Raw genomic sequence first — 72,089 nt, 5'->3', positions numbered from 1 at the left:
TGTTGAATAGGGCCAAGGAAATAGTTAGGACCAAGGATAGACACACTCTACTAATGGACAAAGAGTATGTAGCGACTAATACCAATAAACCAAACAAAGAAATTCCTACATTAAGTTTGCAATACAGCAATCAATTCTCCACTATCAGAAATATGGTACAAAAGTACATTCCACTATTGTATGATGACGATAAACTAGAAGACATATTAAAACAAGGGTGCAGAATTGTAGCACGAAGAGGACTAACAATAGGGAACACATTGTCCCCCTCACTACTACCATCCAATACAACTAAAACCACATGGTTGGAGCAATTGGGTTTTTACCAGTGTGGATCCCACCCTTGTAAAATATGTAATTATACGAGAATAGTCCAAAAATTTGAAAACTCTAGTGGACAACAGAGTCATCCCATCAAATCATACATTAATTGCAACAGTGATTTTGTAATTTACATAATAGAATGTACCAGTTGTAACCTGAAATACGTAGGGAGTACCACCAGGAAATACAAAACAAGAATCCTAGAACATCTTGGTTACATTAGGAACCCGGCAATTGTTAATATATCGAATGCTGCACGACATTTTATTACTTGTCATGACAGAAATACTACATATCTAAAAACATATGCCATTGAAAAAATCAAACACACGGCTCGTGGAGGAAATCTTAAAAAATCACTCCTAACACGAGAAGCCTTTTGGATATTTAATTTACAAACAAGGTTTCCGCACGGACTTAATTTGAGAAGAGAGCTTATGTTCGTATATTAATCAACAATTTAAAATGGTTAAAGAAATTCCCTAAAGGAAAAACAAACCAGAAAAAATTAATTTAAATAATACATACCTCATGACTTATAGCGAGACGAAATTTGTACATCATAGATTTTCAAACAAAGTGGGAGTGTTTCACGGGAGAGGGTGCACACAACAAGGAGTCATTCCATCCTGCTTGGCTGCAGATGTTCCATTAGAAAAAAGAATAAAAGTGAATGTAATCTCTTATACTAAATTCAGAGGGCAAAGTTTAACCAAACTGAAAATACATTCAATATATGTTGTAGCATATGAGATATGAGCTATTTCTCGAGTTCATTTTTCCAAGGGCAGGTCTGTCAATTCCCATATCTCTCCACCTAGTATAGACTCAGTTTACATAACGGCTCCATATCTGTACGATAAATATAATATAAACATGAAAATTCATATATATATAACTCGTTTAATTAAAAATAACAGCTACTCATTAAAAACTATTTCATATTGATCAAGGGATGTCAATATTAAATGACAAACTATAACAAAAAAATAAACGTATATGCACAAAAATATTTAGGCAGTAACATCAATTATAAGAAAAATATGAATTGTAACAAAACTATATATAATTGCGCTTATTACTGCATTCTATCTTATATAGCTACATAAATATGACACAACAATGTTCTGTATAGACATTAATTTATACGCATATACGGAGTTTCTTCCACTACCTTACAATGAATACTATGCTGAGGCACTACAGCAATAAAAAATACAATACATTTTATATTCTTAGATGTAATATCTATGATATATTCATTTATTTTATCATGTTAGTTATTCTCAGATCCCAGCATAACATTTGTTGGTAATTGAAAGTCCAATTTTATATGTTTCTTTCTCTTTCATGTTTTGGCTTTTCTATTTAGATTGGTTTGTTTTTATACATAATTGTTTAACTTCGAAACAAGATGTAACATCGGTATTAATTCAGCACCCATTCACACACAGGCACTAAGCCCTATTTCTATTCAATGTAGATAGATTGAACCACGGTTTTTCACGCGGTTCTAAAATAAGCCAGTTTATTTGTTTTCCCCTTTCTTACATCGGGGCTCTTTTAAATAATAAGATAATGCAGCAAAAGTGAAAACACAGTAACCAAGCTAATGTTGCTCGCATAATAATTTCTTTTTGCAATAATAACAGAGCATGCAGTCAGAAATCTGGGTTTTCAATACAGACTGACATTTATAACGATTTAAAAGACAGGTCAAATTTTCCTGTGTTTTAGAAACACACAAGCTGCTTGCAATTATTCAATCTAGCTGGCCTCCTAGCTCCACCTGGTAAAACACAGTATATAAATCCACAATTCTGGGCCTTAGTGTGTAAATGGATGCCATGATTAAGAGCACCAGTTGTGCTTGAAACGCGTAGGCGCTGAATACCTACACAATACTGCCTTGATGCCTGTATGCACCTGATATCGAATTTTAATTTTTGATACAAATAAAAGTGGGACCGAGATCCTTTTTAAATCACATATCTGCAGCGCTGGATCAAATTCTTTCCTAATCTACGCATATATAATGCTTTGGTATACTTAGTATACCAAAGCATTATTGTATGTCAGTGTAAAACTGACAGACACAGGCAGATGCTGAAGGCAGACCTGGGGGTCTTTGTTAGACCCCCCGCTGCCATGGAAACCCGACGACGACCCGCGATTTGTTTGCGGGGGCGCCGATGGGGTGACAGAGGGAGCTCCCTCCCTTTGTCAAACACATTAGATGCCGCTGTCACTATTGACAGCGGCATTTAATGGGTTAAACTGCCGGAATCGGAGCGCGCTTCGATTCCGGCAGTTGCAGCAGGAGCCAGGCTGTGTATAACAGCCGTGCTCCTGCCGCTGATTGCGTGGGTACAGTCTCAGTACCCGCGCCATCACAGGACGGATATATCCGTCCTCCTGCGCGAACTAGCCGCTGCTGAGGACGGATATATCCGTCCTTCGGCGTTAAGAGGTTAAGGTCTCATTTACTTTGCTGGTACTGTATAAGGCTAGGTTCACACGAGCGTGTGCTTTTTGCGCATGCAAAAAATGTGGCGTTTTGCCTGCGCAAAAGGCACTTAACTGCTCCGTGTGGCCTCAGCATATGGTGCGCGGCTGCGTGCTTTTCGCGCAGCCGCCATCATTATGACACTCCGTTTGGATGTTTGTAAACAGAAGAGCACGTCGTGCTTTTCTGTTTTCATTCATCCTTTTCACAGCTGTTGCGTGAATCACGCTGTTCGCACGGAAGTGCTTCCATGTGGCATGCGTGGTTTTCACGTACCCATTGACTTCAATGGGTGCGTGATGCGCGAAAAACGATCAAAGAACGGACATGTCGTGACTTTTAGGCCGGATTCACACGTGCGTGTTCGTTTTGCGCGCGCAAAAAACGCTGCTTTTGCACGCGCAAAAGGCACTTGACTGCTCCGTGTGTCATGATCATATGGTGCGCGGCTGCGTGCTTTTTGCACAGCCGCCATCATTATGACACTCCGTTTGGATATTTGTAAACAGAAAAGCACGTGGTGCTTTTCTGTTTTCATTCATCCTTTTCACTGCTGTTGCGCGAATCACGTTGTTTGCACGGAAGTGCTTCCATGTGGCATGCGTGATTTTCACGCACCCATTGACTTCAATGGGTGCGTGATGCGCGAAAAATGCCCAAAGAACGGACGTGTCGTGACTTTTTCGCAGCGGACTCACGCTGCAGAAAAATCACACAACTGTCTGCACTGCCCCATAGACTAATATAGGTCCGTGCGACGCGAGTGAAAATCACGCGCGTTGCACGGACGTATATCCCGTTCGTCTGAATAAGCCCTTATGCTGCGGACTTTCCGCAGGAAAATCAGCGCGTCAAATCCGCATGTATTATGTATCGTGTGCATGTGGCCTAAGGGTCTATGCTCATGTTGCGTTTGAGGTAGATCCAAAAACCGCATTCATTTTTACTGCAATTTGGTGCGTTTTTCAATGTGTTTTTCTTTACAGCAACATCATCGAAAAACACACAAAAATGTATTTACATGAGTCGTTTGTGGCCGCACAGTAAAAAGGGCATCAAAAATTGCAGAAAAAAATTAACGCGGTCATACGGCGGTTTGCTGCGGTTTCCTATGCAGTTTTTACAGGTGAAACCTATAAGACAAGGGTCAGTTCACACGGAGTGTTTAGGCACTGATTTTGATGCATCGGAATCAGCGTAAAAAAACGGCGCGAATTGCCCCCCAATGGGAGGCAGAGGCGTTTTTTCTCCAGGGCGGCTTACGATCACTCGCCGAAAAAAAACCTGCCACTGAAATCAATGGGAATCAGACAAAATCTGCGGCACTCGTTTTGAGCATTTTTTCAGCGTTTTTTTGTAAATGGTTTTCGCATTACATTCAACGGCCGTGGGCAAAAACTGAGAAAAAAAATTGTGAAAAAAGTCGAAACAACGATGGCAATCAAAATCTGGCAAAAGATTTTTTATGCATGATAAAAACTAGGTAACCTAGGCCTCAATGTGTTTTACCTGTACAAACCGCACAGACGAATACCGGATCGCAAACCGCGTGAATTCATGGTAAAACTGTGTGTTTTTTCATTTGTGTGATTTTTTTTGTCTATTTTTTTTTACCACACGGCCAAAAACTTCTCATTTAAATGCACCATCATCTGATTTAGCATAGGTTTTAAAATGTGTTCAACAGTGAAAGGGTGTTTCTGATTAGAGTTTGGGGGGTGTGGCCAACCAATTAAGAAGGCTTAAATACAGCTGCTCAGTGCAGGGTGTGGTTGTTTTTTGTGGGAGATGTGGCCGAGTGTGACCAGAAGTTTTGGAGGAGCGCCGCTAGGTGCAGTGATGTAAGTGGACTTTGTGGTTAAAAGGGGTTTGGGGCACTTTAAAAATGCAGTATTTGTAGAATTCCCCTCCATGTGCTGGCAGTCTGAGTCTGACCAGTTACCAGCCCCACCAGCAGACAGATGGTGCCGGCAGGAAATATTGATACTGCCCGCCGTTGACCCTCAACTACTACTGTTTAGCACTTATTGGATATGATGGCTTCTATAGTGTAGTGGTTAGTTTAATCGCCTTACAGCTGGAAGGCCACTGGTTCAAAACCCGGCTGGCAGGTTTTGGTTTTTTTAACTAGCATTAATAGAAGTTTACCTCTCTCCCGCCAGAGGAAGAGGATCAATACATTAAACAGAAAGCAACAGTTCTGTTAGAATTAGGGCCTGTTCACATCACCGTTCGCTTTCCGTTCCGGGGTTCCGTCTGAGGTTTCTGTCGGGTGAACCCCGCAACGGAAAGTGAAAGTGAAACCACAGCTTCCGTTTCAGTCACCATTGATATCAATGGTGACGGAAACATTGCTAATGGTTTCCGTTGGTCACCGTTCCGGCAGGTTTCCGGTTTTCCGACGGAATCAATAGCGCAGTCGACGCCGCTATTGATTCCGTCGGAAAACCGGAAATCTGCCGTAATGGTGACGAATGGAAACCATTAGCGATGTTTCCGTCACCATTGAGATCAATGGTGACAAACGGAAGCTGTGCTTTCACTTTCTGTTGCGGGGTTCACCCGACGGAAACCTCCGACGGAACCCTGGAACGGAAAGCAAACGGTGATGTGAACAGGCCCTAATTCTAATGGAACCGTTGCTTTCCGTTTAATGTATAGATCCTCTCTTCCTCTGATGGAAGAGAGGTAAACGTATAGAAACGCTAGTGTGAAAGAAGCCTTACTTTAATCATTTTTTAATTCAACTTCAGTTGTGCCCGTACTCTTTACCATACCACTTGTGTGATCACTTATAAAAGGTGTTAGTAATGCTCTTATCACTGAGGCGCCATGCACACGACCGTGCCTGTAATCACAATCTGGCTGCGGACAGTCATCCGCATTTGCGGACCGTGTTCCTATTATAAAGTATAGGACCATGGCCCATAAAATAAAAAAACAGGACATTTCCTATTTTTTATGGAAGTTTTCTACGGCCATAGAAATGAATGGGTCCGTAATTACGGACGAAATCTACGGTCGTGTGCATGGGGCCTTACTCTTGATTTTGTAATGTGTCCGTAAAACTTTTGGTCTGTCTGTGATTTTTAGCCCAGTTTTCCAGAAATTTCTCAAGTGGAGGTTGGCAACGATGCCGGGGAGTCTTCGGTGAGCGGAGGAGCTCACTCCGCTTTGAACTATTTCTGGAGCAGGGAGCTGATAGTTTCCTACTTCAGAATTAGTGGCTACTCCTTGAGCGGAATCCCCGTTGCCGATGATCTGGCAGGGGATTCTGCTCCTAGAGGAAACCCCTGAGGTCCCTTTCCATATATGGACATTGACGTCAGTGGCTCCTCCTGGTGCGGAATCCCCGGCCAAAGTCGGCAACGGGTATTCTCTCAAGGAGTATCCACTGATGTCACTGTCCATATATGGACAGTAACATCAGGGCCTCCCTCTAGGAGCGAAATCCCCGGCCTATGCTCTCGCTGGGGATTCCACTTCTAGAGGTAGTCTGAATAGCGCTGTCTACAGGGTGGGGCTAGCGCTATCTACAGGGGGGTGGCACTATAAACATGGAAACTGTGACACTATATAGGAGCACTATCTACATGGGCACTGACACTATCGAGAGGGCACTGGCACTTTATATATGGGCACTGGAACTAGGGGCAGCTTTGGGTGTATTACTGTATAAGAGCAGCTATGGGGCATTATACTGTATGAAGCAGAGGCTTTTTTTTTCCCTATGAAATGGGAGGCAGACAAAACTTGCAGTGCACGTTTCTGAATGTTTTTTGCAGCCTTTTATTGCCCGCAGTCCTTGCATTAGCTTCAATGGCCGTGAACAAAAAAAACACTGACCGCTGAAAAAAGCCTGCAAAAAAAACAACTGAACAGGGCCTTAAAGAGGCTCTGTCACCAGATGATCAAATCCCTATCTCCTATTGCATGTGATCGGCGCTGCAATGTAGATAACAGTAAAGTTTTTTGTTTTTTTTAAAACGATAATTTTTGGCTAAGTTATAAGCAATATTATATTTATGCAAATGAGCCTTTCTAATGGACAACAGGGCGTGTTTTCTCTTATTTCCAACTGGGCGTGTATTGTGTTTTTAGCAACTGGGCGTGTTTACTACTTTCACTGCACGATCACACTGTGCTGTGGATCATGCTGGGCTGGAACCATGAGATGTGTATGAGGCTGATTAGTCACTGATTGGTCAGCGTCATACACTCCACTGTACAACACCCAGTTGGTAAAAAGTAAAAACATGCTAAGTTGTCCATTGAGAAACTCATTAGCATAAATCTAAACTAGCTCATAACTTGCTCAAAAATGATCGGTTTTAAAAATAAAAACCACTGCTATCTACATTACAGCGCCAATCAGATTATGTAGGAGATAGGCCACTTATAATCTGGTGACAAAGCCTCTTTAAAGAGGCTCTGTCACCAGATTTTGCAACCCCTATCTGCTATTGCAGCAGATCGGCGCTGCAATGTAGATAAGAGTAACGTTTTTATTTTTTTAAAAACGAGCATTTTTGGCCAAGTTATGACCATTTTTGTATTTATGCAAATGAGGCTTGCTAAAGTCCAACTGGGCGTGTTTAAAGTAAAAGTCCAACTGGGCGTGTATTATGTGTTACATCTGGGCGTGTATTATGTGTGTTACATCTGGGTGTGTTTACTACTTTTACTAGCTGGGCGTTCTGACGAGAAGTATCATCCACTTCTCCTCAGAACGCCCAGCTTCTGGCAGTGCAGACACACAGCGTGTTCTCGAGAGATCACGCTGTGTTGTCACTCACTTCCTGCCCCAGGTCCTGCATAGTGTCGGACGAGCGAGGACACATCGGCACCAGAGGCTACAGTTGATTCTGCAGCAGCATCGGCGTTTGCAGGTAAGTCGATGTAGCTACTTACCTGCAAACGCTGATGCTGCTGCAGAATCAACTGTAGCCTCTGGTGCCTATGTGGCCGACACGATGCAGGACCTGGGGCAGGAAGTGAGTGATGTCACAGCGTGATCTCTCGAGAACACTATTTGTCTGCACTGCCAGAAGCTGGGTGTTAACGAACAGAAGTGGATGATGCTGATTCGTCAGCATCATACACTCCCATTCCTAACGCCCAGCTAGTAAAAGGTAAAAACGCCCGATGTACACACATAATACACGCCCAGTTGTACTTTTGCAAGCCTCATTTGCATAAATACAAAAATGGTCATAACTTGGCCAAAAATGCTCGTTTTTTAAAATAAAAACGTTACTGTAATCTACATTGCAGCGCCTATCTGCTGCAATAGCAGATAGGGGTTGCAAAATCTGGTGACAGAGCCTCTTTAAGCTGTGTTTTCTAAGGGCGATTTTTTTTTTATTGGTTATATTGCGTTGTTACACCTGAAATAGCTGTGCTGTCACAGACCACTTTAAGCCCGGCTTACCACGTAGCGCAAACGTTGCAGAATTTCCAGGATGGAATTCTGTGCCGAAACTCAGCAGCAGCAAAGTTGATGAGATTCAGACAATCCCATGCCCACGTTGCTTTTCTGTTTTGTTTTCCCCATTGAATTCAATGGGGATGGAAAACCCACAACAGAGCAGTGTTAAGACTTGAGGAGGAATTGCAGCAATTCCACCACCTAAATCGCAACTCGGAATAAAAATAGATTTCATACTTACCCAGAACTCCCTGCTTCTTCCTCCATTACGTTTCATCCCATGTGACCGCTGCAGCCAATCACAGGCTGCAACGGTCATTTGGGCTGCAGCATCATCCAGGGAGAGTGGATGGAAAAGGAGACGTGTCATTATGACAATGGGTCGGACGTCCGCGGAGTGTCACCCGCGGGCCTCCTGAAAATAGCGGGCTGTGCACATGGCCGCGTGCATTCATTTCTATGAGCTCGGACCTCAAAACACTGCTGTAATAAGACATGCCTGTTTTTTTGCGGTCCAGGCTCCTGGGCCATGCGCGGACCGTGGAAACAACGGTCGTGTGCATGGGCCACTGAAATGTATGCTGATTTGCAGGTGAATTGCTGCTGCAAAAAATGTTTGTCTGCATGGGGCCTACGTATGAAAGTTTTTTTATATTTTTCTACTGCTGCTTTTCATTGCAGAAGTTCCAGCCGATAAACCGCACCACAATGTGGTGCAGTTTTTAGTAAGGACCATTCTGCGGGTTCCAAGTCTGATACGCTGCATAGGTTTACGCAGCGTATCTGACTCATGTGATAAGAGGAGTTAATGATCTAATCTAATTTCATAACTTGTCCATTGTGATATCTCGGGTAGTTTGGTATAATACTATTCTGAATCTCTGGAAAGACACTGCGCCTTTATTTATCAAAATTGACAAACTCAAATTCTCGTTGCCCATGGCAACCAAGCAAAGCACAGACTTGGTTTGATATAGGCAACAAGGCCAGATCTGGAAGACCTCTTTAAAGAGGCTCTGTCACCAGATTATAAATGCTCTATCTCCTACATAATCTGATTGGCGCTGTAATGTAGATAACAGCAGTGGTTTTTATTTTGAAAAACGATCATTTTTGAGCAAATTATGAGCTAGTTTAGATTTATGCTAATGAGTTTCTCAATGGACAACTGGGCGTGTTTTTACTTTTTACCAACTGGGTGTTGTACAGAGGAGTGTATGTTGTTCCAGCCCAGCATGATCCACAGCACAGTGTGATTGTGCAGTGAAAGAAGTAAACATGACCAGTTGCTAAAAACACAATACACGTCCAGTTGTCCATTAGAAAGGCTCATTTGCATAAATATAAAATTGTTCATAACTTAGCCAAAAATGATCGTTTTTTAAAAATTAAATAATTTTACTTGTTTTCCTTCCTATGTTGGCCACCAGAGGGAGCCCTTCCCAGAATTACATCAAGGTGAATAAGGTAAAGCAGGTGACTCACAGCTGCTATAAATGTGGGAGGGAGACTAACCCCCTCCCTATTTGTGGCTACAAGCCAGGAAAAGTTGTCTTCAAATTGTTAAACAATGTCAAGCTCCCATTTTGGTAGTGACTTTACAAATGGTAGCTGGCAGTTCTCTAGTACACAACAAAATTCTAAGGATATGTTGACACGCTTAACAAAAAAGTCTAAAAATACGCAGCTGATTTCAGAGAAAACAGCCTCTGATTGTCAGGCGTTTTTGAAGCTGAGAATGAAATTTGGGGCTTCTTTTGAGGCTTCTTTTGAGGCATTTTTCAGTGTTCAATGGAAAATCAGCTCCAAAAAACGCCTCAGTGACATGCTACTACTTTTTACAGAGCGTCTTTTTACGCTCCGTTTTTTGACAGCGAAGCGTAAAATAAAGGCTCGTGGCAACAGAACATCGTAATTCCCATTGAAAGCAGTGGGCAGATGTTTGTAGGCATATTAGGAGTGGTTTTTTTTAGGCGTAATTTGAGGCGTAAAAACGCCTGAAATACGTCCGGAAATAGGGCGTGTGAACATACCCTTAGAATGATGAGTCAAGAGGGAAGACCCTGTGTTGAATAACTTTTCAGTTATCGACAGGTTCACACAGCTTTTATTTTACTTGATTAAGCCTCCCATTTACATCAATGGTAAAGCGTGCTGTTAGTACATATATCGTGCTTTTTTAAGCATGCGTTCAGGAACGTGTTGCGTAAAAGAGGCGTCTGGGAACATTTGGAACATTTTAAATACCAAAGAATTGAACATAGTCAGTGGGAATCCTAATTATGCGCCAAAAAGCGGGCACAAAACGCATACTTTTTTTTCATTGACTTCTTGTTTTTATGGTGGTGCAGGGGAGAAGACAGTGTGTTTTTTTTCATAGTACTAACTTTTTTTGTTTTACAGGTTCCACTGGAACATGTCGTAGATTTGTTCGACTACTCCAATCTATTTTTTTTAATGGTTTTATTTCAATAAAAAAATATTTTCTGAAGGTGAATTCATAGTGCGAAAACCGCACTGAAAAAATTGCGCTAACTACGCATGCATCTTTCGATACGCTTTTCGGCCACATGGAAAAGCACGGCAAAGCCAATGTGTATACACTCTTTTAGGCCCTGTTACGTTTTTTGCAGGCAGAAAAAAAAATCTTCCTCAGAATTTCTTTAGGAATTTTGAAGCGGGTTTTGGGCTGCCTGCTGTTTTTTGGTCTGGTTTTCGGTGCAGTTTTTGCCCGCGGCCATTAAATCTAATGCAAGGACCAAAAAACGCCACGAAAAACACTCTGAAACTAGCGTCGCAGGTTTCTTCTGCCTCCAATTAATTTCAATAGGTCAAAGGCAAAAGCCGCCTGGGAAGAAGACTCCTCTGCATCACATTGAAATCAATGCAGGGAAATTTTGGAGGCTTTATGCAGTTTCAGTGCCAAAAATCTGTGTGAACAGGGAAATAAGTCTGTTTTTAATACTTTATTAGTGCCTTAGCAATGGCAGTTGTCTGACGACCATTATTAAGCCGGGGCTTCGTGTTGACCAGTAAAAAGGCTAGCATTAAGCCCCCATTATTAGCCCGATACCCACCACCCCCCTGCTAATGCCAACCTGCTGCTAATTTATTGTATCTGGCTGGTTATGAAAATGGGAGGATCCCACATTTTCTTCAATTGTTTATTGAATTTGTTTTAAAAAAAAACATCAAACTGTAGGGTCCCCCTGCATTTTTCATAATGAGCCAGATACAACATAGCAGTCACAGCCTATCATTACAAGTGTGGGAAGGGCCACAGTTTTTGTCTCTTCTCAGCCTCATACCAGCCTGCGGCTACCCCAGTGCCCAGCCATCACAACAGATGGTCGGGTACTGGGTCGTACCAATCTCTCCACAGCACACCTGGGGAGAGATTCCATGCTTGGATTGTGTTGATTGACGGGGAAAGTCATTCTGCCCCGCCGCCAATCAGCGGCATTGGACAACGCTTGTTCAGCTCGTGCAGACATGCTCAGAAGAGAGCATGTCTGCATCGCCAGTGAACAGCATGGGAACGGGATCATGTGAGTATGTCAAGTTTATATATTTTTTTTTTTCTCATAAAAATGTGAGTGGCATTATCTATAGTGGGGGTCTATCTACGGGGGGGTTGTCTTTGTGTCCCATTATATACAGGGGGGTCTATATGTGGGCCACTATATACAGGGGGTGGTCTATATGTGGGGATGTGGGCCACTATCTACAGGGGGGGTCTGTATGTGGGGCACTATCTACAGGGGGGGTCTGTATGTGGGGCACTATCTACAGGGGGGGTCTGTATGTGGGGCACTATCTACAGGGGGGGTCTGTATGTGGGGCACTATCTACAGGGGGGGTCTGTATGTGGGGCACTATCTACAGGGGGGGTCTGTATGTGGGGCACTATCTACAGGGGGGGTCTGTATGTGGGGCACTATCTACAGGGGGGGTCTGTATGTGGGGCACTATCTACAGGGGGGGTCTGTATGTGGGGCACTATCTACAGGGGGGGTCTGTATGTGGGGCACTATCTACAGGGGGGGTCTGTATGTGGGGCACTATCTACAGGGGGGGTCTGTATGTGGGGCACTATCTACGGGGGGGGGTCTGTATGTGGGGCACTATCTACGGGGGGGGGTCTGTATGTGGGGCACTATCTACGGGGGGGGGGTCTGTATGTGGGGCACTATCTACGGGGGGGTCTGTATGTGGGGCACTATCTATAGGGGTGGTCTATATGTGGGACACTATATACAGGTGTGGGTTACCTGTGGGGCACTAGCTACATGGGGGCTATATGTAGTGCAGTTTACATGGATGGGAACTAGAGATGCAGCAGAAATATTAATAGTTTTTGGCACTCCAAAAAATGTAATAAGTGATCAAAAAGTTGTATGTTCCAAAAAATGGTACCAGTAAAAAATAAGCCCTCACACCACTCGGTCAACAATTAAGTTATGGCTCTCAGAATGTGGTGAAATAAATTCTTAACAATTGTTTTTCTTTGTAAAAGTAATAAAATAAAAAAAATAACCTACTAGTCCGTCTCAATGAATTAGAATATCATCAAAAAGTTAATTTATTTAACAAATTCAATTCAAAAAGTGAATCCTATATTCTATAGATTCATTACACGCAGAGTGATCTATTTCCAGCATTTTTTTCTTTTAATGTTGATGAGTATGGCTAACCGTTAATGAAAAACCTGAAATTTAGTATCTCAGAAAATTAGAATATTATATAAGCCCAATTGCAAAAAACATTTTTAATAACGAAATGTTGGCCTACTGAAAAGGAAATTTCAGATCACTTCATGCTTCCCTCTGCTGACCAGCTTTATGGAGATGCTGATTTCATTTTCCAGCAGGACTTGGCACCTGCCCACACTGCCAAAAGTACCAATACCTGGTTTAATAACCACAGTATCACTGTGAATGACTGGTCAGCAAACTCACCTGACCTAAACCCCATAGAGAATCTATGGGGTACTGTCAAGAGGAAGATGAGATGCCAGACCGAACAATGCAGACGAGCTGAAGGCCGCTATCAATACAACCTGGGCTTTCATAACACCTCAGCAGTGCCACAGGCTGATCGCCTCCATGCCACGCCGCATTGATGCAGTAATTCAAGCAAAAGGAGCCCCGACCAAGTATTGAGGGCATATACTGTACATACATTTCAGTAGGCCAACTTTTCGGTATTAAAATAATTTTTGAAATTGGGCTTATATAATCTAATTTTCTGAGACACTAAATTTTGGGTTTTCATTAACGGTTAGCCATAATCCTCAACCTTAAAAGAAAACTATGCTAGAAATGGATATCTCTGTGTAATTAATCTCTATGAGTTTCACTTTTTGAATTGAATTACTGAAATTAACTTTTTCATGATATTCTAATTCATTGAGAAGGACTAATATATAAATTTGGTATCACTGTAATCATACTTGAAACAAAAAATTTCTTTGTACAGAAAGGGTTAATGTGGTTTTCAAAGATCCATTTTTATATTGTCACTAATTCTAAAGTTTACTCCACACTAACCTTCTAATTGTCTTACTAATTCCATAGTGCCCTGTTCTAGGAAAAACCGAAACCTAGCACATCTGAGGCAAACTGATGCCAACTGAAAGAGAAACAAAAATACCATTGAAATCAATGGTAATACAAACTGAGGCAATAGGTTCCGTTTGGCTTTCCATTCATCTGTTCCTCTGACTGAAAGGCTGAATGGAATAGATGAATGTTAGCCAGCACTAATGTGAACAGGCTCTTACTAGTTTGCTGGGATCAGAGCGGTTGGGGTGTATTCGTATGGTGCATTTTTGGAGGGGTGTGTGACAAGCTTCTTCCATCAGCGGCATCCATAGAATAACACTGCACCACAAGGGAAACTACTGCATGTGCAGTGCCATTTGCATTGTTCAATGTAGGCTGCTTAAGGACGGGTCTGGTCACACACCCCTCCATCAGTGGCCATATTTTGTCGTCATACCACTAGCTAAAAAGAAAAACTTGGACTTCATTGCATTTGCACCTTCTAAAAATGTGAGTAGTTACCATTAGAGGGAAGTAGCAAAACGTGCATATCCGCAGTGCTTGTCAGTTGCTAGATTACTAATATAAATGGCAGAAGTTGACTGGAATCAAGGGACATCTTCACTCTAGGGGAAGACAGACCAGAGAATTGCATTACGTTCGTCATTTGCAGTTTCTCAGCAGCTAGAAGAGTGTCAACTCTCTCATTTTAGCCACCATAGGTGGACAAATCAGAAGTTTTATTGTATATTTTACAACTGAATTTGTATTTGAAGGCTGGGCCTATACAAATGTGCACAGCAGCTTGTAAAGGTTTTCCACACAACTTACTAGTAAATATTTTCCCCTTAAAACAAAAAAATAAAACTTTGCCTGGGGGGGGGGGGGTGGTACGTGACGGCGATTCTCATGTTAATGTTCCATGAACCCATCGTGCTGTCCCCTCATACCAGACACTGTCCATGATGCTAAATGTCTTTCTTGGAGTGTTCTTATAAGCTTACCATGTCCTTTCTGTTTTCTCTTTTTAGTATGAAGATTTAATTCTGCCTCCTGACACTGGACACCAATTCCCAGGGAAGCGTGAAACCACCAGACCACCGTGCCAGTCTCTACCGCGTCATTACTAGCCAGAGTTGCTGTGAAATAGTGGGTTCATAGTTTAGTTCATTTAAGTCTGTATGACTTTGTCATATCAGATATCCTTGTCCCATAAGCCTTCAACTACATTCTGTGTAGAAAGACTAATCCTAATCCGCCACAACTGTTTGTGGCCTTGACTGGGATTTCCGATCCCTCCTCTAGATCCTTTGGCCAGCTAGAATAATGTTCTTGGCTTTGGCCCTTCCTACATCCTATTCTCCATTCCATAATGTCCCTTGGCTTTTTTTGGCATACTGTGTGATTGTGATAATTGGGGGATTATTGCTTGAACACCATGCTGAAGATGGCAGTCCCTAGGACTAAAAAGCTCATTAGCATTTCTAGATCAATAGCATACATAATGGATTTATAATTCTAAACCATTATTGTAATACATCATAGTAATAAGGCGATCACCGTACAACTACAAGGTGAAAATGCCAACCATCCCTAGTTCCGCAGGATAGGTAGTAGCTACTTGAGCATGATTTTCTGCATTGATAATGGGGGGTTATCGGTGTAGCACCGTGTGAAAATGGCTATAAATATAGCAAATACTAGTCAGTAAAAAATATTGATGCAGGTAGCCGCAAATCCTAGACATAGTCCAGTATAGAACAAAATACTAGTCCTGATAGAAGACCATTAGCAGTAAATACCCCAGAAATCCTGAGGTACAAAATGGAAGGACATAATGTCATTTGTTTTATTTTAACAGGGCTTGTTATGATGAGTTCCTGGATTTCCAATGATCGTCTGTCATGAGAATGTATATTCTTCCTGAGCATCAATTCTTTCCTCTTCTGTGCAGTCTTCCTTTCTCAAATTAATCATGGAGGTGGAAGTGCTTGTCTTTTTCTTCCTTCTAGATTTGTTTACTCAAGTGCTTGAAGTTCATAAATTTGTGATTCTTTCTGCGTTTACACATTTTTAAGTGTGGGAGTTTGAAGTGAGGAACTCAGGCTTAACTTAAACATTGGAGATGTTGGTGGGTATTTTATTTGTTAACCTGCCATTCGTGTTGTGGCAGCCGCCGGCCCTTCTGTCACGTGTTGTGGCAGCCGCCGGCCCTTCTGTCACGTGTTGTGGCAGCCGCCGGCCCTTCTGTCACGTGTTGTGGCAGCCGCCGGCCCTTCTGTCACGTGTTGTGGCAGCCGCCGGCCCTTCTGTCACGTGTTGTGGCAGCCGCCGGCCCTTGTGTCGCTTGTGTCAATGAAATAACTGCAAATATTGCCTTTATGCGTTTCCACTGGTATAATAGGAGATTACAGCTACTGCAATTCTCATGGTTACATTAAAGTAATATGATGCGGTGCAAATCACTTTTTTTTTCAGGGTTTGAAAGGTGGTACAGTTTCTAAAGCTTCTATTGGTGTTCTCACGATCTGTTTGTTCAGTGTTTTTTACTTACTGTAATTTCTTGCAGGCATGAGAAGTTTTCGATCTCCCGTGGACCCCAAAAGTGACTTTAAACAACCACCTAAATTTGCCATCCATGCACTAGTCATACAACAAGACTGGGCAGGAAGCCACCATAAGATGGTATGTCCATTGCGTTTCATTATTTTCTCACTCTACATTGTCCCTAACACGAGGCAAAAAATGGCAATCCTTTGCTGGTCTCAATAACTCCCTTCCCTCTATTAAAAATAAAAAATAATGATTCATAATCCCCCCATTATGAATCAACTCTTTTAAGTGTTAATGGGGGAAGGGAATGTTGGCATTGGTGATTTATTGTTCTTAATCTTTGTGTTTTATTAATAGTAGGACTACTTATGTTCTACTCAAAGTAGTTTGTTTCCTTTTCACCTTTTCTGGTGATGACCCACCCCATCCCAGATTTCCTTTTGTATATGGAGTAGTGCTGTATGCGACTACAGCCTCCACTAAAGTACATTGGCTTGTGATATTTTGCGAGACATCCAATGTCATCCGTTGATCCCATAGTATCAGGTTTTAAATGGCTGACTTCCAGAAGTGCCCTTTTCATGATCACTTAAAGGTATTATGATTCATAAGCCCCCATTAGGAGTCCATCCTTTCTGTGTGAATGGAGGGTTGCTGAAGGGTGTTGGTGGTAGACTGCTATTTAACTGGTTAGTTCCCTTTAAAAAGGTAGAGTTCATCTTCAAACAATGTTTCAGATGAGCAGTGGTAGATGGTAATCCATTATAATAGCTTTCTGGCCATCAGGTGTAAGGTTCCCTTATTCAGGCTTTCATGAGGAGTCTGTAAACTAGAGGTCCCAAAATGTTTAGAATGGCAGTTCGAAACTGGCTTCCAGAAGTGCCCTTTTCATGATCACTTAAAGGTATTATGATAAGCCCCCCATTATGAGTCCATCCTTTCTGTGTGAATGGAGGGTTGCTGAAGGGTGTTGGTGGTAGACTGCTATTTAACTCGTTAGTTCCCTTTAAAAAGGTAAAGTTCATCTTCAAACAAGGTTTCAGATGGGCAGTGGTAGGTGGTAATCAATTATGCTGGCTCAATTTACACTATCAGGAATAGGGTTTATCTCGTCTGCAGTTGCAAATCAGTAAGTGACTTTTGCTAAACTTTCGTAGTTGTAATGCGCTTCAATATACTGTAATGAGATAAAAATAATCTGAGAATTGAATTTTCTCTTCTAGGTTCACGCTGACTGGGGAATACTCTTCATCTCTTAATCTGCTATGCTGTGTAGTAATCATCCACTTGCAGTATCAAGAACACATGTGTCTTGGAGACCTGGCTGCACAGGTTTCTTGAAGAGAACCTTTCACCAGCCCATAAATGTGCATCTGAGTGCACCGTGTAATAGGCACCGCTGCACAAACCTTGTCCACTTTAAACTGTTCCTACCCCCCTCCGTTATTTAGATATCGGTGCCGTTATATTTGGCAGCCATTATGTAAAAACCCCCTGAAAGATCAATGGGGAGTTTTTCATTGTAAATGGCAGGGGGCGTGATACTTGGCACCCCCTGTCGCCCTTGATTGCCGAGAGCTGAAGAATGAGAGTGCACATGCGTGCACGCTCTCATTCACTTTTCAGCTCTCTGCAGACAAGGACAACCAGACTGTTTGATCTAGACTAAGATTACACAGCACAAGCCGCTCTGATACTGTCCGTGGCTGATTGGACAGTCAGTGTGTTCAGTATCACGCTCCATGCCATTTACAATAAGACTTAGACATTGGCCGTTCAGGGGGTTATTTACATATCTGGCATATCTGAAGGCACCGATATCTAAATAACAGAGAAGGCAAGGAACCATTTAGAGTGGACAGGGTTTATGCAGCAGTGCCTATTACATGGTGCACTCAGCTGGACATGAATGGGCTGGGGAAAGGTTCTCTTTAATAGGTTACAATTGAGCATTGTTAAAGTTTAAAACTGATTAAAATTTATTTCTTACCTTGAATCTACGTTTGCAATACCATTTAAGACCCTTTTGGATTTATGTTAAAAGTTTGTGAATAAAATTAGCATTTTACTTTTAAATGTATGGACTATTTTTGTTTTACATTTTAATATATAAAAAACTGCAGGGAGTTGGTATTGGCAGGGCATACATGTCAGGAGAGCATGGATCAACCCAGATTAAGGGGGGGAAGGGGTACATACGAGTGGGAAAAAATGTGTGTGTATGCATACAATGCCCCCTCTGGAGAAAAAGGAACACTACTCTATGTAAACGGTGGAACTTTACTTCAGACTTGGTTCATACAAAATATATAAGTGTGTGTGTGTATATATATCAAAGGTTTACAGTTCAGTACAAACGTGAATAATCTGATGAATATTATTAATACTATACTTGATCACAATTCCTTTCTATGGCAGCTCAGTCCAATATAATTCGGCTGAAGAGGGCCTTCTCCACTTCGCTCAGAGGTGAATATTTGTATCTTCACATCAGGGTTACTCACAATTTGATGCTGCACAACTCTGGGGATCAGATTGTATGCAAGTGAATGTGACATGGAAGCCACGGTGCACCTACTCCGCCCAAGCCATTGAAAGAGTGGTGAAGCAGAAGATTCCTTGCACAGCTCTCCTGTCAGGCTGGATATTGACATCTCCTTATGGAGCAGGATAATCTTAATGCCTTCTTAGCGTGGACTTGGATAGAGGTGTGATTCCTGGATGTTGAAGAAAGGAACTGGGCTTGAGGCCTATCTTCGTTATTCTCTGAGATGCTGATGTGAAACTGCCTTCCTCTGGCTATGCCAGGTTGGATCTCCCAAGTTCACCACGAGGTGGTGGCAGTTTGTCACCAGCATTTCACCTATTAAACCAGCAATACCTGGTGGTAGTGGGTGAAAAATAATTTCTATATAACCTATAATGGTGTTCTTAGTCGGCTCTGTAGCTTTAGTATTCAGTTTTTTTTTGTTACTACACCGTATGCAATTGGCAATTGTCGATCAACCCCTTCCCGCTCCTAAACGTACTATTCGGTCATGGTAACATTAGCGTTCGCGCTCCATGACAATAGTACGTCTCGGGAGTAACGGCCATTTCGGCAGTCCTCCCGACACACACAGGAGCTGCCGCAGCTCCTACAGCGGGGACCGATCGCTGTGTCCCCGCTGATTAACCCCTTAAAAACAGCGTTCAATAGAAAACGCCGCTTTTTAGAGGTTAAACTGCCATCGCCGGCCTGCTACACGATAGCGGCCGGCGATGGTGACTATGGCAACCGGACACCAAATAATGGCGTCCGGCTGTGCCATCGACAGAAGCCTAGTGGTTCCTGCTTGCTGTCAGTGAGTAGCTGACAGCTCTAATGCACTGCACTACAGATACTGTCCGGGAATCCGTGGTGTGTTTGACTTTTTATTATGTCGTTTAGATTTTGTTTCACAATCAATTAAAAATAAAAATAGACTAAAGCATTTAATGTCAATGGCCATTCTAAGCTGAATGTGCTTGCTCTCGTCAGATTGCAAAAGTTACACAGCTTAAGGCCTCGCTAGTACCAGTGTGGGAGGTGGGAGACTGTCTGGGAATCCGTGCTGCAGTTGACTTTTTATTATGTCGTTTAGATTTTATTTCACAAACGATTAAAAAGGACTGGATTAAAGCATTTAATGTCAATGGCCATTCTAAGCAGAATTTGCCTGCTCTCGTCAGATCGCAGACCGATTAAAAAGGACTATGGATTAACCCCTTAATGACCAGCCTATTTTAAACCTTAACCCCTTCCCGCTCCTGGACGTACTATTAGGTCATGGCAGCTGTATCGTTCACGCTCCATGACCTAATAGTACGTCTCGGGAGTAACGGCCGTTTCGGCCGTCGTCCTGACACATACAGGAGCTGTGACAGCTGCTGTCTTGTTCAGCAGCTGTCACAGCTCCTACAGCTGGGACCGATCGCTGTGTCCCCGCTGATTAACCCCTTAAAAGCCGCGTTCTATAGAGATCGCAGCTTTTTAGGGGTTAAGCTGCCATCGCCGGCCTGCTACACGATAGCGGCCAGCGATGGTGACTATGGCAACCGGACACCAAACAATGGCGTCCGGCTATGCCATAGACGGAAGCCTAGTGAGTCCTGACAACGTCAGGACCCACTATGCTTGCTGTCAGTGAGTAGCTGACAGTTCTAATACACTGCACTACGCATGTAGTGCAGTGTATTAGAATAGCGATCAGGGCCTCCTGCCCTCAAGTCCCCTAGTGGGACAAAGTAATAAAGTAAAAAAAAGATGTGAAAAATAAGAAAATAAAAGTTTTTAAAAGAAAGTCCCACTTTCTACCTTATCAGTCATTTATTAAGAAAAATATATAAACAAACTATACATAATTGGTATTGCCGCATCCGTAACAGCCTGAACTACAACATTATTTCATTATTTATCCCGCACTGTGAATGCCGTAAAAAAAAATAATAAACCGTACCGCAATCACAATTCTTTGGTCACTTCACCTCCCAAAAAATTGAATAAAAAGAGATCAAAAAGTCGCATGTACCTAAAAATGGTGCTGATCGAAGCTACAGTTCGTTACGCAAAAAATAAGTCCTCGCACGGCTTTATTGATTGAAAAATAAAAACTTTATGGCTCTAAGAATAAGGTAACACAAAAAGTGAATGATTTTTTACAAAACGTATTTTATTGTGCAAACGCCATAAGACATAAAAAAAAAAAACGAAACATCTGGTATTGCCGTAATCGTATCGCCCCGCAGAATAAAGTGAATATGTCATTTATAGCGCACGGTGAACGCTGTAAAAAAAAAAAAAAGAATAAAAAAACAATAGTAGAATTGATGTTTTTTAGTCACCACGCCACATAAAAATAGAATAAAAACTGATCAAAAAGCAGCATGCACCCCATGAAAACTGCAATGAATTCCTCAAGGGGTCTAGTTTCCAAATTGGGGTCACTTTTGGGGGGTTTCCAATGTTTTGGCACCACAAGACCTCTTCAAACCGGACATGGTGCCTAATAAAAAAAAGAGGCCTCAAAATCCACTAGGTGCTCCTTTGCTTCGGAGGCCGGTGCTTCAGTCCATTACCGCACTAGGGCCACATGTGGGATATTTCTCTACTGCAGAATCTGGGCAATAAATATTGAGTTGCGTTTCTCTGATAAATCCTTTTGTGTTATAAAAAAATGGTATAAAGAGGATTTTCTGACAAAAAAAAAAGAAATTTCCCCTCTACTTTGCTCTAAATTTCTGTGAAACACCTAAAGGGTTCATAAACTTTCTACATGCTGTTGTGAATACTTTGAGGGGTCGTTTCTAAAATGGGGTGTTTGATAGGGGTTTCTAATATATGGGCCCCTCAAAGCAACTTCAGAACTGAACTGGAACCTAAAAAAATAAATAAATTAGGCAATACTTCGCTTCTTACATTATACTGAATGAGCCGCGCCCACCCCGAGATGACCCCAGTTTTGACAGTTTGTATAAACGGAGACCCCCTATTAGACCGTTTCAGTGCCCGGTTTTCCCAAGCATACACACCTGAGTAGTGTGTTTCTATTGATGAGTCCCTGGTACATTTTAAAGGGAGGGTTCAATTCCACGAGTACCTGCCGGGTAAGAGGGCAAGGTATGGCGTGAAGATGTCTAAGCTGTGCGAGAGTGCATCAGGGTATACCTACAGGTTTAGGATATATGAAGGAAAGGCCACCCCCAAACCAGACTGCATCCTGGACTACAATAGGTACATGGGAGGGATGGACTTGTCAGATCAAGTCCTGAAGCTCTACAGCGCCATGCTGTGTGGTATAAGAAGCTGGCCGGGCACAACATACAGATGGCATTGTACAATGCGTACGTGCTACGTCGATGTACAGGCCAGACAGGAACTTTCCTGGAATTTCAAGAGGTGATTATCAAGAACCTAATCTTTAGTGACCAAGAAGGGGGGGCACCCAGCACTTCTGGAAGCGGGGCCACACATATCGTACCAGGGCAACACTTTCCAGGAGAAGTTCCCCTAACTGGCAAGAAGGGAAAAAGTCAAAAGAGGTGCAAAGTCTGCTATAAGAGGGCGATAAGGGATGACACAATATATTGATGTGACACGTGTCCCAAATAAACAGAGCTCTGTATGAAAGTGTTTTAAGATGTATCATACAGTCCTTGATTTTTAATCTACCCCAGTTTTACTTACCCTGATGCACTCCGCACAGCTTATCCCCCCTCGTCTTTCCCCTCTGGGCCCTGCTGTGTGCCCAGGCAGCTGATAACAGCCACATGTAGGGTATTGCCATACCCGGGAGAACCCACATAACATTTTATGGGGTGTAGGTCTCCGGTCAAAATGCTCACTACACCTCTAGATGAATGCCTTAAGGGTGTAGTTTTTAAAACGGGGTCACTTCTTGCGGGTTTCAACTGTACTGGTACCTCAGGTGCTTCTGCATACATGACTTCGCACCAGAAAATCCCCAGTAGGCCAAATGGTGGTCCTTTCCTTCTGAGCCCTCCCATGGGCCCAAACGGCAGTTTATCACCACAAATGGGGCATTGCGGCACTCAGAACAAATTGTGCAACAGAATGGGTATTTTGTTTCTTGTGAAAATAAGACATTTTCAGCCAAAACGACATATAATTTGAAAAAAATAATTTTGTTTTCATTCCCAGCCCAATTCAAATAAGTTCTGTGAAAAAACTATGGGGTGAAAATGGTCACAACACCCATAAATGAATTCCTTGAGGGGTGTAGTTTCCAAAATGGGGTCATTTGTGGTTGGTTTCTATTGCTTTGATACCTCTGGGGCTCTGCAAATGCGACATGGCACCCGAAAATCAATCCAGCAAAATCTGGACTAAAAAGAACACACAGCGCTCCTTTCCTTCTGAGCCCTCCCATGGGCCCAAACCGCAGTTTATCACCACAAATGGGGTATTGCCGCACTCAGGACAATTTTATTTCTTGTGAAAATAAGAATTTTTGAGCTCAAATTACATATTATTGGAAAAAATATATATTTTTTTAATTCCCAGCCCAATTCAAATAAGTTCTGTGAAGAAACTGTGGGGTCAAAATGGTCACAACACCAAGAAATGAATTCCTTGAGGGGTATAGTTTCCAAAATGGGGTCACTTCTTGTGGGTTTCCATTGCTTTGATACCTCTGGGGCTCTGCAAATGTGACATGGCACCCGAAAACCAAACCAGCAAAATCTGTACACCAAAGAACACATAGCGCTCCTTCCCTTCTGAGGCCTCCCATGGGCCCAAACGGCACTTTATCGCCACAAATGGGGTATTGCTGCACTCAGGAGAAATTGGGCAACAAAATGGAGTATTTTGTTCCCTGTGAAAATAAGAAATTTTGATAAAAAATTACATCTTATTGGAAAACATTTCATTTTTTTAATGTCACAGCCCAATTGAAATAGGTGCTGTGAAAAAACTGTGCGGTCAAAATGCTAACAACATCCATAAATGTATTCCTTGAGGGGTGTAGTTTCCAAAATTGGGTCACTTCTGGTGGGTTTCCATTGCTTTGATACCTCTGATGCTCTGCAAATGCGACATGGCACCCGAAAACCAATCCAGGAAATCTGGACTCCAACAAACACATAGCGCTCCTTTCCTTCTGAGCCCTCGCATGGGCCCAAACGCAGTTTATCACCACAAATGGGGTATTGCCACACTAAGGACAAATTGGGCAACAAAATGGGGTATTTTGTTACCTGTGAAAATAAGAAATTTTGATCACAAATGGCATTTTATTGGAAAAAATTAATTTTTTTTCATTTCACAGCCCAATTCAAATACGTGCTGTGAAGAAAATGTGTGGTCAAAATGGTAACAACAACCATAAATGAATTCCTTGAGGGGTGTAGTTTCCAAAATGGGGTCACTATTGGGGGATTCCTACTGTTTTGGCACCTCAACACCTCTTCAAACCTGGCATGCTGCCTAAAATATATTCTAATAAAAAAAAGAGGCCTCAAAATGCACTAGGTCTTTCTTTGCTTCTAGGGCTTGTGTTTTATTCCACGAGCGCACTAGAGCCACATGTGGGACATTTCTAAAAACAGCAGAATCTGGACAATACATATTTAGTAGTATTTCTCTGGTAAAACCTTCTGTGTTACACAAAAAAAAATTAATAAAATTGAAATTCCGCAAGAAAAATGAAATTTGCAAATTTCACCTCCACTTTGCTTTAATTCCTGTGAAATGCCTGAAGGGTTAAAAACTTTCTAAATGCGGTTTTGAATACTTTGAGGGGTCTAGTTTTAAAAATGGGGTGATTTATCAGGGTTTCTAATACATAGGCCCCTCAAAGCCACTTCAGAACTCAAGAGGTACCTTAAAAAAAAAGGCTTTTGAAATTTTCTTAAAAATATGAGAAATTGCTGTTTATGTTCTAAGCCTTGTAACGTCCAAGAAAAATAAAAAAATGTTCAAAAAACGATGCCAATCTAAAGTAGACATATGGGAAATGTGAACTAGTAACTATTTTGGGAGGTATAACTGTCTGTTTTACAAGCAGATGCATTTAAATTCAGAAATATGCTATTTTTTCTAAATTTTCTCTACATTTTGCAATTTATCACCAATAAACACTGAATATATCGACCAAATTTTACCACGAACATGAAGCCCAATGTGTCACGAGAAAACAATCTCAGAATCGTTTGGATAGGTTTAAGCATCCCGATGTTATTACCACATAAAGTGAAATATGTCAGATTTGAAAAATGGGCTCTGAGCCTTAAAGGGAATGTGTTGCCAGCAAAACATGTATTTTTTTTTTTAGTTAAACATTTAGTGTGTAGGTGATTAAACATTGTTCAAATTTTTTTTATTTTTTTCACGAGTCAGGAAATATTATAAATTAGATTCTAATTTATAATATTTCCCAGTGCTGGTCACTAGATGGAGCTATTCCCAAAATTGCAGCATTGCATGTGGTAAAGCAACCACATTGCTTTTTGCTGCAAAATTGGGAAAAAAGCACTCGCTCTAGTGAGCTCTGAGAATCCCCCCCTCCTTTATCCTGGCTAGTGCCGGGATAAACGAGGGGATTGAACGGTCTAACCTCCTACACTGTGTGTCGCCATTTTTTGAGCTAACACACAGTGTAGTAGGTTTACATACAGTAGTAAACACACACAAACACGAACATACATAGAAATCTCTTACCTGCTCCAGCCGCCGCGGCTCCCTCCGGCCCATCCGCTCCGTCTGCTGCCGCTGGTCCAAGTGCACAAGTCCGGAAGCCGCGACCGGAAGTAGTAATCTTACTCAAAGAAAAGGATGTGGAGGAATCCTCCAGCTCACCTGACACACTCCTGTGTGTCGTTGAAAGCGCCCGGTTCCTCGTGTCGGCACACGGGTTGCAAATAGGAAACAGGGAAAAAAGATAGGATCCAGCGCTGAGATGCGTTTAAAATGGAACTCGAGGTTTCCAAGTTTAATGTCTTTGTTTAAAAGGAAGTCCAGTGGTTGGGTCCAGGGTATGCATGAAGTGGGAAGAGGGTATCCTCTGTGGCCTACGCGTTTCGGACGATCACAGCCAAGTCTAAGGACGCAGCGACGTCCGAAACGCGTAGGCCACAGAGGATACCCTCTTCCCACTTCATGCATACCCTGGACCCAACCACTGGACTTCCTTTTAAACAAAGACATTAAACTTGGAAACCTCGAGTTCCATTTTAAACGCATCTCAGCGCTGGATCCTATCTTTTTTCCCTGTTTCCTAGTAATCTTACTGTCCGGCCGCGACTTCTGGTCCACAGGAAAATGGCGCCGGACGGCGCGCATTTCAAATTGGACTGTGTGGGAGCGGCGCATGCGCCGTTCCCACACAGACGGCGTACACAGAAGTGGATGGAACGGGCCCCGTTCGCAGTCCCTATGGGACTGTGGCTGCCGTATTCCATATCTGTATGTGTCTTTAATCGACACATACAGAAATGGAAAAAAAAATGGCAGCCCCCATAGGGAAGAAAAAGTGAAAAAATAGAAAAAAGTAACACACAAACACACAAATAAATAAAAACGTTTTTAATAAAACACTAACATAAAACTGACATGAAAAAATCAATTTTGGTAACACTGTTCCTTTAAGGCCCAAACTAGGCTGCGTCCTTAAGGGGTTAATGACCAAGCCATTTTTTACATTTTTCCATCGTCGCATTCCAAGAGCTATAACCTTTTTATTTTTGCGTTTACGTATCTGTATAAGGTCTTGTTTTTTGCGGAATAAGTTGTATTTTTTAATAGCACCATTTTGGGGGACATATTATTTATTGATTAACTTTTATAAACTTTTTTTTTGGGGGGAATAGAAAAAAACCTGAAATTTCGCCACACTTTATCGCGTCTTAAATCTAAGCCGTTTACCGTGTGATATAAATAACACAATAACTTTATTTAGCGGGTTGTTACGATTGCAACGATACCAAATTTGTATAGTTTTTGTATGTTTTACTACTTTTAGGCCTGATTTACACGAGCGTGTGCGTTTTGCGCGCGCAAAAGGCATTTGACAGCTCCGTGTGTCATCCGTGTATGATGCGCGGATGCATGATTTTCGCGCAGCCGCCATCATAGAGATGAGGCTAGTCGACGCCCGTCACTGTCCAAGGTGCTGAAAGAGCTAACTGATCGGCAGTAACTCTTTCAGCACCCTCGACAGTGAGTTCCGATCACAATATACACCAACCTGTGAATCAAAAAAAGACGTTCATACTTACCATGAACTTCCTGCTTCCTCCAGTCCGGTCTCCCGGCCGTTGCCTTGGTGACGCGTCCCTCTCTTGTCATCCGGCCCCACCTCCCAGGATGACGCGGCAGTCCATGAGACCGCTGCAGCCTGTGATTGGCTGCAGGCTGTGCTCGGCCTGTGAATGGCTGCAGCTGTCACTTGGACTGAATTGTCATCCCGGGAGGTCAGACTGGAGGAAGAAGCCGGGAGTTCTCGGTAAGTCAGAACTTCTTTTTTTTTTACATGTTCATGTATATTGTGATCGGAAGTCACTGTCCATGGTGCTGAACCAGTTTAACTCTTTCAGCACCGTGGACAGTGACTGTCTCCTGCCGTCGCGTACCAGAACATTTTTTGCCGGGTTCGGTCAAAACGAGTTCGGCCGAACCCGGTGAAGTTCGGTGCGCTCATCTCTAATTTGACACTCCGTTTGGATGTTTGTAAACAGAAAAGCACGTGGTGCTTTTCTGTTTACATTCATCCTTTTGACAGCACTTGCGCGAATCACGCAGTTCGCACGGAAGTGCTTCCGTGCGGCATGCGTGGTTTTCACGCACCCATTGACATCAATGGGTGCGTGTTGCGTGAAAAACGCACGATTATAGAACATGTCGTGAGTTTTACGCAACGCACTCACGCTGCGCAAAATTCACGCATCATCTAAACTGCCCCATAGAGTAATATAGGTGCGTACGACACGCGTGAAAAGCACGCGCGTATATTACGCTCGTGTAAATGAGGCCTTACGCACTAAAAACGCTTTTTTTTCAAAATTATTTGTTTTTGTGTCTCCATATTTGAAGAGCCGTAACGTTTTATTTTTTTGCCGATGCGGTTGTGTGAGGGCTTTTTTTTTGCGGGAAGACTTGTAGTTTTTATTGGTACCATTTTGGAGTAGATGCGACTTTTTGATCACTTTTTATCACATTTTTTTAAAGTCAGGATTCACAGAAAACAGCAATTTTTCCATAGTTTTTTATTATTTTTTTTACGACGTTCACCGTGCGGGTTAAGTAATGTAATAGCTTTATAGGCGGGGTCGTTACGGACGCGGCGATACCAAATATGTGTAACTTTTTAACTTTATTTTGTTTTTTTAATAGTAAAGCATTTTTTAAGGGGAAAAGCTGTGTTTTTCATTTTTTTTCACATTTTTTTTAGTTAACTTTATTAAACTTTTTTTTAACTTTTTTACAAGTCCCACTAGGGGACTTTAATATGCGATTCTCCGATCGCTATAATAATACATTGCAATACTTTTGTATTGCAATGTATTACTGCCTGTCCGTTTTAAACGGACAGGCATCTGCTAGGTCATGCCTCCGGCATGACCTAGCAGGCATTCGCTCCAGGCAGACCTGGGGGCCTTTATTAGGCCCCCGGCTGCCATAAGAGACACAGACACTCGGCAATCGTATCGCTGGGTGTCGGTGGGAGAGAGAGGGAACTTCCTCCCTCTCTCCAAAACCACTCAGATGCGGTGCACGCTATTGAGCACCGCATCTGAGGTGTTAAACGGGTGAAATCGATACTAATATCGATCTCACCCGGCAGAGCAGGGACGCCCCCAGCTGCCTCTAGCAGCTGAGAGCAGGGAGATTTGACGCTCCCTGCTCTGTTTACTTTATCCTGATGCAGTGCCGTAAAAAGGCATATGCATCAGAATAAAGCCCGTTAGTGGCCGCCGTTAAAAGGCGTATTGGGGGTCACTAATGAGTTAAAGCATTCAATGGCCATTCTAAGCTGATTGTGCCTGCTCTCGTCAGATTGCAGAAGTTACACAGCTTGAGGCCTCGCTAGTACCAGTGTGGGAGACTGTCTAGGAATCCGTGGTGCGGTTGACTTTTTATTATGTCGTTTAGATTTTGTTTCACAATCTATTAAAAAGGACTATGGATTAAAGCATTTAACGTCAATGGCCATTCTAAGCTGAATGTGCCTGCTCTCGTCAGATCGCAGACGTTACACAGCTTAAGGCCTCGCTAGTACCAGTGTGGGAGACTGTCTGGGAATCCGTGGTGCGGTTGACTTTTTATTATGTAGTTTAGATTTTATTTCACAATCGATTAAAAAGGACTATGGATTAATGCATTTAATGTCAATGGACATTCTAAGCTGAATGTGCCTGCTCTCGTCAGATCGCAGAAATTACACGGTTTAAGGCCTCGCTATTACCGGTGTGGGAGACTGTCTGGGAATCCGTGGTGCGGTTGACTTTTTATTATGTCGTTTAGATTTTATTTCACAATCGATTAAAAAGGACTGGATTAAAGCATTTAATGTCAATGGCCATTCTAAGCTGAATGTCCCTGCTCTCATCAGATCGCAGAACTTACACAGCTTAAAGGAACAGTGTCATCACAATATTTTTTTTAATATGTTAAAGATGTTAGTGCTTTATTAAAAACGTTTATATTTATTTGTGTGTTTGTGTTTTACTTTTTCTTATTTTTACACTTTTTTTTCCCTATGGGGGCTGCCATTTTTTTTTCCATTTCTGTATGTGTCGATTAACGACACATACAGACATGGAATACGGCAGCCACAGTCCCATAGGGACTGCGAACGGGTCCCGTCCCATCCACTTCTGTGTACGCCGTCTGTGTGGGAACTGCGCATGCGCCGCTCCCACACAGTCCAATTTGAAATGCGCGCCATCTGGCGCCATTTTCCTGTGGACCGGAAGTCGCGGCCGGACAGTAAGATTACTACTTCCGGTCGCGTCTTCCGGACTTGTGCACTTGGACCAGCGGCAGCAGACGGAGCTGACGGGCCGGAGGGAGCCGCGGCGGCAGGAGCAGGTAAGAGATTTCTATGTATGTTCGTGTTTGTGTGTGTTTGCTACTGTATGTAAACCTACTACACTGTGTGTTAGCTCAAAAAATGGCGACACACAGTGTAGGAGGTTACACCGTTCAAACCCCTCGTTTATCCCGGCACTAGCCAGGATAAAGGAGGGGGGGATTCTCAGAGCTCACTAGAGCGAGTGCTTTTTTCCCAATTTTGCAATGCTGCAATTTTGGGAATAGCTCCATCTAGTGACCAGCGATGGGAAATATTATAAATTAGAATCTAATTTATAATATTTCCTGACTCGTGAAAAAAATAAAAAAAATTTGAACAATGTTTAATCACCTACACACTAAATGTTTAATTAAAAAAAACAAAACATGTTTTGCTGGCAACACATTCCCTTTAAGGCATCGCTAGTACCTGTGTGGGAGACTGTCTGGGAATCCGTGGTGTGGTTGGCTTTTTATTATGTCGTTTAGATTTTGTTTCACAATCGATTAAAAAGGACTATGGATTTAAGCATTTAATGTCAATGGCCATTCTAAGATGAATGTGCCTGCTCTTGTCAGATTGCAGAAATTACCCAGCTTAAGGCCTCGCTAGTACCAGTGTGGGAGACTAGACAACCTAACCAAAAACCTCACACCAAAGACTTGGCATGTAGTGGGGTCCCCTATAGCAATAGAACCTAAAAACGAACCAAATGGGACATATCCCTAAAAAGAATATTGTACTCAATATAAAAAGCACAAAAAATATCTTTATTAAATATAATGACAAAATAACACAATAATAGAAAAAGAGAAATAATACAGCATATACGGAGACATATACAGCAGGGTCAGATAGAAAAGACCATGACCAACAGAATCAACCATATACTAATGATCACTCACACGCTCAGATAATATCCAATAATAACACAAGCCCAGGGGTGTGTGATATAAATCCCACATGTATCAGTAGCAATGCAAAGGTGGCCTGTATAATATCAAAGCCTATACAAATAGAGAAGGGCAGAATAACATGTGGCAGCATACATATAATGATAATACGTCAGAGCCAGCACAAAAGAGGTGCAGCTAAATGGATATGCATAAAATAATGCGTACAAGGACAGTGCAGTATAACTAAATAAATATACGTATACTGCTAAGTAGGAGTCAGCACAAGAAAAGAGTGTAGCTGTTGACGTATATCAAGAGATAGTGTAGCTCAGATAGCCATAGAGCAATGCAGCTGCCATAGTTAAATAGTATAGCCCAAAAGTCATTACAGATTTAGCAAATGCACATACACATACCCTGAGAAATGTTGAGGGAGCGTGGAGGATCAAAAGATCTGGGTGAACAAACGCCTCGACGCGCGTTTCGCCCGATAGACCGGCTTCGTCAGGAGGCTAATTTAAAATGATACTCCAGGGTTATAAAGAGAGAACATAAAGTTAGGCTCACCTGTGATGAGCGCAAATCGGCGCTCGGAACACACGCCCAGTGACGCCCACATCACGGGACGCGCCGCGCGTCAGATGGAGAAGACGCCGCATGATGAAAAATCACCATAGCGACGTGGGACGCTAAGCGGCACTCCCGGATGTAGGTCACACTGCGCATGCGCAGCCGAGCGTCTGTGCGGACACCACAGGGGAGACAACAACTGACAGGACTAACACAATGGCAGTTTAGGAGTGGGAAGTAACTAAGAGAATGGAATACATCCACCGGGATCTAGTAATAGAGGATAAATGCAGATAGAGCAAGATGTTTATGACAAATAAAAATAATAAGATATAATGAAAAAAACGAAAAAAACAAGGGGAAGTGCACATATGACAAGACTGTGCACAAAAGGAAAAAGTGAAAAAATAAGTGGACTAAGATCCAGTAAATATGTGAAACAAGTGAAAAAAAAAGGGGGGGCATATTAAAATAATGTGAAAATTGATATACATTAATATGGATGGGCAATACCCAAACACATAAATATATATAGTACAAAAAGTAAATAATAACATTGTGACGAGTGAATGCATATATATATATATAAATAAATATACATAAAACAAACAGTGCATCAGTGTGGGAGACTGTCTGGGAGTCCGTGATGCGGGTGACTTTTTATTATATCGTTTATATTTTGCTTCACAATCGATTCAAAATAAAAATAGACTAAAGCATTTAATATCAATGACTATTCTAAGCTGAATGTTCCTGCTCTTGTCAGATTGCAGCAGTTACACAGCTTAAGGCCTCGCTAGTACCAGTGTGAGAGACTGTCTGGGAATCCGTGGTGCGGTTGACTTTTTATTATGTCGTTTAGATTTTGTTTCACAATCGATTAAAAAGGACTATGGATTAAAAAATTTAATGTCAATGGCCATTCTAAGCTGAATGTGCCTGCTCTCGTCAGATTGCAGAAGTTACACAGCTTAAGGCCTCGCAAGTACCAGTGTGGGAGACTGTCTGGGAATCCGTGGTGCAGTTGACTTTTTATTATGTAGTTAAGATTTTGTTTCACAATCGATAAAAAATAAAAATAGACTAAAGTATTTAATGTCAATGGCCATTCTAAGCTCTCGTCAGATCGCAGAAGTTACACAGCTTAAGGCCTCATTAGTACCAGTGTGGGAGACTGTCTGGGAATCCGTGGTGCGGTTGACTTTTTATTATGTTGTTTAGATTTTGTTTCACAATCGATTAAAAAGGACTATGGATTAAACCATTTAAAGTCAATGGCCATTCTAGGCCGAATGTGCCTGCTCTCGTTAGATCGCAGAAGTTACACAGCTTAAGGTCTCGCTAGTACCAGTGTGGGAGACGCTGGGAATCCGTGGTGTGGTTGACTTTTCATTATGTCGTATAAATTTTATTTCACAATCGATTAAAAAGGACCATGGATTAAAGCATTTAACGTCAATGGCCTTTCTAAGCTGAATGTGCCTGCTCTCGTCAAATCGCAGAAGTTACACAGCTTAAGGCCTCGCTAGTACCAGTGTGGGAGACTGTCTGGGAATCCGTGGTGCTGTTGACTTTTTCTTATGTTTAGATTTTGTTTCACAATCGATTAAAAAGGACTATGGATTAAAACATTTAATGTCAATGGCCTTTCTAAGCTGAATGTGCCTACTCTCGTCAGATTGCAGAAGTTACACAGCTTAAGTCCTTGCTAGTACGCTTGTACCAGTGTGGGAGACTGTCTGGGAATCCGTGGTGTGGTTGACTTTTTCTTATGTATAGATTTTGTTTCACAATCGATTAAAAAGGACTATGGATTGAAACATTTAATGTCAATGACCGTTCTAAGCAGAATTTGACTGCTCTCGTCAGATAGCAGAAGTTACACAGCTTAAGGCCTCGCAAGTACCAGTGTGGGAGACTGTCTGGGACTTCGTGGTGCAGTTTACTTTTTATTATGTCGGTTAGATTTTGTTTCACAATCAATTAAAAATAAAAATAGACTAAAGCATTTAATGTCAATGGCCATTCTAAGCGGAATGTGCCTGCCCTCATCATATCACAGAAGTTACACAGCTTAAGTGCTCGCTAGTACCAGTGTGGGAGACTGTCTGGGAATCCGTTGTTGGTTGTCTTTTTGTTATGTCGTTTAGATTTTGTTTCACAATCGATTAAAAAGGACTATGGATTAATGCATTTCATGTCAATGGCTATTCTAAGCTGAACGTGCCTGCTCTTGTCAGATCGCAGAAGTTACACAGCTTAAGGCCTCGCTAGTACCAGTGTGGGAGACTGTCTGGGAATTTGTGGTGCGGTTGCCTTTTTATTATGTCATTTAGATTTTATTTCACAGTCGATTAAAAAGGACTATGGATTAAAGCATTCAATGTCAATGGCCATTCTAAGCTGAATGTGCCTGCTCTCGTCAGATCGCAGTAGTTACACAGCTTAAGGCCTCGCTAGTGTCAGTGTGGGAGACTGTCTGGGAATCCGTGGTGTGGTTGACTTTTTATTATGTCGTTTTTGTTTTCTTTTACAATCGATTAAAAAAGGACTATGGATTAAAGCATTTAATGGCAATGACTTTTCTAAGCTGAATGTGCCTGCTCTTGTCAGATCGCAGATGAATAACAGCTTAAGTCCTCGCTAGTACCAGTGTGGGAAATTGTCTGGGAATCCGTGGTGCGGTTGACTTTTTATTATGTCGTTTAGATTTTGTTTCACAATCGATTAAAAAGGACTATGGATTAAAGGATTTAATGTCAATGGCCATTCTAAGCTGAATGTTCCTTCTCTCATCAGATTGCAGAAGTTACACAGCTTAAGCCCTTGCTAGTACCAGTGTGGGAGACTGTCTAGGAATCCATGGTGCTGTTGACCTATTGTTATGCTATTTAGAATTTGTTTCACAATCAATTAAAAATAGACTAAAGCTTTAAAAGTTAATGGCCATTCTAAGCTGAAACGCGCCTTTTCTCGTCAGATCGCACATGAAGAACACTTTAAGACCTCGCTAGTACCAGTGTGGGAGACTGTCTGGCAATCCGTGGTGCGGTTGACTTATTATGTCGTTTAGATTTTGTTTCACAATCGATTAAATAGTACTATGGATTAAAGCATTTACGGTCTATGGCCGTTCTAAGCCGAATTTGCCTGCTCTCATCAGATCGCAGAAGTTACACAGCTTAAGGCTTCACTAGTACCAGTGTGGTAGACTGTCTTGGAATCCGTGGTGCGGTTGACTTTTTATTATGTCGTTTAGATTTTGTTTCACAGTCGATTTAAAAGGACTATGGATTAAAGCATCTAATGTCAATGGCCATTCTAAGCTGAATGTGCCTGTGCTCGTCACATTGCTGAAGTAACACAGCTTAAGACCTTGCTAGAACCAGTGTGGGAGACTGGAGCTCGTTGATGCCTCAGAGGGGTGAGTATGCCTCTAACCTGGCATTAGCACTTATTATGGGCCCTGAGCTACAGGCACTAACGGCACAAATGGCGGCCATACCCACCAAATGGGATATGGAGGGTTATATTTCCTGCCTTGAAGCAGTTTGCAAAAATGAGATCTGCTCCTTGAAAGAGGACATTACCCATATTAATGAATCTGTGGAAGCCATTGAGGTGCAAACACAGGAGCTTCAGCAGCATCTGGCCTCCCAGCAAATTTTATTGGATCAACACTCTGCACATATACAAATGCTGTTTGATATGACGGATGATGCAGAGAACAGAAATAGGAGGAACAATATCAGGGTCAGGGGTATCACAGAAGCTACGGGGCCCCTGGACCTCGTTCACACGTTACAGGGTATATTTAACATGTTGCTGGAAAGACCTGCGGATTCCCCGGTGGAAATTGATAGAGCTCACCGCACCCTGGGTCCAAAAAGCACGGATTTGGCCAGACCGCGAGACGTGGTGTGTAGAATCCACTTTTTTCAACTTAAAGAATCTATAATGAGGCAAGCTCGTAACAGGGGTACACTGGACTTTGATGGGGCTCCGGTGCAATTACTGGCGGATCTTTCTCGTTCCACTCTGGCAAAAATGAGAGCCTTACGACCCCTACTTGTCGCACTTAGGGAAAAAGATATCCAGTATTCATGGGGACACCCCTTCCAACTCCAAGTGCGCCGTGGATCCTCCATGTATTCGGTCTATTCTCCGGAAGATATCCTTGATTTCCTCGCTGCCCTGTATCTCCCACAGATTTCCATCTCAGATTGGCCGTATTTCCCTCCTATGCCGCAACGTACGCCAAGACGTAATTATCGGATGGATCATTCCTTGACCCCTGCGAGACGCAGAAGAGTGCAGGGCCCGGGAGCTCCCGCTCATGCCTCTCAGGAATCTTGAGGTTGCTCCTTTGATGCGCCGCCGGCTGCCTCCATAGTGCCTTACTAAGTTATGCAGCGGTCATGGTAGCCATGGTCGCATATGTTGGACTCTGTTCCTCGGGTCCCGAGATATGACCTCTCTACCAGGTATATTACAGGACTTGCCGGCCCCGCAGAATTGTCTATGGAGAAGCACAGATGGCTGCTACCTCGATATCGGCTACGACCAGGTCAAGATTGCTGGAATAAGATGTTGGAAAATTCTGCTTCGCCGATAAGGAGTGGTTGGGGTTACTCTTTTTTGTCCTAATATGCTGCATTGGGGATGTGGGGGAAGGGGAATACATTGGGGATTTATGTTGTATTCATTACAGATCAGAATGAGCCCCAAGGTCGGGATCATGGGTACACACCTCCTCCCTGGCAATTGGCCAGGTGGGTTTATATGGAACACCTCGCATCATGTCTGCAGACCCTTTGGATATGGTGGGAGGGAGATGACAGAGCTTATGGCCTATATACATTTCCGCCACGATGGTTTCGGAGTTAACCCCCCCCCCCCCCTCCCCTGGGTAGGACCCTAGCCTGGAATAAATGGCAGTTTAGTCAGAATAGCAGCTGATATCCTTTCCTGTATGGTAATGGGAGCCGTTTAGATATGATACATGGCATCTTTGATAGGGGGCAGTTCCTCTCCATGGAGGTAGTTGGTGCTAGGCCTACAATAGCCAGGTACGGGCTGTTTGATCATTATTATTTGACGATGTGATAATTTACATGTGTGTCTATACAAGGCTTCGGGCATTTGGGAGTTGGTCGGGAGCTTCCTTCTTCCATAGTCCAGTCAAACCCACACTTAGGGCGTGTTCGGTTGAACACTTTACATTAACTTCTTTCCCCTAAACAGAGTAGTTTTGGGGCTGGATCACTGTCTGTAGTGAATCCATTAGTTCACTGACTCTTTCTTTCTCCTGTTCCCTCTTACCCCTCTCCTTCTCTTTCCCAGATGGAGTCCTTAAAATGTTGCTCATTAAATGTTCGGGGATTTAATACCCCGCAAAAACGTGCTCAAATTCTGCATCATATGCACAAACAACGTGTCCAGATTTTACTTTTGCAGGAGACTAATTTCAGGACCGACCATGTGCCCACTCTGAAACATCGATACTATACGCAGTGGTTCCATAGTACCAACCCTGAGGCGAAATCCAGAGGAGTGAGTATCGCTATACATAAATCTCTTCCGGTCTCGGTTGTTGCTACCAAATATGATACCCAGGGGCGCTTTGTATTTTTGAAACTTCGAATCTGTGAGCGACTGTTCACTGTAGCGAACTTGTATCTCCCTAATCATGACCAGGTGCGCATAAGCAGGAGTTATTTAACGGAACTCTCCAAATTTCCAGAACGTCTCTTGGTAACTGCAGGAGATTTTAACTTCACAATGGACAGGGTTGCAGGCTCCTCCTCGGGCAGATCCTCCATTTCCGCTTCTCAATTGGCTTCCCTTAAGTCTAAGCTGTTCGCCGTGCAAATGGTAGACATTTGGCGGATTCTCAACCCCCAAACACGGGACTACACCTTTTACTCTCCGGTGCATGACATGTACAGCAGGATAGATTTGTTTCTTATCAGTCATCATTTACTTTTCCTGGTCCCCGAAGTCTCAGATTGGAACTATGATCTGGGCGGATCATGCACCTGTTTACTTGTCTCTTACCCTCCCAGACACTAAACAGCGGGAATGGCATTGGCGGTTGAACCCGCATCTTTTGAGGGATGCGGTATGCCAAAAGGCTATTAATAGATCCATCTCAGAGTTTCTGGATCATCATGAGGTGGACTCCACTCCTCTGCCGGATCAGTGGGAGGCGTTGAAAAGTGTATTAAGAGGTATATTTATACAGCAAGGCTCGAGACTAAAAAGGGAACGGGCTTTCAAAATTGAAAGGCTCTTGTCCCAGATACGGACTCTAGAGACCATTCACAAACAGTCCCAACACCCCCAGACTTTAGTGGAGCTACTAGAAGCTCGAAATTCGCTGAGAGATTTATTAGACCAGGCGCATGCGTCTTTTCGAGACCGGATGAGGCATTTCGCTTACGAACATTCCAATAAATGCGGTAGGGCATTAGCTAGATCATTACACCCACGGGCTCCTCAATCCTTTATACCGGCGATAAAAATGACACAGGGTGAGGTCAAACATAAGCCAGGAGACATTGTTAATACATTTAGGGACTACTATCAGGCCCTATACAACCTCAAGGGGCCTTTGGCAGATATGTCTCCAAGTGCCCTCCAACGGAGGATTGATTCCTATGTTGGACAGACGACGTTGCCGACTATAGAGGAGACCAAGACGGCCTCGCTAGGGGAGGCCTTCTCGGAATCGGAAATACAGGCAATCATAAAGTCAGCTCCGTCGGGTAAAAGTCCGGGTCCGGATGGATTCCCGGCGTCCTTCTACAAGACTAATGATGGGGGTGGGGAGACAGACAAGTGAGCCCTAATCTACCCACCACTCAGTCCCTGCCTACTTGCAATGACCCGCACTAGGCGACGGAGCACAACTGGGCGACGGTCCCTACGCTCAATAAGTGCACGACAGACAAACAGACAAGGGTACACAGAGCTAGGGGGAGAAAGGGGCAGTTGCCCACGGCAAAACCGTGAGCAAAAAGAGAAGTGAACAAGCCGAGTCAAACCAGGAGAGTACGAGGTACCAAACGCAGAGCAGGAGAGAATGTCAGCAAGCCGGGGTCAATATGAAGCAAGGACAATGGTACAAGAAGCTGCAGCAGGGCCAGGAAACCAAACGAGAAGAATCACAAGCAAAGGAGGAACAGGAAAGGCAGGCATAAATAGACAGAGGGCAGGAGCTAGCTCCGTCTGGCCAGGCTGTGATAGGTTCTCCCACTCCTAAGCCTGCCACCCTGAGTGGTGGAAGATGGAGTCAGTCTCACAGACATAGAAGCAGGTGCAGACTGATTATCTATGGGCGTTAACCCCGAAGCTGTGCCTGGCAGATCCTTTACAGTACCCCCCCTTTTATGAGGGGCCACCGGACCCTTTCTAAGTGGACCTGGTTTACTGGGGAAACGAAGGTAAAACCTCCTGACCAATATCCCAGCGTAAACATCCCGAGCGGGTACCCAAGTCCTCTCCTCAGGCCCGTATCCTCTCCAATGGACCAGGTACTGGAGGGAGCCTTAGACCATCCTGCTGTCCACAATCTTGGCCACCTCGAATTCTGCCCCCTCAGGGGTGAGAACAGGGACCGTAGGTTTCCTCGAGGGAGCCAAGGACGGGGAGCAGCGTTTGAGGGAGGCATGGAACACGTCGTGTACTCGACCATAAACAAGGGGTTAGCAGAACGTTTTCTATCTGCCTGGGTTTTTCGTATGCTCTGGGACGCCTCTAGGTTTTTCTGAACCTGAGTCCAGAATGTGCATAGTTCTCGATGAACGACCTCTACCTCGGGATTATTGGAACTACCAGGTGAAACGGAAGAGAACCGTGGATTAAACCCAAAATTACAGAAAAAGGGGGAGACCCCTGACGAGTTACTGACCCGGTTATTAAGGGAAAATTCGGCGAGGGGAATGAATGAGACCCAATCATATTGACAGTCAGAGATAAAACACCTTAAATATTGTTCTAGAGACTGATTAGTCCTCTCAGTTTGGCCATTAGTTTCAGGATGGAAGGCAGAGGAGAAGGACAGAACTTTTTACAGAAGGCTCTCCAAAACAATCAAACAAATTGTACCCCTCTATCAGAAACAATATTGACAGGGACCCCATGGAGACGCAGGATGTGTTTGACAAACAAGGTAGCTAACGTCTTAGCATTGGGTAGTTTTTTGAAGGGCACAAAGTGGCACATCTTACTGAAGCGGTCTACTACAACCCACACCACCGACTTGCCTTGAGATGGAGGCAAATCGGTGATAAAATCCATGGAGATATGGGTCCAAGGTCTCTGGGGAATGGGCAAAGAACATAGTAAGCCCGCTGGTCGGGACCTGGGAGTCTTGGACCTAGCACAAACTTCACAAGCGGCAACGTAGGCCTTAACGTCTTTAGGCAACCCAGGCCACCAATAGTTTCTGGCAATGAGGTGTTTGGTACCCAGGATGCCTGGATGACCAGATAGTGCAGAGTCATGATTTTCCCTAAGTACCCTTAGCCGGTATTGCAGGGGAACAAACAGCTTATCCTCAGGAAGGTTCCCGGGAGCTGAACCTTGATCAGCCGCAATTTCAGAGACTAAATCAGAATCAATAGCGGAAATGATTATACCTGGAGGCAAAATACAAGCAGGATCTTCCTCCGAAGGAGGGCTGGCCATAAAGCTACGTGACAGTGCATCAGCCTTAACATTTTTAGACCCAGCCCTATAGGTAACCACAAAGTTGAATCTGGTAAAAAATAACGCCCAACGAGCTGGTCTCGGGTTTAGCCTCCGGGCAGATTCTAGGAAAACCAGATTCTTGTAGTCGGTAAGGACCGTTACCTGGTGCCTAGCCACCTCCAGGAAGTGGCGCCACTCTTCAAATGCCCATTTAATGGCTAAGAGTTCACGGTTGCCAATATCATAGTTACTCTCAGTGGGTGAAAACTTCCTGGAGAAGTAGGCACAGGGACGGAGATGGGTGAGGGACCTGGTACCCTGGGACAAGACAGCCCCCACTCCCACCTCGGACGCGTCAACCTCCACGATAAATGGCTCCATTTGGTTGGGCTGAACCAGCACCGGGGCCGAGATAAAGCACTTCTTAAGGACCTTAAAAGCCTGGACAGCCTCAGGACGCCAGTGTAGGAGAACAGCACCTTTGCGTGTGAGATCCGTAAGAGGCATAGCGATGACCGAGAAGTTAGCAATAAACCTCCTGTAATAATTAGCGAAAACCAGGAAGCACTGTAACGCCTTCAGGGAGGCAGGTTGGACCCATTCCGCCACAGCCTGGACCTTGGCGGGGTCTATGCGGAATTCATGAGGAGTGAGGATTTGGCCCAAAAATGGTATCGCCTGCACCCCAAACACACATTTTTCGGTCTTAGCAAACAGTTTGTTTTCTCGAAGGACCTGGAGCACCTTCCTGACATGCTCAATGTGGGAGGACCAGTTCTTGGAAAACACAAGTATGTCATCAAGGTACACTACAAGAAATAACCCCAGGTTGTCTCTTAAAATCTCATTTATGAAATTCTGGAAGACCGCGGGAGCATTACACAACCCAAAGGGCATGACGAGGTATTCGAAATGACCTTCGGGCGTGTTAAACGCAGTCTTCCACTCATCCCCCTCTTTGATGCAGATAAGGTTATACGTCCCCCATAGATCAAACTTAGAGAACCATTGGGCCCCCTGAACCTGATTAAAGAGATCAGGAATCAGAGAAAGGGGATACTGGTTCCTTACAGTGACCGAATTCAAGCTTCGGTAGTCAATGCATGGCCTAAGACCACCATCCTTCTTCCCTACGAAGAAGAAGCCAGCACCTACCGGAGAAGTAGAGGGGCGAATGTAACCCTTGGCCAGGCATTCCTGGATATACTCTCTCATGGCTTCACGTTCGGGACAAGAGAGATTAAATATCCTACCCTTAGGGAGCTTAGCTCCTGGTACCAAATTGATTGCGCAATCATATTCTCTATGAGGAGGTAACACTTCGGAGGCCTCCTTAGAGAAAACATCGGCAAAGTCCTGAACAAACTCAGGTAGCGTGTTCACCACCTCAGGGGGAGAAATAGAATTAACAGAAAAACATGACGTCAAGCATTCATTACCCCACTTGGTAAGGTCCCCAGAATTCCAGTCAAGCGTGGCATTATGCAACTGCAACCAGGGAAGGCCTAAATCCAAATCGGACGATAATCCCTGCATTAACAGTACAGAGCACTACTCCAAATGCATGGAGCCAACAAGGAGTTCAAAAACAGGGGTATGCTGTGTAAAATAACCATTAGCAAGAGGAGTGGAGTCGATACCCACTACCGGGACAGGTTTAGGCAAATCAATCAAAGGCATAGCTAGAGACATAGCAAATTCCACAGACATGATATTAGCAGAAGACCCTGAATCCACGAAGGCACTGCCGGTAGCAGATCTACCACCAAAAGAGACCTGAAAGGGAAGCAAGATTTTATTACGTTTCATATTTACGGGAAATACCTGTGCGCCCAAGTGACCCGATGATCACTTAGGCGCGGAAGTTCTCCGGCTGCATTCTTACGCTTAGGACAGTTGTTCACTTGATGCTTGTCATCTCCACAGTAGAAGCAGAGACCATTCTTCCTGCGGAAATCTCTACGTTGTTGGGGGGACACGGAGGCCCCGAGTTGTATAGGTAACTCCGAGTCTTCCGGGGAGGAACGAAGCAACGGAACCTCGGGAGGCATCATGGGGGAGTCAGAGGACAAAACATCAAGACGTTCAAGTCGTCGTTCCCTGAGACGTCGGTCAAGTCGTACCGCTAAAGCCATAACCTGGTCTAGGGAGTCAGAAGAGGGATAACTAACTAGCAGATCATTCAGGGCGTTCGACAGACCCAACCTAAACTGGCACCTTAAGGCAGGGTCATTCCACCGAGAAGCTACGCACCACTTCCTAAAGTCAGAGCAATACTCCTCAACAGGTCTCTTACCCTGACGTAAGGTCACCAGCTGACTCTCGGCAAAATCAGTCTTGTCAGTCACGTCATAGATGAGTCCGAGAGCAGAAAAGAAAAGATCAACGGAGGAAAGTTCAGGGGCGTCAGGAGCCAAGGAGAAGGCCCATTCTTGGGGCCCTTCCTGGAGCCGGGACATAATTATACCCACCCGCTGGCTCTCAGAACCTGAGGAGTGGGGCTTTAAACGAAAAAAGAGCCTACAACTCTCCCGAAAGGAGAGAAAAGTCTTCCGGTCCCCTGAGAACCGGTCGGGCAACTTGAGGTGGGGTTCAAGAGGTGAGGTGAGGGGCACTACCATGGTAGCATCAGGCTGGTTGACCCTCTGAGCCAGGGCCTGGACCTGTAGGGAGAAACCCTGCATTTGCTGAGCCAGGGTCTCAAGGGGGTCCATAGTGGTGTCAGGGACCAGGGTAGACTAGGTATAGGCTTGTGATTATGTAATGACGGTGGTGGGGAGACAGACAAGTGAGCCCTAATCTACCCACCACTCAGTCCCGGCCTACTTGCAATGACCCCCCCTAGGCGACGGGGTACAACTGGGCGACGGTCCCTACGCTCAATAAGTGCACGACAGACAGACAGACAAGGGTACACAGAGCTAGGGGGAGAAAGGGGCAGTTGCCCACGGCAAAACCGTGAGCAACAAGAGAAGTGAACAAGCCGAGTCAAACCAGGAGAGTACGAGGTGCCAAACGCAGAGCAGAAGAGTAGTAAACAAGCCGAGCCAAACCAGGAGTGTACGAGGTACCAAACGCAGAGCAGGAGAGTAGTCAGCAAGCCGGGGTCAATATGAAGCAAGGACAATGGTACAAGAAGCTGCAGCAGGGCCAGGAAACCAAAACGAGACGAATCACAAGCAAAGGAGGAACAGGAAAGGCAGGTATATATAGACAGAGGGCGGAAGCTAGCTCCGTTTTGCCAGGCTGTGATAGGTTCTCCCACTCCTAAGCCTGCCACCCTGAGTGGTAGAAGATGGAGTCAGTCTCACAGACATAGAAGCAGGTGCAGACTGTTTATCTATGGGCGTTAACCCCAAAGCTGTGCCTGGCAGATCCTTTACAAATACCTTTGTAACAAAACTTCTTCCCTAAATGACTAAGGTATACAACGCAGTTACAACCTCCATGCCATTCACTCCGCAAACGTTAGCGGCCACCATTACTGTGATTCCCAAACCAGGGAAAGATCCCTCTGCCTGTTCTAATTACCGTCCAATCTCGCTGATAAATGTGGATGTAAAACATTATTCTAAGGCCATTGCAAATAGACTAGCCCCACTCCTACCACGTTGTATCCACGGAGATCAGGTGGGATTTGTTCGACACAGAGAGGCGAGGGATAATACCAATAAAACCACTCTTAATATGCTATGTCCTGAAAAAGTCTCTACCCACCTGTTTAATATCGATTGATGCGGAAAAAGCCTTTGATCGGGTACATTGGGGGTTCCTGAAATTGGCACTAACCCAGGTTGGGCTTGGCCCCATTATGCTGGATAAGATATTGTCCCTATACCAGACACCTACGGCACGAGTTAGGGCAAATGGGGTACTTTCAACAACATTCTCGATTGCCAACGGCACTAGACAGGGATGCCCCCTGTCACCATTACTTTATGTCATCACGATGGAGCACTTAGCTGTGGCTATCCGAAATTCCCCAGATATAGCAGGGATAGGAATAGGCGGAGATTGTCATAAATTGGCCTTAAATGCCGAAGATCTCCTGCTCTTTGTGACAACCCCTGTGATTTCCTTACCAGTGCTCATTAGAGAATTCGAAGTATTTGGCCAGGTTAGCAACTTTAAGGTAAACTATACGAAAACTGAAGCACTCAACATTTCCTTATCTTCTGAGACACTGGAGCTCTTAAAGTCATCCTTTAATTTTAAATGGCAGGCGAGGTCAATCAAATATTTGGGAGTCCAGATTCCTAGGGACCTAGTAGATCTTTACACTCTCAATTATCAGCCTTTACTGCAAACCACTCTCAAAAACCTACATTCATACGATCGAGCGCAACTCTCATGGTTTGGCCGCATAAACGCTATCAAAATGGACATCCTCCCTCGGTTTTTATATCTGTTTCAGGCTCTTCCAGTATTAATACCTGGAACATTTTTTAAGGCATTGGAGAAAGCCTTTCGGAACTTTGTGTGGGGCACTTTGAGGCCGCGCCTTAATCTGAAGTCATTGTCCCGTCCAAAACTGAAGGGGGGAGCTGGACTCCCGGATTTTCCCACTTATCATCAGGCCACAGTACTCGCAAGGGTGGTGGACTTGTTTCATAATGGATCCAAGAAACAGTGGGTAGAGATTGAGCAGTCCATAGTCACGCTCTCACTTAGATCGTTGCCATGGATTCTTCCTGATTATAGGCCGGCGCTTGCGACCCTGCCATTGCTAACCCAGCACTGTCTCACTTTGTGGGACAGACTGATGGTTAGAAAGGGCCTTTCACATAGACCCGGGCTCCTTAGCCCGCTGTTTGATAACCCGGAATTTTTACCAGCGGTCAATACGAAACAGTTTCTGATTTGGTCCTCTTCTGAAGACACGAGATTATGTCTGGTAATGTCGGATGGGGGGAGGCTCCCTCCTTTGTCAGAGTTGCGTGGGACTTGCCCGGGGAGGATGCTTTCATGGATGGAACATACCCAATTGTTCACCTTTTTACGTTCGGCCCTACCGGGCTGGATGCATATCGTCACTAGCACTGCATTTGAGTCGTTGTTGCTTCAAACCAAGCCTCCGGCCCGGGTGATATCTAACCTGTATACCTTACTTCTAGAGGCCAGTGATGATCAGCCTCCTGCATACGTCAGCGCATGGGAGCGAGAACTAGGAAAAACCCTGTCACTGGCTGATTGGGATCGAATATTTTTTCTGTCTCACAAAATGCCGGTGGCATGTCATGCACAGGAAAAGTACTTCAAGATACTGACTAGATGGTACCGTTGCCCACAGATTCTGAGCAGAATGTACCCTGAGGTGTCAGATTTGTGTTGGCGATGTGGGACTGAGACCGGAACAATGTTGCACATTTGGTGGTCATGTCCAGTATTGCAGACCTTCTGGAAAGCGATTTTTGAAATCTACACAGAAGTGGAAGGTACGCAGCTGGTGCCCACTCCTCAGATGGCTTTGCTATCCCTAATTCCGGGCCCTTTGCCGAGTATTAGGAAGGGGCTACTATGGCATTTCTTGACTGCGGCACGAACAGTTATTCCTAGACATTGGAAGTCTACTGTGCCGCCTTCAGTTGACGAATGGGGGGCAGAGATGGATTCTTTATGTCGAATGGAATCTCTGGTTGCAGAGGACAGTGATCGCTTTGGTAGGGTTCTTTCTCTGTGGAATGCATGGTCGTCCTGCAAATCTGGTCCACACTTTGCTAAATGACTAGGCGGAACCCCCCCCCCCCCCATAGAGGGGTCGGTCAGGAGCAGTCTGTTAATTCAGTGGCTTCCATCTGGGAGAGGGGAATCCCTTCTTTCCTTCCCAGTCCATCCTCTCTTTGTCCCCACTGGGTAGGTGGGACACAGGGTGTCTCTTGGTGGCCCAGGTCTTCTTGCTCTGGGCTTCTATCTCTTTCCTTGATCTTTCCCCACTTCTCTCTTTCCCTTCTCTTCTTCCTCCCTCCTTTCGTGGGACTTGGAATGATATCACACACTTTACACAAAGCCTTGGATTTACTTTTATGATGAGACCTTATTAAGGAGAGATAATGTCTATAGTTTTAAAACGTGAATTTTGCAGATAAGGTGTGTGTGTAATATGTTGAAACATGCTAATGTCTTACCTAGGAGAACTACAGACAATGCAAATAATAACATGTATGTATATTGAAATGTTTTCTTTGGCTTGTTTGCTTTTGTATTTGTTAAAATTCCTAATAAAAATTTAGATTATGAAAAAAAAAAAAAAACAAACATTTAAAGTCAATTGCCATTCTAAGTTGAATGTGCCTGCTCTCGTCAGATCGCAGAAGTTACACAACTTAAGGCCTCGCTAGTATCAGTGTGGGAGACTGTCTGGGAATCCGTGGTGCGGTTGACTTTTTATTATGTCGTTTAGATTTTGTTTCACAATCGATTAAAAAGGACTATGGATTAAAGCATTTAATGTCAATGGCCATTCTTAGCTGTATGTGCATGCTCCCGTCAGATCGCAGAAGTTACATAGTTTAAGGCCTCGCTAGTACCAGTGTGGGAGACTGTCTGGGAATTTGTAGCCCGGTTGCCTTTTTATTATGTTGTTTAGATTTTGTTTCACAATCGATAAAAAGGACTATGGATTAAAGCATTTAATGTCAATGGCCATTCTAAGCTGAATGTTCCTGCTTTTGTCATCTCGCAGAAGTTACCCAGCTTAAGGCCACGCTAGTACCAGAGTGGGAGACTGTCTGGGGATCCATGGTGCGGTTGACTTTTTATTGATTTTGTTTCACAATCGATAAAAAAGGACTATGGATTAAAGCATTTAATGTCAATGGCCATTCTAAGCTGAATGTGCCTGCTCTCGTCAGAGCGCAGAAGTTACGCAGCTTAAGGCATCGCTAGTACTAGTGTGGGGGACGGTCTGGGAATCCGTGGTACGGTTGACTTTTTATTATGTTGTTTAGCTTTTGTTTCACTATTGTTTCAAAAGGACTATGGATTAAAGCATTTGAGGTCAATGGCCCTTCTAAGCTGAATGTGCCTGCTCTCGTCAGATCGCAGAAGATACACAGCTTATGTCCTCGCTAGTACCAGTGTGGGAGACTGTCTGGGAATCCGTGGTGTGGTTGACTTTCTATTATGTCGTTTCGATTTTGTTTCACAATCGATTAAAAAGGACCATGGATTAAAGCATTTAAAGTCAACGGCCATTCTAAGCTGAATGTGCCTTCTCTCGTCAGATTGCAGAAGTTACACAGCTTAAAGCCTCGCTAGTACCAGTGTGGGACTGGGAGTCCGTGGTGCGGTTGACTTTATTATGTTTAGATTTTGTTTCACAATCGATTAAAAAGGACTATGGATTAAAGCATTTAACCCCTTCCCTCTTTAGCCACTTTTGACCTTCCTGACAGAGCCTTATTTTTCAAATCTGACATGTTTCACTTTATGTGGTAATAACTACGGAATGCTTTCATCTATCCAATCGATTCTGAGATTGTTTTCTCGTGACACATTGCACTTTAAGTTACTGGCAAAATTTTCTCAATATGTTCAGTATTTAATTGTGAAAAACACCAAAAATTAGCATTTTTCTCAATTTAAATGTATCTGCTTGTAAGACAGGCAGTTATAATACACAAAATTCTTGCTAATTAACATCCCCCATGTGTCTAATTTAGATTGGCATTGTTTTTTGGCTATTTTTTCAGGGGCCAGTTCAGTTGTGAAGTAGCTTTGAGTGTCTTATTGATTAGAAAACCCCAAAAAGTCACCCCATTTTAAAAACTTCACCCCTCTCAGTATTCAAAACAGCATTTAGAAAATTTCTTAACCCTTTACACATTTCACAGGTATTAAAGCAAAGTAGAGGTGAAATTTACAAATTTCATATTTTTTTGCAGAAATACAATTTTTTTATAACACAGAAGGTTTGACCAGAGAAATGCAACTCAATATTTGTTGCCCAGTTTCAGGAAATATCCCACATGTGGCTCTAGCGTTCTAATGGACTGAAGCACAGGCTACAGAAGCAAAGGAGTACCTAGTGGATTTTGGGGCCTTATTATTGTTAGAATATATTTTAGGCACCATGTCAGGTTTGAAGGGCTCTTGAGGTGCCAAAACAGTAAAAATCCCCCAAAAGTGACCCCATCTGGGAAACTACACACCTCAAGGAAATTTTCTAGGGGTGTAGTGAGCATTTTGACCGCACAGGTTTTTTACAGAAATTATTGTAAGTAGGCCGTGAAAATTAAAATCTACATTTTTTCAAAGAAAATGTAGGTTTAGCGATTTTTTTTCTCATTTCCACAAGGACTAAAGGAGAAAATGCACTGCAAAATTTGTATAGCAATTTCTCCCGAGTAAAACAATACCCCACATGTGGTAATAAACTGTTTGGAGACACGGCGTGGCTGAGAAAGGAAAGAGCACTATTTGGCTTTTGGAGTTCACATTTAGCAGGAATGGTTTGCGGAGGCCATGTCACATTTGCAAAGCCCCTGAGGGGACAAAACAATGAAAACGCCCAAAAGTGACTCCATTTAGGAAACTACACCGCTTGAGGAATTCATCTAGGGGTGTAGTGAGCGTTTTGACCCCACAGATGTTTCATAGATCTTATTAGAATTGGGCAGTGAAAATAAAAACAATTATTTTTCTTCTATAAGACGTAGCTTTAGCGTAAATTTTTTCATTTTCTCAACAAATAAAGGAAAAAAAGAAACCAACATTTGTAAAGCAATTTCTCCCGAGTACGGCAATACCCCATATGTGGTCATAAACTGCTGTTTGGGCAAACGGCAGGGCTCAGAAGGGAAGGACCGCCATTTGGAGTGCAGATGTTGCTGGATTGGTTTCTGGGCGCCTGTGGGCCCAAACCAGTGCAAACCCGCCAGAAGTGACCCCATTTTGTTAACTACACCCCTCAATGCATTTACCAAGGGGAGTAGTAAGCATTTTAACCCTGCAGATGTTTTGTAGAAATTAGTGTGCACTCGATGTTGCAGAGTGAAAATGGGATTTTTTTTCCATAGATATGCCAATATGTGGTGCCCGGCTTGCGCCACCATAACAAGACCGCTCTCTAATTATTATGCGGTATTTCCCGGTTTTAGAAACACCCTACATGTGACCCTAATCTTTTGCCTGGACATATGACAGGGCTCAGGAGTGAAGAGTACCATGCGGAGTGGAGGCCTAATTTGGCAATTTACAAAGTATTGGTTCAAAACTGCAAAGGCTCAGATGTGAAATAATAAAAAGAAACCCCTGAGAAGTGACCCCATTATGGAAACTGCACTCCTCAAGGCATTTATTAAGGGGTGTAGTGAGCATTTTCACCCCACAGGTCTTTTCCATAAATAATTGCACTGCGGATGGTGCAAATTAAAAATTTATATTTTTCCCTAGATATGCCATTCAGTGGCAAATATGTCATGCCAAGCTTATGACGCTGGAGACACACCCCAAAAATTGTTAAAACGGTTTTCCCGGGTATGACGATGCCATATATGTTGAAGGAAACTGCTGTTTGGGCACGCTGTAGGGTTCAGAGCCGAGGGAGCACCATTTGGCTTTTGGAGAGCGGATTTTGCTTGGTACTATATGTGTTTGAGTATTGCTGGTGTTTCCATTTATAATGTGGGGGTACATGTAAGCGGGGCGGAGTATATAAGGGGCATAGTCAGGTGGTATAATAATGGGGTAAAAAAAAAATAATAATAAAATAATCCATAGATGTGTGTTACGCTGTGAAGCAATCCTTTCTGCACAGGCCAGTGTCGCACTGATAAATGGTGTCATTTCTTATCCCTCTTTTGGTCCACACTCCGCACCTTTGTAGTTTGGGGAATTTTGCTGGGAAAGTGTTGTCCTGGTATAATACGGGCACCGTCGCTTCCAGCGGATATGTTTGGGCCCTCCCCTTCCTGTTTCCCTAATTTTAGGTCCTTGATAAATCGCCTCTTGAAACAGAAGAAATGTTCCCCTCGGGCACAACTGCATATTTTTATATTTCCTGACTTATTGGAGCCATAACTAATATTATTTTTCATAGACGTAGCGGTATGAGGGCTGGTTTGTTGCGGGACAAGCTGTAGTTATTATTGGTACCATTTTGGGGTACATGCAACTTTTTGATCACCTTTTAAAACGCAATTCTGGCACAGCTGGCACAGCTTTTTTTGTTTTTTTTATACAGCGTTCACCATGCGTTATAAATTACATGTTAACTTTATTCTGCGGGTCAGTACGATTCCAGCGATACCCAAGTTTTACAACTTTTTGCACAATAAAATTACTTTTGTAAAAAGAATGTATTTTTTCTGTCACCAAGTTGTGAGAACCATAACTTAATTTTTGTCGACGGAGGTGTATGAGGGCTTGTTTTTTTGCGGGACGAGCTATAGTTTTTATAGGTACCATTTTTGGATACGTGCGACTTTTTGATCAATTTTTATTCTAATATTTGTAGGGCAAAGTGACCAAAAAACAGAAACTCTGGTAAAGTTTTTACGTTTTTTTTTTTTACGCTGTTCACCGCGTGCAATAAATATAATATTTTGATACCTCAGGTCGCTACGGTCGTGGCGATACCAAATACATATGGTTTATTATTTTTCAATAATAAAGGACTTGATAAGAGTAAAAGGGGGATTGTGTTTTATTTGATTACTTGAAACTTTTATTGCTTTCAAACTTTTATTTTTTGCACTTTTTTTTTACACTTTTCACAAGTCCCACTAGGGGACTTGAAGGTCCAACGGTCAGATTGTTTTTTTTTTCTAATACATTGCACTACCTATGTATTGCAATGTATTAGATCTGTCATTCATTCACTGACAGCAAGCCGATTAGGCTTCGCCTCCCGGTGGGGCCTAAATCGGCTTCCGTAATGGCAGAGCAGAAGACCATTGTGTCTCCTGTTGCCATAACAGCAGTCGCCAGTCCTGATTGCCTGTCAGGGCTGGCGATCTGCTAGTAACCGCTACAATCGCTTTCGATTGCTGCATCGAAGGGGTTAATGGCAGGGATCGGAGCTAGCTCCGGTTCGTGCCGTTACAGGTGGATGTCAGCTGTACAGTACAGCTGACTTCCACCGCTGATGACGCCGGATCAGCTCCTGACCCGGTGCCATTTTGGAAGCCGATCAGGAACCGCCGCCGGGCGGATCTTGACCGGCTTCGGTGCTAGGCAGACCGGGAGGCCAGTATTAGGCCTCCAGTTGCCATTGCAGCCACCGGAAGCCCGGCAATTTCATTGCTGGGGTTCCGATGAGCTGAAAACACCTTACGTGCAGCAATCGCATTTGAGCGCTGCACTTTAGGGGTTAATGGCGGGGATCGAAGCTAATTTCTGTCCCCGCCATTACAGCCGGATGTCAGCTGTCAGATACAGCTGAGATCCGACGATTATGGCACCGACTCAGCTTCTGAGCCGGTGCCAAACATTTGTCGTAAGTATACGACATTTTGCGGGAAGCACTGGCTTTCCATGACGTATATTTACGACAAATGTCGGGAAGGGGTCAATGTCAATGGCCATTCTAAGCTGAATGTGCCTGCTCTCGTCAGATCGCAGAAGTTACGCAGCTTAAGGACCCGCTAGTACCAGTGTGGGAGACTGTCTGGGAATCCGTGGTGCGGTTGACTTTTTATTATGTCGTTTAGTCCACATCTGGAAGCGATACATCTGCGGAAAGACCTACTTACCGTCCACTACGTTTTTTAGGAAATCGAAGGGGCAGAGGGGCCCCACCAGAAGGTCGAGGAGCAGAAGGGAGAAATCGGGAACCAGGGATACAGACACGATCCCAGGTAAGAACAACGACCTGGTCATCAACATTTCCTCCTACACTTTGAGTCCAGCGGAACTGTCGGTCCTACAGAAAGGCTTGTCCTTCTGTCCAACCACCTCCTGCAATACTTTCATCCTAGAGCAGGAACTCAATAGATTTTACAGATTTCTGAGACTTAGAGGCTCTGTCACCAGATTTTGCAACCCCTATCTGCTATTGCAGCAGATCGGCGCTGCAATGTAGATTACAGTAACGTTTTTATTTTTTAAAATCGAGCATTTTTGGCCAAGTTATGACCATTTTTGTATTTATGCAAATGAGGCTTGCAAAAGTACAACTGGGCGTGTTTACAGTAAAAGTCCAACTGGGCGTGTATTATGTGTGTTACATCGGGGCGTGTTTACTTCTTTTACTAGCTGGGCGTTGTGTATAGAAGTATCATCCACTTCTCTTCAGAACGCCCAGCTTCTGGCAGTGCAGACACACAGCGTGTTCTCGAGAGATCACGCTGTGACGTCACTCACTTCCTGCCCCAGGTCCTGCATCGCGTCGGACGAGCGAGGACACATCGGCACCAGAGGCTACAGTTGATTCTGCAGCAGCATCGGCGTTTGCAGGTAAGTCGATGTAGCTACTTACCTGCAAACTCTGATGCTGCTGCAGAATCAACTGTAGCCTCTGGTGCCGATGTGGCCGACACGATGCAGGACCTGGGGCAGGAAGTGAGTGACGTCACAGCGTGATCTCTCGAAAACACGCTGTGTGTCTGCACTGCCAGAAGCTGGGTGTTGTGGAGAGAAGTGGATGATACTTCTCGTCAGAACGCCCAGCTAGTAAAAGTAGTAAACACGCCCAGATGTAACACACATAATACACGCCCAGTTGAACTTTTGCAAGCCTCATTTGCATAAATACAAAAATGGTCATAACTTGGCCAAAAATGCTCGTTTAAAAAAAAATAAAAACGTTACTGTAATCTACATTGCAGCGCCGATCTGCTGCAATAGCAGATAGGGGTTGCAAAATCTGGTGACAGAGCCTCTTTAAGACCCACTTCGGGGTTTCGGCTGATGTTACTACTCCACCTATCTCTACTGTAGCCCAGACACCACTATCAATCGAACCACTAGTTCTATTTAACCGCAGTAATTATTCTCCCCCAAGATCATATCACGCCACAGAGGCGGTAATCAAGCTAATTAAAAGGGATACACAAACCCTCCTGACTAGATATAGGATGGGCCTCTATCCACATAAAAATAACTTGACAAAACTAGAGTCGGCAGCTCTATTAGCTTTGAGTAACAGGGATATAATCAAACCTGCTGATAAGGGAGGAGCCATAGTGGTATGGGATAAAAAAAGATTTCATTTTAGAGATAGAGAGACAGTTATCAGACACTAAGACATACAATAGAATTGATGGTGATCCTACATCTAATATCCGCATCAACATTGCCACTATCTTGGAAGACTATAAAGACCGTGGGACAATCGATGACAAAACCTTTAAATTTCTACAGAATCCCCTTCCAATAACTCCAGTATTTTATATTCTACCCAAGATTCATAAATCTCTACAACACCCACCCGGTAGGCCTATAGTAGCCTCGACGGATTCCATCCTTTCCCCTGTTTCTATCTTTTTAGAAAAGATCCTTACTCCTCTGATTAAGACCACACCCTCCATCTTGGATACAGGACACTTTCTTAAGAAAATTAGTGATCTCCCAAAGATTAGTCATAATTGTATCTTAGCTACCCTTGACGTTACTAGTCTATACACTTCTATTACTCATCGGAAGGGTATTCAAGCGGTTACTAGTCTTCTTGAATCCACTACTATGTCACCCGATTCAATATCATTATGCCTTGAGCTACTTACACTAATTCTGCACAAATTTTTTTTCCTATTTGGAGACGTGTTCTATGTTCAAACATGCGGAACGGCCATGGGTTCGAACGTAGCCCCACCCTATGCAAATGCATATATGGCATTTTTTAAGAGGAATATGTGTACAACAATCCTCTCTTTATACAGCATGCCCTGTGCTGGTTCAGATACATAGACGACATATTCTGCATTTGGGATGGCCCTGTGGGATCACTTGATGACTTTGTCATGTACATCAACCAAGTGAGAGATGAATTAAAATTTACCCTTAATTTTAGTAAGGAAAAGATCTCGTTTTTGGATACTATCATTGTACTGGATGAGGTGGGATCTCTTAGCTCAGACCTCTATTCAAAACCTACAGACAGAAACAGCTTACTGCGCTATAGCAGTAACCATCCTAGGAACACGCTCTGTTCCCTTCCACGTTCTCAGTTTATGCGAGTGTCTAGGATCGTGTCTGACGTGGACACTAAAAAAATTAGATTACAGAATATGTCTAGAAAATTTTAACAGAGAGGTTATCCCAGACCACTCCTATCGAAGGAACTTGATAGATTTACAGGGACAAATCATGACTATGGTGAGAAGACCAAAACAAGCTAGGCTACAACTAATATTGACATACCATCCTTTAATACCAAAATTATTACAGAGCTTGCGTAGACATTGGTCGGTATTACATACCGCCTACCCTGAGATCGAAGAGTTCAGGAATCCAGTGATGATGTGTTCAAAGAGGCCCCCTAATGTTCGTGACCGTGTCATTAGAGCCGACATTGGCAGCTTTTCTAAAGTACCGAGACAAACTATCCTACAGACAAAATGTAATGGCACATTTCCCTGTCTGCACTGTTCCAATATTATTAAGGGGGACACGATCCAACACCCCCATACCAACAAAACCTTCCCAGCTAAGGGCTTTTTCACATGTGACTCGAATTTAGTTGTCTACTTAATCAAATGCCCGTGTGGCTTGACCGATGTTGGCGAAACAACCCAACACATTAGAGATCGAATATCGAGCCACAAATCCACAATTAGGTGTAAGAAAACGTGGTTACCACTCCCCGATCACTATCAATTCCAACCATAACATTTCCCAGCTGAGTTTTCAAATCATTGAACAGGTCTTACGACCTAGGAAGGGTGGCAATCACATAAACTTATTAAAACAACGGGAGTCTTACTGGATTCATACATTAGATACCTTGACACCTAAAGGCTTAAACAGAGAGTTCGATTTATTATGCTGACAATGTTATTATCTTCTGTCGACCACAGCAATTTGTTATTAATACCATATGTTTATTTCTTTCTCAGGCACGCTAGAAAGAGCTGACGACCAGATACAGGTACCATAAAACCGGTTCACTCACTTTTTCTTTAGTCTAGTTTTACTTATTTTCTGACATAATTTACTGTCACATTTCATTGAACTATATTGTCTTTTTTTGTATCATAATACATATATGCCACAAATATATATCTTCTTCATTTCATAGTACAAAATAATATATATATTTTCAATTTACATATATTACAATATAGACATATACAGATGATTTTGGTTTCATTACATAAATTGTATCTCTTGTCTGTGGTCTCTGACGTATTTATTTACATAACACACTAACTTCAAAATGTCCCAAACTCACTCACATCTACCATTAAGACTGCTGTGCCGTGTCTTAGTCAATTTTAAACATTATCTGATATATTGCAACATACTACACTATATGCCTACCTACAGGAGCGATAGATTATTATATGCCGTTGCTATGTTTTCTTCAACCTGCACTGGGCGTCATAACAACAAGGTTAGCTTGCCTTCTACCGGGGGACGTTCATCCCCCATACTGCGCATGCGCCGGTACTGGTTTGCGTGCCAGGCACCGGACATCCGGTTTCGTAACGGGCGCTTTAAAAACAGACGCCTCGGTGAGATTTCCCACACTCGTGAGCGTCTGGTAGACGCCATTATTACTCTATACTTCTTCTAGACTATATGCAGGTATGACACCATCTGCCACTTTATCTGGACACAACGGTAACAGTCTATTCTTTCATCCTTTACTTATCTTTTATTTATTTTTCCCTATGTCTGTTTTCTTATCTACCATTGATTTCTACACCGGTATTTTATGGTATGGTCTAGAGAGGTATTTCTACAATACCTCTCCTATTAAATGCCTTTACTATATTTATGTTATGCATTACAATTTATTGAGTTGCATGTTTTTTTAGGTCATATCCCCTTCATATACCTATATACCTTATTTTAGGAGACAATATCTCTAACGTACTAAATCATCATTGAAATGGTCAGATATATGGTATATATATCTTACTGCTTATACAGAGTACCTTGTATATCATTAATTTTTCTAGTGAACGATCTTTTTGTATTTGAACGTTTGGATTTATGTATATATTATTATTTCTTTTTTTCGTTTAAAGTTTATTATCTTTCTCAGTCCAGTACAAATTGTTGTACATCATTTTATACTTTTTGTCTCTATTTGCAGCGAATGTGAGAAAGGCCTTGGTTGGGCCGAAACGTCATTTAATACCTATCGCTTGCATTAAAATTTTGTTCTGTTCTGTACATATATTGAACCATGTGGAATGAATGAAAAATAAATAATTTTTCCTTGGAATCAACACAATCATTTGTCTTTGGAGTACTTATAGCTTCCTCTATATTTCTGTAATGTAGATAACAGCAGTGGTTTTTATTTTGAAAAACGATCATTTTTGAGCAAGTTATGAGCTAGTTTAGATTTATGCTAATGAGTTTCTCAATGGACAACTGGGCATGTTTTTACTTTTTACCAACTGGGTGTTGTACAGAGGAGTGTATGACGCTGACCAATCAGTGTCCTACACTTCTTATTGTTCCAGCCCAGCATGATCCACAGCACAGTGTGATCGTGCAGTGAAAGAAGTAAACACGCCCAGTTTCTAAAAACACAATACACGCCCAGTTGGAAATAAGGGAAAACACGCCCAGTTGTCCATTAGAAAGGCTCATTAGCATAAATATAAAATTGCTTATAACTTTGCCAAAAATGATCGTTTTTAAAAAAAACAAAAAACTTTACTGTTATCTACATTGCAGCGCCGATCACATGCAATAAGAGATAGGGATTTGATAATCTGGTGACAGAGCCTCTTTAAGGCCCTGTTCAGTTTTTTTTTTGCAGGCTTTTTTCAGCGGTCAGTGTTTTTTTTTTGTCCACGGCCATTGAAGCGAATACAAGGACTGCGGGCAATAAAAGGCCTCAAAAAAATATTCAGAAACGTGCACTGCAAGTTTTGTCTGCCTCCCATTTCATAGGGAAAAAAAAGCCTCTGCCTCCCATTGAAACCCATAGGGGGACGACGACGATTTCAGCAGTTATTTGGTGCTGTAACAATGTGTAATCCACATCAAAGTCACCGTCAAACAGTGAGCAGCGTATAAGGCTGGCTTCACACATTGCAATCAAAATGCAGACACAAACTATGGAAAAACATGCAATTTCTCCACAATTTCTTAAAAATCTTAGCATAAACACACTTTTGCAAAAAACAAACAAAACGTAACCGTTACTTGAGATCCCATAGTAACGTCAGTAGGATACAGCACCACAAATAAGCCACCATATCACGAGTGTTTTATTTTACCATTTAAACTAGGCTTTCACGTCACAGTAAAAACGTAATTTGACGAAAACCGCACCATTTTGCTGTTTTTTGCAAAATCGCAGCAAACCCGCACCACTGACACAGGTTTGCAAAAATCATGGCAAACTAGCACGGTTTCACCAAAATTTTCAGTAAAACACACATTTATGCCGTAACGTGAGAACCAAAACCTTTATGTAAAGCCCAGATTACTATCGCAGTTACGCTACTAAATATACATATCTCCCAACTTTCAAGTATCACAAAGAGGGACATTTTTTTCTTTTAAGCCACACCTCTAATCCTACCCAATCCCTGCCCATACACACCCGATTCAGCTAACAGTATCATGCTCCCATAGTGCCTCCCACACAGTATAATACCAAATAGCTGCCCCTACACAGTATAATGCCCTCTAGCTGCCACAACACAGTATAATGCCCCCATAGCTGCCACCATGCAGTATAATGCCCTATAGATGCACCCATACAGTACAAAGGCAACACATTTTCCCATGCAGTATAACGCCCATGCAGTATAATGCCCAAACAAATATCCCCATACAGCATAATGCCCCCATAGCTGACTCCATACAGCATAATGCCCTTGTATGTAGTGCCACAGTATATTGCCCTCTTGCTGCCACCATACAGTATAATGTCCCCATACAGTATAATGCCCACAGATTCTCCCATACTGTATAATGCCCAAACAAATTCCCACATACAGCATAATGCCCCCATAGCTGCCCCATGCAGTAAAATGCCCATACAGATGCCCCTATAGCTGCCCCCTACATCATAATGCCCCGAAAGCCTCCCCATACAGTATAATGCCCCATAGCTGTTCTTATACAGTATAATACACCCAAAGCTGCCCCTAGTGCCAGTGCCCTCTCGATAGTGTCAGTGCCCATGTAGATAGTGCTCCTATATAGTGTCACAGTTTCCATGTTGATGGTGCCACCCCCCTGTAGATAGCGCTATTCAGACTACCTCTAGAAGTGGAATCCCCAGCGAGAGCATAGGCCGGGGATTTCGCTCCTAGAGGGAAACCCTGATGTTACTGTCCATATATGGACAGTGACGTCAGTTGATACTCCTTGAGCAAATCCCCCTTGCAGACTTTGGCCGGGGATTCCGCTCCAGGAGGAGCCACTGACGTCAATGTCCATATATGGAAAGTGACCTCAGGGGTTTCCTCTAGGAGCGGAATCCCCAGCCAGATCATCGGCAACGGCGATTCCGCTCAAGGAGTAGCCACTAATTCTGAAGCAGGAAACTATCAGCTCCCTGCTCCAGAATTAGTTCAGAGCAGAGTGAGCTCCTCCGCTCACCGAAGACTCCCCGGCATCGTTGCCAACCTCCACTTCAGAAATTTCTGGACAACTGGGCTAAAAATCAGACAGACCAAAAGATTTACGGACACATTACAAAATCAAGAGTAAGGCCCCATGCACACAACGGTAGATTTCGTCAGTAATTACGGACCCATTCATTTCTATGGCCGTAGAAACCTTCCATAAAAAATAGGAAATGTCCTGTTTTTTTATTTTATGGGCCATGGTCCTATACTTTATAATAGGAACACGGTCCGCAAATGCGGATGACTGTCCGCAGCCATCCGTGCCCGTAATCACAGATTGTGATTACAGGCACGGTCGTGTGCATGGCGCCTCAGTGATAATAAAGAGCATAACACCTTTTATAAGTGATCACACGAGTGGTATGGTAAAGAGTACGGGCACAACTGAAGTTGAATTAAAAAACGATTAAAGTAAGGCTTCTTTCACACTAGCGTTTCTATACCTTTACCTCTCTTCCATAAGAGGAAGAGAGGATCAATACATTAAACGGAAAGCAACGGTTCCATTAGAATTAGGGCCTGTTCACATCACCGTTTGCTTTCCGTTCCAGGGTTCCGTCGGAGGTTTCCGTCGGGTGAACCCCGCAACAGAAAGTGAAAGCACAGCTTCCGTTTCAGTCACCATTGATCTCAATGGTGACGGAAACATCGCTAATGGTTTCCATTCGTCACCATTCCGGTTTTCCGACGGAATCAATAGCGGAGTCGACTGCGCTATTGATTACGTCGGAAAACCGGAAACCTGCCGGAATGGTGACCAACGGAAACCATTAGCAATGTTTCCGTCACCATTGATATCAATGGTGACTGAAACGGAAGCTGTGGTTTCACTTTCACTTTCCGTTGCGGGGTTCACCAGACAGAAACCTCAGACGGAACCCCGGAACGGAAAGCGAACAGTGATGTGAACAGGCCCTAATTCTAATGGAACTGTTGCTTTCTGTTTAGTGTTTTGATTCTCTCTTCCTCTGGCAGGAGAGAGGTAAACTTATATTAATGCTAGTTAAAAAAACAAAACCTGCCAGTCTGGTTTTGAACCAGTGACCTTCCAGCTTCAAGGCAATCAAACTAACCACTACACTATAGAAGCCATCATATCCAATATGTGCCAAACAGTAGTAGTTGAGGGTCAACGGCGGGCAGTATCAATATTTCCTGCCGGCACCATCTGTCTGCTGGTAACTGGTCAGACTCAGAGTCAGACTGGCCGCCGCATGCACTGGAAGTGACTGAGACTCACCACTCACAGCCCCACTTGTAGCTTTCCCACGCTAATTAAGAACAGGGAAGCTACAAGCAGGGCTGTGACTAGTGAATTAGACGCTCAATCCACCCCCACCACCCTGCCTGGTCTCTGGACATAGTCATTGACAGTACTGTTCATATATGGACATTGACGTCAGTGGCTAATCCTTGAGCCGAATCCCCGTTGCCGACTCTGGCCGGGGATTCTGCTCATAAATGGACAATACTGTCAATGGCTACCCAGAGCACAGCGCTTAATGTATCACTGTACCCGGAGAAGCGCCCTCTGCTCCTCCGTTATGAACTCATTCTGAACCAGGGAGCTGATGGTTCCCTGCTTCGGAATTAGTTTTGACGGAGGGACATAGGGACACCGCCCGGAACCCGGGGCGGTTGGTAGGTATGAATATGTAGCATGGCTAATATAAAAGATGTACGATTATAACACATTATAATCCGCAATAGAGAATAAATCACAGGTGCAGAGAACACGGCAGCAGATACAAACACCACAACAATGAAACAAATGGGCATCATGTGCTGGTGAGCAGATCACTGCCAGCACATGGAGGGGAATTCTACAAATACTGCATTTTTAAAGTGCCCCAAACCCCTTTTAACCACAAAGTCCACTTACATCACTGCTCCTGGCAGCGCTCCTCCAAAACTTCTGGTCACACTCAGCCACATCTCCCACAAAAAACAACCACACCCTGCACTGAGCAGCTGTATTTAAGCCTTCTTAATTGGTTGGCCACACCCCCCCAAACACTAATCAGAAACACCCTTTCACTGCTGAACACATTTTAAAACCTATGCCCAATCAGATAATCGTGCATTTAGATGAGAAGTTTTTGGCCGTGTGGTAAAAAAAATAGACAAAAAATCACACAAATAAAAAAACACACGCAGTTTTACCATGAATTCACGCGGTTTGCGATCCGGTAGTCGTATGTGCGGTTTGTACAGGTAAAACACATTGAGGCCTAGGTTACCTAGTTTTTATCATGCATAAAAAATCTTTTGGCGGATTTTGATTGCCATCGTTGTTTCGACTGTTTTTTCACAGTTTTTTTTCACAGTTTTTGCCCACGGCCGTTGAATGTAATGTGAAAACCATGGACAAAAAAACACCGAAAAAATGCTCAAAACGAGTGCCGCAGATTTTGTCTGATTCCCATTGATTGATTTCAGTGGCAGGTACAAAGCGGAAACCGCTCAAAGAAAAAAGAACATGCCTCCTTGTTTTTTTCGTAAGCCGCCCTGGAGAAAAAACGCCTCTGCTTCTCATTGGGGGGCAATTCGCGACGTTTTTTTACGCTGATTCCGATGCATCAAAATCAGTGCCTAAACACTCCGTGTGAACTGACCCTTGTTTTATAGGTTTCACCTATAAAAACTGCATAGAAAACCGCAGCAAACCGCCGTATGACCGCGTTAATTTTTTTCTGCAATTTTTGATGCCCTTTTTACTGTGCGGCCACAAACGACTCATGTAAATACATTTTTGTGTGTTTTTCGATGATGTTGCAGTAAAGAAAATCGCATTGAAAAACGCACCAAATTGCAGTAAAAATGCATGCGGTTTTCGGATCTACCTCAACCGCAACATGAGCATAGACCCTTAGGCCACATGCACACGATACATAATACATGCGGATTTGACGCGCTTATTTTCCTGCGGAAAGTCCGCAGCATAAGGGCTTATTCAGACGAACGGGATATACATCCGTGCAACGCGCGTGATTTTCACGCGCGTCGCACGGACCTATATTAGTCTATGGGGCAGTGCAGACAGTTGTGTGATTTTTCCGCAGCTTGAGTCCGCTGCGAAAAAGTCACGACATGTCCGTTCTTTGGGCATTTTTCGCGCATCACGCACCCATTGAAGTCAATAGGTGCGTGAAAATCACGCATGCCACACGGAAGCACTTCCGTGCAAACAACGTGATTCGCGCAACAGCAGTGAAAAGGATGAATGAAAACAGAATAGCACCACGTGCTTTTCTGTTTACAAACATCCAAACGGAGTGTCATAATGATGGCGGCTGCGCAAAAAGACGCAGCCGCGCACCATATGATCATGACACACGGAGCAGTAAAGTGCCTTTTGCGCGCGCAAAAGCCGCATTTTTTGCGCGCGCAGAACGCACACGCACGTGTGAATCCGGCCTAAAAGTCACGACATGTCCGTTCTTTGAGCGTTTTTTGCGCATCACGCACCCATTGAAGTCAATGGGTGTGTGAAAACCACGCATGCCACACGGAAGCACTTCCGTGCGAACAGCGTGATTCACGCAACTGCTGTGAAAAGGATGAATGAAAATAGAAAAGCACCACGTGCTCTTCTGTTTACAAACATCCAAACGGAGTGTCATAATGATGGCGGCTGCGCGAAAAGCACGCATCCGCGCACCATATGCTGAGGCCACACGGAGCAGTTAAGTGCCTTTTGCGCAGGCAAAACGCCGCATTTTTTGCGTGCGCAAAAAGCACACGCTCGTGTGAACCTAGCCTTATACAGTACCAGCAAAGTAAATGAGACCTTAAGTAAAGTCATCTACACGTTGCAGAATTTTCCCGCATGTGAATTGACCTGCGGTGCGTAATTTAAAATCTGCAGTATGCAAATTTATCTTGCGTTTCCGCTTGTGAATTATATCTGACAAGTTTATAAAAGAAGGAAACAAAATACACAACATAAAATCCGTACCTGTATCCGCATCAAAATGTAAAAGACGCACCTAAAAACGCATCAGAAAACGCATTATTCCGTGCAGATTTTACCTACGGAATTATCTGCGTTTATTTTCGGTTTTGATGCTGACTTTCTGCACCAAATTAAACAATGCGTGCATTTAGCCTTAGGCCGAATTCAGACGTACGTAAATCTCGTCCGTGTGACGGCCTTTTTTAATGGCTGCCACACGGACACATGTATTTCAATGGGGCTGTTCACACAGCCGTTGTTTTAACAGACCGAGTGAAGAGCCCATTAAAAAATACAACATGTCCTATTTTCGGCCGTTTTTACAGATCCCTCAATAGACTCAAGTCCATGAGGGATGCATAAAAACGTGTCAGACATGACAAACTGACGTTTTTCACGTCCGAGTTTGCACTCGTTCGTCTGAATCTGGCCTTAGGGAAAGTTCACATGGCCGTAAACGCCCGAAAAATGGCCGAAAAATCGCAAGCAGAAGTTCCGACGGGCCGTTTTTTTCCGCATATAGACTCTATTGAAAACAGCTCGATAAACCACCGTAAAAAAACGCTGCGAAAAACGCAGCGAAAATCGTGAGTGGCTAAGGCCCTGTTCACACAGAGTATTTTGATGAGCTTGCTGGAGCGGAAAATGCTCCGCAAAACTCGTCAAAAACCGTCCGAAAATGCCTCCCATTGATTTCAATGGGAGGCGGGGCCGGTTTTCTCCGGCAAGCGGTAAAACCGCCTCGAGGGAGAAAGAAGGGACATGCCCTTACTTCGCGCGTTTACGCCTCTGACCTCCCATTGACATCAATAGGAGGCAGAGAAAGCGTATTTCGCTGAGTTTTTTGGCCGTAGCACTCAATGGACGCGAGCGAAAAATGCAGTGAAAAACGCAGAGAAAATAGCGGCAAACGACGTGCAGGAAGAACAAAATCTGCCTCAAAATCCCAAACGGAATTTTGAGGGTATGTGCACATAACCTCTTTTCAGACGTAATTCAGGCGTAAGAAAACGGCCCATCGGAACAGAAAGCCGTTTTTTCCATTGCAATCAATGGCAATCAATGGCAGATGTTTGGAGGCGTTCTGCTTCCAATTTTTAGGCCGTTTTTCGGGCGTTTACGCCGAAAATAGGTCGTGTGAACATACCCAAAGGGTTCATTTACATGAGTGTTTTTTGGGTGCATTTACATGAGTCGTTTTTGGCTCCACGGTAAATCCTCGTTCACACAGAGTTTTTTGCAGGAGGAAAATTCACACAGAGTTTTTTGCCCATACCACTCAATGGCCACAAGTGAAAAACGCTGCAAAAAACGTGGTGAAAATCGCGGCATACCACGTGCAGGAAGGACAGAAACTGAATTTTGAGGCAGATTTTGTCCTTCCTGCACGTCGTTTGCCGCGATTTTCACCACGTTTTTTGCAGCGTTTTTCGCTTGCGGCCATTGAGTGATACGGGCAAACAACTCAGCGAAATACGCTTTCTCTGCCTCCCATCGATGTCAATGGGAGGTCAGAGGCGTAAACGCGCGAAGATACGGCATGCCCCTTCCTTCTCCCGCGAGGTGGTTTTACCCGCTCGCGGGAGAGAACCGCCCCCGCCTCCCATTGGAATCAATGGGAGGCATTTTCGGCCGGCATTTGACGAGTTTTGCGGAGTGGTTTCCGCTCCAAAAAGCTTGTCAAAATACTCTGTGTGAACAGGGCCTAAGGGTATGTTCACACGCAGAGTCAAAAACGTCTCAAAATACGTAGCTGTTTTCAAGGGAAAACAGCTCCTGATTTTCAGACATTTTTTAAGCCACTCACGATTTTCGCTTAGTTTTTCGCGCCGTTTTTGGAGCTTTTTTCGATAGAGTCAATGAAAAACGGCTCCAAAAACGGCCCAAGAAGTGACCTGCACTTCTTTTTCGCTGCCGTGTTTTTTACGCGTAAAAAACGCTGCGAAAAACGTTCTGTCGGAACAGAACGCCGTTTTCCCATTGAAATCAATGGGCAGATGTTTGGAGGTGTTCTGCTTCCGATTTTTCGGCCGTTTTTCGGGTGTTAACTGCATGAAAAACGGCCGAAAATAGGCCGTGTGTACATACCCCAAAAAATCATTAAAAATCAAAGACACACGATTTTTACACGATTTGCTCAAGTTTTTGTCTCTGCGAAGCACATTTATTTTACTGGTTTCACTTGTAAAATCCACACAGGCAAAATCAAGGAATTTTCTATGCGTTTTTTTAATGAAAATGCACCCTTTTTGCATTATTTTGTCACGGTTTTTGCGGCAATTTTTATAATCATGTCAAAATCTGCAGAGTTTTTGTGAATATCACAAAAAAAAACATTTAAAAAAATAATAATTTCATTGTACCCCGAGTCCACATATAACGGATTTGCAGCGGAAATTTTCAGCAGCAAATCCACAGGGAAATCGCGCGGGTTGGCTACTTGTTGCAGAGTGAGCATTCGTGCTTAAATTTGCTCGCAGCAAAGAATCTACAGTGACCCTTATTAAAGAGCCAATATTGTAAAGGATCTGCCAGGCACAACTTCTGTGTATACGCCCATAGGTAATCAGTCTGCACCTGAGTCTATGTCTCTGAGACTACTCCATCTTCCACCACTCAGGATGGCAGGCTTAGGAGTGGGAGATACTATCGCAGCCTGGCCAGACGGAGCTAGCTCCCACCCTCTGTCTATTTATACCTGCCTTTCCTGTTCCTCCTTTGCTTGTGATTCTTCTCGTGTGGTTTCCTGGCCCAGATACAGCTTCTACCTATTTGATCCTGCTCCATACTGACCCTGGCTTACTGACTACTCTCCTGCTCTGCGTTTGGTACCTCGCACATTCCTGGTTTGACTTGGCTCGTTCACCACTCTTGTTGCTCACCGTGTTGCCGTGGGCAACTGCCCCATTTCCCTTAGCTTTGTGTACCCTTGTCTGTTTGTCTCGTGCACTTACTGAGCGTAGGGACCGCCGCCCAGTTGTACCCCGTCGCCTAGGGCGGGTCGTTGCAAGTAGGCAGGGACAGAGTGGCGGGTAGATTAGGGCTCACTTGTCCGTTTCCCTACCCCCATCATTACATAATCACAAGCCCATATACCTAGTCTACCCTGGTCCCTGACACTACTATGCACCCCCTTGAGACCCTGGCCCAGCAAATGCAGGGTCTCTCCCTACAGGTCCAGGCCCTGGCTCAGAGGGTCAACCAGCCTGACGATACCATGGTAGTGCCCCTCACCTCACCTCTTGAACCCCACCTCAAGTTGCCTGACCGGTTCTCAGGGGACCGGAGGACTTTTCTCTCCTTTCGGGAGAGTTGTAGGCTCTACTTTCGCTTAAAGCCTCACTCCTCAGGTTCTGAGAGCCAGCGGGTGGGTATAATTATGTCCCGGCTCCAGGAAGGGCCCCAAGAGTGGGCCTTCTCCTTGGCTCCTGACGCCCCTGAACTTTCCTCCGTTGATCGTTTCTTTTCTGCTCTCGGACTCATTTATGACGAGACTGACAGGACTGCCTTTGCCGCGAGTCAGCTGGTGACTTTACGTCAGGGTAAGAGACCTGTTGAGGAGTATTGTTCTGACTTTAGGAAGTGGTGTGTAGCTTCTCGTTGGAATGACCCTGCCTTAAGGTGCCAGTTTAGGTTGGGTTTGTCGAACGCCCTGAAAGACCTGCTAGTTAGCTATCCCTCTTCTGACTCCCTAGACCAGGTTATGGCTTTAGCGGTACGACTTGACCAACTTCTCAGGGAACGACAACTTGAACGTTTTTGTGTTTTCCCCTCTGACTCCCCCATGATGCCTCCCGAGGTCCCGTTGCTTCGCTCTTCCACGGAAGACTCGGAGGTACCTATGCAACTCTGGGCCTCCGTGTCCCCCCGACAACGTAGAGAGTTCCGCAGGAAGAATGGTCTCTGCTTCTATTGTGGGGATGACAAGCATCAAGTGAACACCTGTCCTAGGCGTAAGAATAAGCAGCTGGAAAACTTCCGCGCCTAAGTGATCATCGGGGAGGTCACTTGGGCGCACAGGTATTTCCCTTAAATATGAAACGTAATAAAATCTTGCTTCCCTTTCAGGTCTCTTTTGGTGGTAGGTCTGCTACCGGCAGTGCCTTCATGGATTCAGGGTCTTCTGCTAATATCATGTCTGTGGAATTTGCTATGTCTCTAGCTATGCCTTTGATTGATTTGCCTAAACCTGTCCCGGTAGTGGGTATCGACTCCACTCCTCTTGCTAATGGTTATTTTACACAGCATACCCCTGTTTTTGAACTCCTTGTTGGCTCCATGCATTTGGAGCAGTACTCTGTACTGGTGATGCCGGGATTATCGTCCGATTTGGTTTTAGGCCTTCCCTGGTTGCAGATGCATAATCCCACGTTTAACTGGAATACTGGGGATCTTACCAAATGGGGTAATGAACGCATGACGTCATGTTTTTCTGTTAATTTTATCTCTCTCCCTGAGGAGGTGAACACTATACCTGAGTTTATTCAGGACTTCGCTGATGTTTTCTCTAAGGAGGCCTCCGAAGTGTTACCTCCTCATAGAGAATACGATTGCGCTATCGAATTGGTACCAGGAGCTAAGCTCCCTAAGGGTAGGATATTTAATCTTTCTTGTTCCGAACGTGAAGCCATGAGAGAGTATATCCAGGAATGCCTGGCCAAGGGTTACATTTGCCCCTCTACTTCTCCGGTAGGTGCTGGCTTCTTCTTCGTAGGGAAGAAGGATGGTGGACTTAGGCCATGCATTGACTACCGTAACTTGAATAAGGTCACTGTAAGGAACCAGTATCCCCTTCCTTTGATTCCTGATCTCTTTAATCAGGTTCAGGGGGCCCAATGGTTCTCTAAGTTTGATCTACGGGAGGCGTATAACCTTATCCGCATCAAAGAGGGGGATGAGTGGAAGACTGCGTTTAACACGCCTGAAGGTCATTTCGAATACCTCGTCATGCACTTTGGGTTGTGTAATGCTCCTGCGGTCTTCCAGAATTTCTTAAATGAGATTTTAAGAGATTACCTGGGGGTATTTCTTGTAGTGTACCTTGATGACATACTGGTGTTTTCAAAGGACTTGTCCTCCCACATTGATCATGTCAGGGAGGTGCTCCAGGTCCTTCGGGAAAACAAACTGTTTGCGAAAACCGAAAAATGTGTGTTTGGGGTACAGGAGATACCATTTTTGGGTCAAATCCTCACTCCTCATGAATTCCGTATGGACCCCGCCAAGGTCCAGGCTTTGGCGGAATGGGTCCAACCTGCCTCCCTGAAGGCGTTACAGTGTTTCTTGGGGTTCGCTAATTATTACAGGAGATTTATTGCTAACTTCTCGGTCATCGCTAAGTCTCTTACGGACCTCACTCGCAAAGGTGCTGATCTCCTCCACTGGCCTCCTGAGGCTGTCCAGGCTTTTGAGGTCTTCAAGAAGTGCTTTATCTCGGCCCCGGTGCTGGTTCAGCCCAACCAAATGGAGCCATTTATCGTGGAAGTTGACGCATCCGAGGTGGGAGTGGGGGCTGTCTTGTCCCAGGGTACCAGGTCCCTCACCCATCTCCGTCCCTGTGCCTACTTCTCCAGGAAGTTTTCGCCCACTGAGAGTAACTATGATATTGGCAACCGCGAACTCTTAGCCATTAAATGGGCATTTGAAGAGTGGTGCCACTTCCTGGAGGGGGCTAGGCACCAGGTAACGGTCCTTACCAACCACAAGAATCTGGTTTTCCTAGAATCTGCCCGGAGGCTAAACCCGAGACAAGCTCGATGGGCGCTATTTTTTACCAGATTCAACTTTTTGGTTACCTATAGGGCTGGGTCTAAAAATATTAAGGCCGATGCACTGTCGCGTAGCTTCATGGCCAGCCCTCCTTTGGAGGAAGATCCTGCTTGTATTTTGCCTCCTGGTATAATCATTTCTTCTATTGATTCTGATTTAGTCTCTGAAATTGCGGCTGATCAAGGTTCAGCTCCCGGGAACCTTCCTGAGGACAAGCTGTTTGTTCCCCTGCAATTCCGGCTAAGGGTACTTAGGGAAAATCATGACTCCGCACTATCTGGTCATCCAGGCGTCCTGGGTACCCAACACCTGATTGCCAGAAACTATTGGTGGCCTGGGTTGCCTAAAGACGTTAAGGCCTACGTCGCCGCTTGTGAGGTTTGTGCTAGGTCCAAGACTCCCAGGTCCCGACCAGCGGGCTTACTACGTTCTTTGCCCATTCCCCAGAAACCTTGGACACATATCTCCATGGATTTTATCACCGATTTGCCTCCATCTCAAGGCATGTCGGTGGTGTGGGTTGTAGTAGACCGCTTCAGTAAGATGTGCCACTTTGTGCCCCTCAAGAAACTACCCAATGCCAAGACGTTAGCTACCTTGTTTGTCAAACACATCCTGCGTCTCCATGGGGTCCCTGTCAATATTGTTTCAGACAGAGGGGTACAATTTGTTTCATTGTTTTGGAGGGCCTTCTGTAAAAAGTTGGAGATTGATCTGTCCTTCTCCTCTGCCTTCCATCCTGACACTAATGGCCAAACTGAGAGGTCTAATCAATCTCTAGAACAATATTTAAGGTGTTTTATCTCTGACTGTCAATATGATTGGGTCTCATTCATTCCCCTCGCCGAATTTTCCCTTAATAACCGGGTCAGTAATTCGTCAGGGGTCTCCCCCTTTTTCTGTAATTTTGGGTTTAATCCACGGTTCTCCTCCGTTTCACCTGGTAGTTCCAACAATCCCGAGGTAGAGGTCGTTCATCGGGAACTGGTCACAGTCTGGGCCCAGGTTCAGAAGAACCTAGAGGTGTCCCAGAGAATTCAAAAGACTCAGGCTGATAGAAGACGTTCTGCTAACCCCTTGTTTATGGTCTGGGGTCAGGTGTGGTTATCGTCTAGGAACTTGCGCCTTAAGGTCCCGTCCAAGAAGTTTGCTCCCCGGTTTATTGGGTCATTGAAGTCCTCAATCCTGTCTCCTTCCGACTGGAGTTGCCCCCATCTTTTCGAATACACGACGTGTTTCATGCCTCCCTCCTTAAACGCTGCTCCCCGTCTTTGGCTCCCTCGAGGAAACCTCCTGTTCCCGTTCTCACCCCTAAGGGGGTGGAATTCGAGGTGGCCAAGATTGTGGACAGCAAGATGGTCCAAGGCTCCCTCCAGTACCTGGTCCATTGGAGAGGATACGGGCCTGAGGAGAGGACTTGGGTACCCGCCCGGGATGTTCACGCTTCGGTATTGGTCAGGAAGTTCCACCTTCGTTTCCCCAATAAACCAGGTCCACTTACCAGGTCCACCAGGTCCGGTGGCCCCTCATAAAAGGGGGGTACTGTATAGGATCTGCCAGGCACAACTTCTGTGTATACGCCCATAGGTATTCAGTCTGCACCTGAGTCTATGTCTCTGAGACTACTCCATCTTCCACCACTCAGGATGGCAGGCTTAGGAGTGGGAGAGCCTATCGCAGCCTGGCCAGATGGAGCTAGCTCCCGCCCTCTGTCTATTTATACCTGCCTTTCCTGTTCCTCCTTTGCTTGTGATTCTTCTCGTGTGGTTTCCTGGCCCAGCTACAGCTTCTACCTATTTGATCCTTCTCCATACTGACCCTGGCTTACTGTCTACTCTCCTGCTCTGCGTTTGGTACCTCGCACACTCCTGGTTTGACTCGGCTCGTTCGCCACTATTGTTGCTCACGGTGTTGCCGTGGGCAACTGCCCCATTTCCCTTAGCTTTGTGTACCCTTGTCTGTTTGTCTCGTGCACTTACTGAGCGTAGGGACCGCCGCCCAGTTGTACCCCGTCGCCTAGGGCGGGTCGTTGCAAGTAGGCAGGGACAGAGTGGCGGGTAGATTAGGGCTCACTTGTCCGTTTCCCTACCCCCATCATTACAAATATGCTCCTGGTCATTGACCCGCCGCAGCAGACTGGGAATTGCCCGCAGCGGCGGATGACTGAAAGGGATTAGAAGGCTTCTGGGTCAACATAAGTTGGATCCAGATATCTGTGGCTTTAGAAGACCAGCAGGCCGTGCCGCCAATTTGTAATTCGAATAAATTGTGTCTAGATACGTAAAAAGTTTAAAGGCCTTTTCAGGTTGCTTCTGACTGTCACGGTCACAGGGTATGTGGACCCACTAGGCCGCTCCGCCTTAGCGGAGAGGCAGCTGACCAGGTCACAATCTATATGAAAGCCAATAGTAGATAGTAACGCTTGGTTACCTGAACTAGTCCAGACGGTGGCTGTGGCTTCAGCACGGATGGAGGCCGGTGCAGCAGGTAGCGCCAGACGTGACGGGCAGTATCTGATGTGGCAGAAGACACTGGACGTGGCAGAAGACACTGGACGTGGCAGAAGACTGGACGTGGCAAACGACACTGGACGTGGCAAACGACAGCAGGTGCAGTAGACACCGGTCTTCCATCTCAGTATGCCAGTTTTGCGGATGTCTTCTGCAAATGAGGGGCTGAGGAATTGCCTCCACATCGGAATTATGACTGTCTGTAATGATGGGGGTAGGGAAACAGACAAGTGAGCCCTAATCTACCCGCCACTCAGTCCCTGCCTACTTGCAACGACCCGCCCTAGGCGACGGGGTACAACTGGGCGACGGTCCCTACACTCAATAAGTGCACGACAGACAAACAGACAAGGGAACACAGAACCTAAGGGAAACGGGGCAGTTGCCCACGGCAACACCGTGAGCAACAAGAGTAGTAAACGAGCCGAGTCAAACCAGGAGAGTACGTGGTGCCATACGCAGAGCAGGAGAGTAGTGAACAAGCCGAGTCAAATCAGGAGTGTACGAGGTACCAAACGCAGAGCAGGAGAGTAGTCAGCAAGCCAGGGTCAATACGAAGCAGGGACAAATAGTACAAGAAGCTGCAGCAGGGCCAGGAAACCAACAGAGAAGAACCACAAGCAAGGAGGAACAGGAAAGGCTGGTATAAATAGACGGAGGGCGGGAGCTAGCTCCGTCTGGCCAGGCTGTGATAGGCTCTCCCACTCCTAAGCCTGCCATCCTGAGTGGTGGAAGATGGAGTCAGTCTCACAGGCATAGAAGCAGGTGCAGACTGATTACCTATGGGCGTGGATACAGAAGCTGTGCCTGGCAGATCCTTAACACTGTCCCATTGAACTGGTTCCTAATGCTTCTCTTCCCCGTGGACGAGTATATCCTCTCCCCTTGCCAGAGACTTTAGCTATGTCAGCCTATATCAAGGAGAATTTGGAGAGGGGTTTTATTAGAAAATCTTCCTCCCCGAGGAGCCAAAATTTTTTCTAAGCTAGATCTGCGGGGGGCTCATAACCTTATCCGGATTCGCCGGGGTGACGAATGGAAGACGGCATTTAACACCCGCGATGGGCACTACGAACACCTAGTG

The 72,089-nt window shown here is 44.2% G+C and overlaps 8 pseudogenes; all 8 read left to right on the top strand.

The window, feature by feature from the left end:
- The first annotated feature begins 28,845 nt into the window (after nt 1-28,845).
- Nucleotides 28,846-28,964, top strand: LOC142712182 (5S ribosomal RNA; annotated as a pseudogene).
- Nucleotides 28,965-29,031: 67 nt separating this feature from the next.
- LOC142735949 (5S ribosomal RNA) lies at nt 29,032-29,150 on the top strand (annotated as a pseudogene).
- A 3,131-nt stretch (nt 29,151-32,281) lies between these two features.
- Nucleotides 32,282-32,400, top strand: LOC142738128 (5S ribosomal RNA; annotated as a pseudogene).
- A 424-nt stretch (nt 32,401-32,824) lies between these two features.
- On the top strand, nt 32,825-32,943 carry LOC142737224 (5S ribosomal RNA; annotated as a pseudogene).
- Nucleotides 32,944-33,569: 626 nt separating this feature from the next.
- LOC142700529 (5S ribosomal RNA) lies at nt 33,570-33,688 on the top strand (annotated as a pseudogene).
- Nucleotides 33,689-46,327: 12,639 nt separating this feature from the next.
- On the top strand, nt 46,328-46,446 carry LOC142735547 (5S ribosomal RNA; annotated as a pseudogene).
- A 428-nt stretch (nt 46,447-46,874) lies between these two features.
- LOC142703533 (5S ribosomal RNA) lies at nt 46,875-46,993 on the top strand (annotated as a pseudogene).
- Nucleotides 46,994-51,578: 4,585 nt separating this feature from the next.
- On the top strand, nt 51,579-51,697 carry LOC142738188 (5S ribosomal RNA; annotated as a pseudogene).
- The last annotated feature ends 20,392 nt before the right edge of the window (nt 51,698-72,089 follow it).

The sequence above is a fragment of the Rhinoderma darwinii genome, chromosome 1 (assembly GCF_050947455.1).
Source record: "Rhinoderma darwinii isolate aRhiDar2 chromosome 1, aRhiDar2.hap1, whole genome shotgun sequence".
NCBI lineage: Eukaryota > Metazoa > Chordata > Amphibia > Anura > Rhinodermatidae > Rhinoderma > Rhinoderma darwinii.
Note: the sequence above shows the minus strand (reverse complement) of the source record. Positions and strands in the feature narration are given on the sequence as shown.